Source organism: Neopelma chrysocephalum, unplaced genomic scaffold (genome assembly GCF_003984885.1).
Source record: "Neopelma chrysocephalum unplaced genomic scaffold, ASM398488v2 Primary Assembly neopelma1_157, whole genome shotgun sequence".
Taxonomy (NCBI): Eukaryota; Metazoa; Chordata; class Aves; order Passeriformes; family Pipridae; genus Neopelma; species Neopelma chrysocephalum.
The window spans coordinates 23,163-88,605 of NW_020897819.1; the positions used below are offsets into that span (position 1 = coordinate 23,163).

General features: G+C 62.2%; 6 protein-coding genes across 11 annotated transcripts; 2 read left to right on the forward strand and 4 right to left on the reverse strand.

Moving 5' to 3' along the window:
- Nucleotides 1-2,987: 2,987 nt before the first annotated feature.
- LOC113976344 (keratin, type I cytoskeletal 14-like) lies at nucleotides 2,988-7,783 on the reverse strand. The gene is made up of 8 exons (XM_027701451.1): nucleotides 7,201-7,783; nucleotides 5,869-5,951; nucleotides 5,330-5,486; nucleotides 4,668-4,829; nucleotides 4,456-4,581; nucleotides 4,131-4,351; nucleotides 3,617-3,648; nucleotides 2,988-3,287 (listed from the first exon to the last, which is right to left on the reverse strand). The coding sequence occupies exons 1-8, from the start codon at nucleotides 7,708-7,710 to the stop codon at nucleotides 3,190-3,192; spliced, it is 1,389 nt and encodes a 462-aa protein (XP_027557252.1). The 5' UTR covers nucleotides 7,711-7,783; the 3' UTR covers nucleotides 2,988-3,189.
- An 11,849-nt stretch (nucleotides 7,784-19,632) lies between these two features.
- Nucleotides 19,633-37,285, reverse strand: HAP1 (huntingtin associated protein 1). 2 transcript variants are annotated; one of them, XM_027701442.1, is made up of 16 exons: nucleotides 37,137-37,285; nucleotides 35,159-35,235; nucleotides 34,923-35,039; nucleotides 34,719-34,819; nucleotides 34,400-34,508; nucleotides 34,187-34,265; nucleotides 33,954-34,084; nucleotides 33,763-33,837; nucleotides 33,538-33,675; nucleotides 33,380-33,447; nucleotides 33,126-33,293; nucleotides 32,619-32,932; nucleotides 32,312-32,530; nucleotides 31,752-31,854; nucleotides 30,193-30,950; nucleotides 19,633-19,643 (listed from the first exon to the last, which is right to left on the reverse strand). In XM_027701442.1, the coding sequence occupies exons 1-15, from the start codon at nucleotides 37,231-37,233 to the stop codon at nucleotides 30,554-30,556; spliced, it is 2,193 nt and encodes a 730-aa protein (XP_027557243.1). In that variant the 5' UTR covers nucleotides 37,234-37,285; the 3' UTR covers nucleotides 19,633-19,643; nucleotides 30,193-30,553. The 2 variants fall into 2 exon arrangements, with proteins under 2 accessions (XP_027557243.1, XP_027557244.1); XM_027701443.1 differs by lacking the exons at nucleotides 19,633-19,643; nucleotides 31,752-31,854 and having other exon boundaries at nucleotides 30,788-30,950.
- EIF1 (eukaryotic translation initiation factor 1) lies at nucleotides 24,827-26,225 on the forward strand. Its single transcript, XM_027701444.1, has 4 exons — nucleotides 24,827-24,983; nucleotides 25,330-25,493; nucleotides 25,581-25,682; nucleotides 26,005-26,225. The coding sequence occupies exons 1-4, from the start codon at nucleotides 24,953-24,955 to the stop codon at nucleotides 26,047-26,049; spliced, it is 342 nt and encodes a 113-aa protein (XP_027557245.1). The 5' UTR covers nucleotides 24,827-24,952; the 3' UTR covers nucleotides 26,050-26,225.
- On the forward strand, nucleotides 29,344-29,741 carry LOC113976340 (gastrin/cholecystokinin-like peptide). The gene is made up of 2 exons (XM_027701445.1): nucleotides 29,344-29,536; nucleotides 29,617-29,741. Exons 1-2 carry the CDS (start codon nucleotides 29,344-29,346, stop codon nucleotides 29,739-29,741), a joined length of 318 nt encoding a protein of 105 aa, XP_027557246.1.
- A 6,060-nt stretch (nucleotides 37,286-43,345) lies between the features above and the next one.
- On the reverse strand, nucleotides 43,346-60,520 carry JUP (junction plakoglobin). Of its 5 annotated transcripts, none has more exons than XM_027701438.1 (15): nucleotides 60,449-60,520; nucleotides 50,892-51,124; nucleotides 49,683-49,936; nucleotides 49,188-49,426; nucleotides 48,561-48,762; nucleotides 47,999-48,143; nucleotides 47,527-47,630; nucleotides 46,228-46,566; nucleotides 45,987-46,142; nucleotides 45,755-45,874; nucleotides 45,465-45,615; nucleotides 45,218-45,339; nucleotides 44,945-44,984; nucleotides 44,430-44,595; nucleotides 43,346-44,212 (listed from the first exon to the last, which is right to left on the reverse strand). In XM_027701438.1, the coding sequence occupies exons 2-14, from the start codon at nucleotides 51,115-51,117 to the stop codon at nucleotides 44,450-44,452; spliced, it is 2,244 nt and encodes a 747-aa protein (XP_027557239.1). In that variant the 5' UTR covers nucleotides 51,118-51,124; nucleotides 60,449-60,520; the 3' UTR covers nucleotides 43,346-44,212; nucleotides 44,430-44,449. The 5 variants fall into 5 exon arrangements, with proteins under 5 accessions (XP_027557239.1, XP_027557242.1, XP_027557238.1 ...); XM_027701441.1 differs by having other exon boundaries at nucleotides 43,346-44,195; nucleotides 60,409-60,496; XM_027701437.1 differs by having other exon boundaries at nucleotides 60,409-60,496.
- A 1,876-nt stretch (nucleotides 60,521-62,396) lies between these two features.
- On the reverse strand, nucleotides 62,397-65,380 carry P3H4 (prolyl 3-hydroxylase family member 4 (non-enzymatic)). The gene is made up of 7 exons (XM_027701465.1): nucleotides 64,465-65,380; nucleotides 64,175-64,346; nucleotides 63,973-64,101; nucleotides 63,736-63,881; nucleotides 63,570-63,653; nucleotides 63,245-63,383; nucleotides 62,397-63,156 (listed from the first exon to the last, which is right to left on the reverse strand). The coding sequence occupies exons 1-7, from the start codon at nucleotides 64,546-64,548 to the stop codon at nucleotides 63,146-63,148; spliced, it is 765 nt and encodes a 254-aa protein (XP_027557266.1). The 5' UTR covers nucleotides 64,549-65,380; the 3' UTR covers nucleotides 62,397-63,145.
- Between the last annotated feature and the right edge of the window lie 63 nt (nucleotides 65,381-65,443).

Sequence of the window (65,443 nt, forward strand, 5' to 3'; positions counted from 1 at the left end):
GCTCAAAGGGCACGACTCCCTCCCCTCCCTCTCCAGAAAGCTGGAGAGGGTGCAGGAGTGGGATGTGTCCTTGGAATATCGGGAGTTGGCTGCTGTGGAGAGGTGGTTGCCCATCTTCAGTAGGACTCGAAGCTCCGCAGGATCGGAGCCTCGGCCGTGTTGGCTCTGGCTGTTCCACCCCTCGCGTGAGCGCGGGCGCGGGGCCAGCGCCGCCCACTCCCCCCGTCCTGCCCAGGTGTGTGCAGAGAAGGTGCAGCAGCGTGGGGGCGGCCGGGACGTGTCACTCCAAGGAATGTGCTTCCTCCTCATCTTTATTTCCTCATCTTCGCCCGGGCAATGCTGTGGTTTGTCCTCCCCGATTGCAGTGGTGACAAGGGGAAAGGGGAACGTCACAGACAAAACCAGCGCAGAGCCCCCTGTGAGTCCAAACCCTCAGCCTGGCCCTGAGCAAAGCCCCTCGGGGCAGTGGGGGTGTCACAAGGTCACTGTCACACTGCCACACTGTCACTCTGTGTGTCACACGTGTGACACGTGGCTCTGTCTGTGCTTGAAATTGCCTTTTCTTTCATCTTCTCTTTGCCATTGAACTGCTGTGTCATAAAAATATACACATTGCCCAAAATATCTGTGATACTTTGATAATGCCACAGGGCAGCAATTAAAATCATGAAGTGTTAATTAAGGTGGAAAACAACATTAACCACTCGAGGACATTATTTCCATGACCTCCCATTGAACACAACCACAAGGACTGCATGTTGTTTGTATCACACTCTTTGAAGTAAAAGGCTGGGTATTCAAACAGATCCTGCCTCTGTTCATGAGCACGTGCATGCTGTGAGCCCACCTTTAATACACTTCAAAATCAGAATTCCAGTTCTGTGGCATAACAGCTTTGTGGTTGCACATTGATGTTTAAATACACAATTCCGTAGGAGGAAAATCAAGGTGAAGTTCTGGCTCAAAACTCATATATCAGCAGACCCAGATGCTACCTGGATAAAACCACTTCTCTCTTTAAATGTGTTTATAAAGTTTGTCCTGGAATCACATTATCATAGGAAAGTTCCTTCAAATGAGCTGAAAACCCACATATCAATGTCTCTTTCTAAAGTGGTCTTTTCTGTCAGAGTAACTCTGTGTAGCCTGAGAAGTCAAACTGTCTTTGTGGACTAAATTCCCAGTTTTTGAAACATGCCTTAAACTGCCGCTGCCTGTCAGCATGAGCCTGCAGATCCCTCCTTGATGGGTTTCCTGAGGTCAGGGCTAATTAATAGTGCTCAAGGCAGGAGAGAATCGACTTCTGTTTTTCACACCTCCCTCACACTGTGCAGTAGTAGTAATTAAACCAGGGGATTTCGTTAGAAAAGTGTTATTTGTTGTTTCTATAGGAACAGGGGTGTGCCCAGACTTTTACAGGAGAAAAATATGAAGCAAGGGTGAATTCCAGCGAGGCACCTCAGCATCCCCTCGCTCTGTGTCGCAAGGGTGGCAGCCGGAGGGTTGACTGCAGGCTGTGTCTGCCCTGACCCTTCTCAGGCAGCTGAGCTTGGATGGCTCAGCCTTGCTTTTATCCAGCCCAGGGCTTGGATCCCCCCAGGGAGAGGCCCCAGGCTATGGATCTCCCTGGGGAGAGACCCGAGGCTGCCCAGGGCTGCTCCTTCAAGGCTGTGGGAGCAGAGGGAGTGCAGTCTGCAGGACTGTGGAGGTGCTGGGGCTGGAAGTGCCTCCAGCTGGGAATTGTGCCGCTGTTGATGCGTGGATCATCCACGATGATGCACCACAAGGGTGTTCTCCTGACCCCAGCACTGCCTCACTGGGTTGTTTCCATGTCCTTGGGTGGAATCTGAGTGGAAATGAGCTCGCTGATTGATAGAATTCAGCTTCAAACCAAATCGTGTCTCCACTGCTTGGTGGATGCTGGGGGTGCTCAGGGCAGCTGACCACCCACAGGGATCACAGGGGTCTGCTCCAAGGGGACAGGGGGGACACAGCCCTTGGTGCTGGGCAGAGCTGCAGGGCAGGACTGTGGGGATCCCTTCCAACCCAGCTGATGCACTGCAGGCATCATTCCAATGTCTGGGGGGAAAAAAAAGAGTTCTGTCTTATCTCCCCCTAAATTCCAGGCAGACTTTCTGGAGATGGGTCATAAAGCTGTGTGGCCAGCTCTGCTCTCACTCACAATCAGTAGCATTGCTCTGATTCATCTCATTGATTTAGAAGTTGGATTTATGGAGTAATAAATGTGACAGAATCCAGCCAAGAATGTGTCTGAACTGGCTTTCCAGGAACGCTGGGCCAGCTGACAGCAGCAGAAATTGCTGTGTCAGGAGCAGCCACCGGCACCCCGGGGAGTGCCAGAAGAACTCCCAGAAGAATTTTAATCTTTTTACTTGCACAGACCATACCCCACTGCTTCCCATCACTGTTTTCCTCACCCTTCAGCGGCACCTTTGGAAGCAGGAATCAAACTGAGCTGAGTTTGCCTGTCTGGAGGGGCAGCAGCCAGCAGATCCCTGCCCCACCTGCAGCTTCCCAAAGCTCAGGATCCAGACTGGGGGGCAGCTGCTGGGGCAGAGCTGGGGGGGTGTTTGCAGGGTCCTGGCTGCATCACCTGAGCTTTGTTCACATTCTTGCTTGGCCTCTCTGGGTTAAAGCTTCGGCTCTGCTGTCCCTTGGTGTCACAGAGGGGGAGCAGCACTTTGCCCAACCTGAACCTCTCAGTGCCCAGCCCGAGGTGAAACGCAGACACCCTGACAGGTTTCACCTCCCATCACCTGTGGGATCAGTTCCTGTCTAGACCTCCTCCACACCAGCATCCATCCCCTCTTCCCTGGAGCCGCCAGGTCTCAGGTGTTCAGAGGTCTGGGTGTGCTGGGCCCACCATCAGGGTACCAAGGATGGGGAATGTTGGTCCTTCCAGGGAGGAGCTTTGTCCCACGGCTGCAGGAGCAGGACAGCCCGAGAACAACGGGACCAGAGCCTGGTTTGCAGGAGTGTGAGGAGAAGCTTTATTTGATTTCTGCGTGTGGCACAGCGCCGAGAGAAGGGTGAGGGAGGGGAAGGAGGGGGGTGAGAGAGGGAGAAGGTGCTTTTCATGGCACACAGGGCCAGAGCGTGTCAGCTCAGATCTGCTTTGCTGTGCCAGGCGAGGTTTGCAGCAAACCAGGCTCAGTGGGCTCTGAGGGCTCAGTGGGCAGCCTGGGTGATCTGCTCCCGGGAGGAGATCACCTTCCCATCCTGCACCTCCTCGAAGATTGTGCGGATCTGGCGGGTGGTTACAGGCCCTGCAATGGGGAGGGAAGGAACCATTATTTCCAAGGAGAAAGTGTCTTAAAGAGCTTCATCCTAAAGATTTGTTATTAGAACCAGTGCCTCAGAAACCCAACGTAATGCCCCATTCCCATCCCTGAAAGCTTCACTGTACAGTTTCAGTCTGCTCAGATAATTTCTCAGACAGGTTTTGGTATATCATAAGAGTGGTTTGTGTCAATTCACATTTTGGAAATATAATGAAATAGTAACTTTAAGTAGATTAGTAGAAGAATTCTGTGCTAAGAAGGTGGATGTGATAGAGCTGTATGTGATCAGAGCTTCAGCCAAGACCTGTTCTTACCTTCTTTTGGTGCGATGTAGTGGGAGGACATGCTACAGGAGGAGAACAGGGAAAGGGTGGTTAGAAACAGGAAAAAAGTGGGTGATCGCTAAGACAAAATCATTATTTAAACCCTGCCTTTATTTCTTGTGATAATCACCAGTAAGTGATTAAAATTCCAGTGCTTCTGGAAACTGCCTGGTGTCACAATTAAGGGAAGAAACCGGTAAGGATGCATGTGTGCCACGGGGATTTGGATACCAAGGCAGCACCTATCCCAGCTACAAGGAGCAGCAGCAGCATCTGCTCCCTCCCCAGGGTCACACGGACACAGGAGGGATGGGAGGTGGATCCCAGGGATGCTGCAGCACCATTATAACCACGGGGCTGTTCTGGACTTGGAGACCCTGTTGCATGCGGTGGGTCGGGGAATGGGCTGACAGGACCCTGCAGGGAGTGCAGGTGGTTCCTTTTCTGTTTCCTTTGCTACCCCCCGTGTCCCCCCGCCGCCCTCCCCGCGCAGCCCCTCACGCACTGGGCGTCCTCTCCCTCCAGGAGCCGGCGGTACGTGGCGATCTCCTGCTCCAGGCGGCACTTGACGTCCAGCAGGACCCTGTACTCGTGGTTCTGGCGCTCCATGTCGCAGCGCAGCTCGGCCAGCTGCTCCTCCACGCTGGTGATCAGCGCCTGCAGCTGGGCCAGCTGGGTGCCGTAGCGCGCTTCCGTGTCGGCCAGGGTGCCCTCCAGCGCCGCTTTCTGCGGGACGGACATGAGGGTGGCTCAGGGGCGTGGGGGCGGCCGGGGGGGCACAGCCCTGAGGCCCCGGGCCCGTGTTCCTGGGTGCCCCCTCCCCCCCGTACCGTGCTGAGCTGGGACTGCAGGTCGATCTCCAGGCTCTGGATCGTGCGCCGCAGCTCCGTGATCTCCGTCTTGCCGCTCTGCAGCTGCTCCGTGTTGATGGCCACCTCCCGGTTCAGCTCTTCCGTCTGCAAGGAGGCCCAGCCGTGCCCTCAGAGCCCCGGTGGTGGGCACAGCCCCGGCCCCGTGCCCGCTGCTCCCCACAACCCCTCACCTTGCTGAAGAACCACTGCTCGGCGTCCCTGCGGTTCTTCTCCGCCAGGCTCTCGTACTGCTCCCGCATCTCCGCCAGGATCTTGGTCAGGTCGATTCCAGGGGCAGCGTCCATCTCCACGCTGATCTCCCCACCCACCTGCCCACGCAGGGCACTCATTTCCTGGCACAGAAAGAGAAAAGCATCTTCATGCAATCCAAGAACCAGCATATAAAATGTTCTTGAGACAGAGTTCTTAAGGAAAGGGAGCATTTGGGGGCAGATCAACAGGGAGCAAATTGGGGTCTTTGCCCCATGACCACAAAGAAAATAGTTAAAATTCTTAAGAAATCCCTGTGGGAGTTAATTCATCAGAAAATAAAACAGAGACTGTAGCTGGTTCATTTCTCAAGGAACAGACCTTCCCTGCCCGAAGCTGCGAGGGATGTTAATAAAGTTCTAACAGCTACATTGGTTATTACTGACATGCCAAGTGGTGAGTGGGTGTTACCCAGGCTCCGGGGAGGATGTGGAGGATGTGCTGCTGTCCAAGGTGCAGCCCCTCTGCTGCCTCACCAGCACTTCTCACCTCCTGCCCAGCACTTAGTGTAGCCTTAAAGGCTGGACCAGAGATCAAATTTCTGGGCCAGGGTGGCCTTTTTTGAGCCTGGCTCTGTGCTCACCTCCTCGTGGTTCTTCTTCAGATAAGCCAGTTCCTCCTTCAGGTTCTCAATCTGCATCTCCAGGTCGGCTCTGGACAGGGTCAGCTCGTCCAGGACGCGGCGCAGCCCGTTGATATCGGCCTCCACGCTCAGGCGCAGGGCCTGCTCCGACTCAAACCTGGGGGCACAGCAACAGTCAGCAAAGCTGGACAAATGTGGGGGAAACCAGTAAAACAGTGTCCACCTGAGTCCATCACATCACCCTGCTCCTGATCCCACCAGGCCTTTGTGCTGGCCCTGGGCTCTGTGCAGCTGCAGACACGCATTAAGTGCACAGGGAGGCACAGGGCAAGGTCTCTGCACAGGGTGAACAAGGAATGGGAATAACACAGTGGTTGTGGATGGAAGCAACACAGTCCCTGAGTGCCTCCAAGACAGATAACCATCTGCTTTGGAAATTACACCCTCATTTTGAAGGCTTTGTTTTCACACTGGATGGGATTTTCTCCTCATTGCATCAAACTTCCCTTTGCTCCGTTTTTCCAGGAAATGTGGCTTACTTGGTCCTGAAGTCGTCGGCCGTCAGCCTGGCGTTGTCAATCTGCAGCAGGAGGTTGGCATTGTCGACTGTGGCCACCAGCACCTGGTGGGTGGAGGATAAAAAAAAGGAGTGTCAGGAACTCCTCCTGACAGATCAAGGGAAACAGCACAGTGGGAATGCTGGGACAGGAGCAGTTTTGGGGACATTTTGGATTTCTTTAGCAGAAGTGTGTGTGGAATCAGGACAAGGGAGATGCAGCTGCGACTGTGGGAAGGGGCTGCTTAGTCTGTGACTTCCCTTTCCAAAAGTCCATCAGTAAGTGTTCCAAAAGGCAAAGTGAGGCCATGAAAGGTGTGTGAAATCTGATGGTGGTTTTTGTTCCCCTCCTTCAGGGCAGGTGCTGATTATAGAAAGGTCAAGGAGGAATCACGTGCTCCCCACCTGCAGCACCATGGCAGGACAGAGAGACCAGCAGGGTGTCTGCACTTGGCACACCTTGTTCTGGGGTGGATTTAATTTGTTGGCAGCAGAAATGGAGCAAAAGGCAGGGAGCAGGTGCCTACAGCTTCTGATTTTCATATTACCAAAGCAGGAGCAAATAATCCCTCCTGGGAGGAGATTCAAGTCAGAGTTTGGGAGAATTGTGTTAAGGAGAGGGGAGAAAAATGGATTCCCTGCATCCTTTGCCAGCACTCCCACAGCTCCAGCTGCACATGGCTTCCTGCGTGTTTGCTGGGGGCAATTTGTGCATGGGAAGTAACAGAGAACAAAAGGAATTGGAGCATTTCCTCCAAAACGGGGTGCTGGGACTCAAATCAGATGGAGAAGAATCCCCCAAGGTGCCTGGGCTGGGGGCTTTGCACCAAGCCCAGCCCTGGGGCAGTGACTGCCAAAAGGAGGCGAAGAACTCGTTATTGGTCAGATCCATCTTTTTATCATCTAAATCTCCTTAATAGGAGGAGCTGAAACAAGTTTGCAAATTCTTTGCTTGAATGTTTCCAAACATGACATCAGGTCTCACAGTTTGCCCACAGTTACAACTTTCCCTGAGCATTCGTTTAAAACTCCCAAGAACACACGTGATCAGTGCAGACTTGTCTGTGTTCTTCATTTTTGTGTTACGTCTTGTTACATCCGTTTCTGCCAGTGAAAGCTGCCACTTGTCCCACCCAGGAGGATGCAACCAAAAGATGACATTGAAACACCCCTGATTTCCAACCTGGCGCTCCCCATATGCCACTGGGACACTTTTTACGACATAATTAGTGCTGACTAGTTACAGAAGTAACAGTCAGTGTTTCTGCTTCCTCTCTGACACACGATGTCCCAGTGTGTTAATCCCCAGTCCTACCTTGTTCCTGAGCTCCTCGATGGTCCTGTAGTAGGGGGTGTAGTCCCGGTCGGGACCAGGGGCCTGCTTCTTGTACCACTCCCTGATCTTGACCTCCAGGTCGGTGTTGGCCTCCTCCAGGGCTCGCACCTTGTCCAGGTAGGCGGCCAGGCGGTCGTTGAGGTTCTGCATCGTCTCCTTCTCCCCCGCCGGCAGGATGCCATCGCCGCCTCCAAAGCCCCCTCCAAAGCCGGCCCCAAAGCCGGCCCCAAAGCCGGCCCCATAGCTGCCCCCAAAGCCCCCACCGAGGGCCCCTCCTACGCTGCTGCAGTAGCTGCCCCCAAAGCCACTTCCGAGCCCCGAGACGACGCGGGAAGAGACGGAGTAGCTGCCAGAGCCCCCGTGCACGCTGGGGGCCCTGTAGCCTCCCCCCCCGACACGCACAGAGGAAAGCCTGCTGGAGCCTTCCCCCAGGCTCCCAAATCCCTTGAGGGAGGTGGAGGAGGAGTATTGCCGGACAGTGGTGCTCATGGTGGAGGCTGGAGGTGGAGAGAGAGGCAGTTCTGCAGCTCAGCAGTGAGTGCTCCTTCCCCTGCCTCGGGGCCCTTTATAGCCCGGCCAGGAGGCGTTGCCGGCGCTTTTCGTCACCCCCAACAGCCTGAGCCAAATTCCAGAATCATCATTTTCCTCTCCCTGATTTCACATCTTTTGTCACATCCCACCAGCAGCACCACGGCACACACGGGATCTTCTCCTTCCGCTTTCATTCCCAGCACCTGGCGTGGTCCAGGCTCCTGCTCATGGCTACGTTTTAGCGTTCCCAGCCCAGCTCCACCCGCTGCTCCCTCATGAAGTAACACAAGTGAATCCTCTGTGATCCGCCAAGTCGCCCGCAAGTGGCTGATATCATTGCAAAAATCTACAAATCTGTTTATTTGCTTTTTTAAAGAGTCTAAAGCCAAGGAAAGCTGCTGACTTAAGAGCTCTGCACATCCATAATCTGTGTATGGGCCAACCCAGAGCCAGGCGGAAACTTTCCCGTCAGGACCTCTATCCCAGGACAAGCACAGACCTGGAGGGATTTGTGTACTGATATGGGATTTGGCAGAAATCTTGTAGCTCAAAAGAGAAGGAACTCCAGCAATTTCTGCTTTTGTACCAGTCTGGGCTGAATCTCCTGACAGAGACTGGAAAGTCCCTACAGCAATGGAATTTCAGTCAGCTTAAAGGGCAGATGTCTGATGTTTCCCTGTGGTACCTGCTTTGCTCCATCACCTGTCCCAATTCCACAGAAGCAGCCTGTGGCTTCCAAAAAAATGTGTAGAAGCTAAAAAATCCTGTGCCACAATTTCCTCTCTCTCCTGGCTGAGGCAGGTTTTAATGCCTAAATATTCTGAATCAGAGGAGTGGGACTGAAACTGCATCAGACACCCACAGCCAGGGCACTTTACCTGCAATTTCTGATGGGAAGAGTAGGATCAGTCCTTATCAATGGGAAGAGCGTGATCGATCCTTATCAGTGGGAAGAGCAGCATAAATCCTTATCAGTGGGAAGAGTACGATCAGTCCTTATCAGTGCTTGTGCCATAGGTTTTTTCCTATGGATTTGCAGCTGAGGTCAGTAACAGTAACAGCCAACAGTAACTCAGCAGGAGCAGCATCACCTGTGCCAAAAGTGCTGAGGGGCAAAAGCCCCCACGCCCAGCACTGGGGTGAGGACCCTGCAACCCCCGAGGGCAGAGGGAGCGACAGCGGTGACCCGCCGGCCACCCCTGCCCCGGGCTACTGAGGGACTGGGCAGAGCCATTACAGTCATGCAGCTGGACAGGTATCGGCCTGAAAAAAGCAGCAAAGAAGCAGGAAATTCGACCCTGCACTGTTTTATTCTTTGTTGAGAATAAAACCCTTCGCTGATGTGACGCCAGCTCTCGCCGCGCGCAGTGGAAAATCGCACACCCAGCCCGGCCCGCCTGGCTCCACTGTGGCATTCTCAATAAGAGAAGTTATTTTTGCTTTTAGCAGAGGTGCCTGTGAGGTAGTGAGGGAGTTATAGGGATTAGGAACCCTTTTGTGTTTTCCCTCCTGTTGTGATCTCCTTCCTTCCCGGGCCCCTCCGGCTGTTTTCACATTAATGCACTTAACTGATTTTGGAGGTGCTCAGATGTTCCCAGGGCCTCACCCTCGGTAATTCATGGTGCCTCCTTTCTTTCATCTGTTCCCTGAAGGACACAATAACAACAAGGCTTTATCTGCCTCCTGTTAGATCCCAGGACTTCACAGCAGTCACACTCCCTTCAGCAGCTCCAGGAGCGTGGGGTGATTTTCTGGGCGGCCACCGAGGAAGCAACTTAACCAGAGAGAGGGACTCTGGATCCTCTCAGTCGAGGGCTCTGCTCTTTGGGCAGCACTGCCTCACACCCATGGGCTTCAGATTTGGATTTCTGACTCCCCAGGCTGCCAAATCTGATGATTTGGGGTGCACACATGCCCTGTCCCTCAGGGAGCTGGGGAAGGAGGGGACCTGGGCCCAACCCACCACTGGCAAAGGCAGAGCGAGCAGAGGACAGTCCTCAGCTTCCAGCACCATCCTGGGGCAGCCTGGCAGGGCAAAGATCCGGTGTTCCTGGCCTGCTTCCCTCCACAGTGGGGGGTACAGGATTGCCCAACAGCCATCGTGTGGGAGCTGTGCTCCACAGCCACCCCGGCCACCCCTGCTCGGAGCAGATGTGCTCGCTTTGCTCATGTTTGCTCCAGCAAACACCTTCCTGCTCCAGGCAATTCCCATGTTGGCCCTGAGCCTTCCATGTGGGCCAAAAACCTGTGCTGTGAGGTCTGAACCCCCTCAGGTCACCCTCACATTTTAGGCCAAGTTACGAGTCAGCCTGAGGGTGACAACTGCCCTAATATGAGGTAAAGCCCTACCACAGCCCCACAGGTAGAAAACACCTGGATTTAGGGCTCTTCCTTCTGTGTTATCACAACCTCAACCCATGTTTCAGCTATTTTACCACATGTGGCAGAGGAGTCAAAGAGGAAATGTGGAGCTTGTCCTGCAATGTCAGCTTTTTCTGGACTTTTCTGATCAAAGTTGTTGCTGGTCAGCTGCCGCCAAGGCCCCTGACTGAGCTCCTGAACGACAATCCCAAACCAGCCCCACTGGCATCAGGAACCCTCAGCGCAGAGCTCCCCTGAGCCGGCTGTGACGGGGCATCAGGATACGGAGGAGCAGCCACTGCTTCGGCTATTTCATGTTAGCAGAAGAATTCAATCTCCCAGGCTCTCCCGAAACACTCACCCACAACAAATTCCCTTGAGATAAAAGAAAAAGGGAACGTCGTAATGCTCGGGAGATGGTATCTGAGTCTGCTCCTGCAAGAAGCACGCCGGAGATGCTATCTCTGCCTGTGTGCTGCAGGGGGGAGGGAAGAGCTGCGCTCCTCGCATAGGAGGAGAGGTGATGTTACCTGCTGGGGTGCCCAGAGTGGTGCGAAACAGCAGCGGTCAGTGTGTTTCATTTGCCTCAAACAATAGCACTTAATTGCGCTTTTAGTGTCATGAATAAGAGCTCATCATCATCATGGCTAGGCTTCGCGAACGAAGATTTGGGAAGGGCTCTACCCATTTTTCATGCAAGCGCGTTGGTGGCTAAAAAGGCCAATACGAGAAAGGCAAGTCCGGTTGCAAAAGACACAGCAGAAAGACTCCTTAGATGGTATATTCTGCAAGGTTCGATTCTTTCTGCGTTGTCTTTTCTCCTCAAGAGTGATCCTGCGTGCTTTCTCAAAAGCATCAGCAGCGTTATAAATGGTCTGTCTCCAGGCCTCCCGATTAGAGGCCAGAGTGGACCAGTTATGGTGATCAATATGCCCGAGGCTGAGTTGTTGCTTCAGGGAGTCCTTGTATCTTTTCTTTGGAGCTCCTCTCTTGCGGCAGCCAGTGGCAAGTTCACCATAGAGCAGGATCTTAGGGAGGCGGTGGTCCTTCATCCTAGAGATGTGCCCTGCCCAACGCAGTTGCGTTCTCAGGAGCATGGCCTCAATACTTGTGATTGCTGCCTGTTCGAGAACAGATGTATTGGTCACATAGTCTGACCAATGGATGTTAAGGATTGTACGGAGGCAGCGTTGATGGAAGCGTTCTAGGAGACGCAGGTGGTGGCGGTAGATGACCCATGATTCGGAACCATATAGAAGAGTAGACAGCACTATGGCTCTGTAAACACTGATCTTGGTGCTTTTCTTCAAGTGTTTATTACGCCAAACTCGTTTATGGAGTTTTCCAAAAGCACTGTATGCCTTCGCTAACCTATTGTCTATCTCCCCATCAATCTTACCATCATGAATAAGAGCTAATTAGGAGTCATTAGGTTTCCCCTGTGGACCAGCTTCTCCCCAGTGCCTTCCACAGCAATTCCCAGCTCAGTGGGAACCCGCTGAATGATGCAGCCCTGGGAAAGGTGTCTCCTGTGTTTGAGGGATGCCGGGCCCAGGCTGACGGGTTTGCTCTGTTAGTCTGCACAACACAGAAGGGGTAACAAATATATCAAGGTGTGGAGTGACATACGATGTCTTCGTTTCTGTCTCAATTTTCTATCATCTGCCAGGACATGTCCCGACGGCCTCCCCCATATTATCTGGAAAAAGCAATCCCAGATCTGTTACCAAGAAAGGAGACGGTGGTGTGTGTTTGCAATGGAAACTCCCTCTGGGCAGGCACGGGGCTCGTCGCCATCAGCCACGGAGCCGAGGCTCGGCTGCCCGAGCTGTGGGGTGGGGGTGATGCTCACCCTGTTCGATCCCCTCCTGCCCACGCTGAGACAGGGGCAGCACGGCCCGGCCACTGCGGAGGGGAGGAGGCAGCGATGGGGGCAGCGGTGCACAGGGGAGGACAAAGGGGAGTGATTCGTGTGGTCTTTCTCTAGGGTCCAGACTGGACCAGTGAAGCCAGACCCGGGGCCAGGCAGGCTCCCAGCCCTGTGTCATCGATACTTCATGAACTGTCACCACCGGTGAGGGCTGTGCTGGAGCACAGACCTGCTCCCCAGCAGAGACCCGCTCTGCCCGTTTTTGTGCCGAGGAGATCCCCTCGTGGGATTGATTCCCAGGGAATCAGCACTGCTGACACAGCCAGTCCGCAGCTCCTGCCCATCCGAAGGGCCAGGCAGAGTAGGGCAGGGAGGTTCTCTCTGCTGCACTTCAGGGATCACGGACCTGTCTGGCACTAGATGGTCTTTGCACGATGATTGAAGCTCTTCCCCCCAGTCCCACTGAAGTTGTTCATCCTCGAGGCCACCCAGGCACTATGACAGCCCCATGTGCTGCCAGCACCCCCCAGCTGGCTGAGCGTGGCCTTTCTGCTCTGAAGGTATTGAACAGCTTGTGATCACACCAGTCCTGTCTCCAAGGGCTGGCTCAGCCCTCCTGCCCCTGCCTGGGGATGAGAGACCCATTCCAGCAAGCTCAGCACTGAGCAGCTCAGCTCCCTGGGACCCTGAAAGGGCTCTCCCGTGACATCCAGCTTGTACACCCCAGCCCAGGCTGAGGCCGGTGACAATACTGCAGATCCATGGACCAGAGCTGGGCATTCCCTGGTCCAGAGCCAAGGGACCAGGTGCTCTGACACTGCGTGTGAGCAAGGCTCTCTCTGTGAATCCCCCTGAGCTGCAGTCAGAGGTGTGACCAGAGTCGCTCTGGCTGATGGAGGGAGGACAGACGGACACAGCTCAGGGCCTGTTTTACTCTAGACAGAAGAATGTTTTTGTGTCTGAGCGGAGCCAAAGTCCCAAAGCCACCAGGAGCTGCTTGAGCTGTATCTCCACAGTAAACTTTGGAGTTTCCCACGTTATTTTTTCAGCGTCTGTCTTCCAGGTAGCAGCAGCTGTTGCATTTTCTCATGTCTCATTGTTCGGTGTGGCAACACGATCACACCCTGTCTGCTCATTCCTCTCCCCTCGCTGAGCACGGCACAGCCGGCAGGGACTCACAGGTACTTTCTGCTGACTCTGGGCAACAAAAAGCGGCTCCCACATTCATCCTGCACCCACACCCGCTGCACCCCCAGGCCAGGTCTCCAGCCGGATGGGAATCCCAGCGTGGGGACACCCATGACGTCAGTGGTGGGGTGAGGCAGGTACCGGCACTGACTCGTGCTCACAGAAGGGAATCACGATTTGGTCCCTGCTCTGGGGTACGGCCACTCACTCCAAAGGACCCCAGGGGGTGTGGCAAACCTGCTGGTGGTGATGGGGACTCCACCAGCCCCGTGATTGCTCCATGACAGCCTCTGCCAGCATTTAGTGCCCTCCTGTATCCAGGCCTTGTCCTGGCCCCTGCTCACAGCCCCGATGAGCAGGAGGATGGGCAGGAGCACGGAAACAGCCCCCACGGTTGTGGCCCAGCTCCTCAGGTAGGACATGCCACGTGTTCTGGTTCCCACCCACCCTCCTTTTCTGCTGCTCCTTGAGGGCTGATGGTCATGGCAGGTGTTGCCTGTGAGGCTCTGCCATGGCCTGGCAGCAGCAGGGCCTGCTCCCCTTGTGCACTTGGGGGACGATGGGGCCGTATCCCAGGAGGCCACTGCAGCTGCTGGGAGGGGAAGGGGCTGCCCAGCCTTGTGCTGGGGAGATGTACCCCAGAGCAGTCCCTGTAACCAGGCTGCACTGTCGCTTCCCACAGGAGGGTAAGGACTTGGCTGCTCATTAATCTGTACTTGGCAGGGAGTTTTATGAAGTCATTAACAAGACTGAAACAGTCAGTGCCTACAAGAAGCCCCCAGCAATAAACCTGCCCAGCCCTCCCCAGCTCCCCCGAGGACCTGAGCCTCCACCCATGGCCCCACTGCAGCCCCCACCAGACCCCACTCCCGCTCCTGCTCCCTCGCAGTGCCCGCAGTGCTCCTGGCCCGGGGCCATGGCTCCACCCGGGAGCTCTAATGACACTAATGATTTTCTGAACACGAGTTGGGAGTAATGCAGAGCCAAGGCCCGTCAGCCGTGTCTGCTGGGACGTGAAGGCCTGCCCGGGCCTGGCACACGCTGGTCCCGCTCTCGCCCGGAGCGCGGCGGATCCTGCGATACGTAAACTGCAATTACGGGCCGGGATCAGCTTCGCCTCTGTTATTATTGTATTAATCCGAACCGCTGGCTCAGCCTGGCACTGCGGGACCAGTGGATGCTCGGGATAAACTCCATACCCAGCTCAACGCACGGATGTGGGTCTGCACCACCGGGGCTGGGCTGAGACCCTCGGGCAGCGCCAAACGTCAGGAGCCCTGGTGGTGCCGATGGTCCTGGTGGTCCCTGTGCCATGGAGGTCCCAGTGGTGCTGGTGGTCCCGGTGCCCCCCTGGTGCCGCTGTCCTGGTGCCCTGGTGGTCCCAGTGGTCCCTGTGCTCCGGTGGTCTTGTTGTCCTGATGGTACTGATGTCCCTGCAGTGCTGGTGCCCCCCCACCCCGTGGGGATGCCAAGGGCGATGCGGACTCACGGGGGCAGCTGGGCTGGGACCTGCCCCGGGGGCCGGTGCTGAGGCTCTGCACTGGGCTGTGGACTGGTGCAGGGGGACTTGGGTGGACCCGGTGGGACCCAGTGAGATCCGGGGGTACCCAGTGGGACCAGGGGTACCCGGTGGGAATCAGTGAGATCCGGGGGTATACGGTGGGACCTGGTGAGATCCGGGGGAACGCGGTGGGACCCAGTGAGATCCGGGGGTATCCGGGGGTACCCGGTGGGACCAGGGGTACCCGGTGGGACCCAGTGAGATCCGGGGGTACCCGGTGGGACCCGGTGGGACCCGGTGGGACCCGGTGAGATCCGGGGGTACCCGGTGGGACCCGGTGGGACCCGGTGGGACCGCGCGGGACGCGCCGGGCGGTGCCGCGGGGCGCGATCGCTGCGCACGGGCGCGCCCTGGTGGCAGCGGGAGGCGCTGCGGGACGGGGCGGGGTGCGGGGTGCGGGGGGTGCGGGGGTGAAGCGAGGTGTGCTGGGCAGTCCTGGGGTGTGAAGAGGGTGCTGGGGCGTGCAGGGCTGCGCTGGGATGCGCAGAGGGGGCACAGGGGCGTACTGGGGTGTGCAAAGGGTGCAGAGACGTGCACAGGGTGCAGGAGGCTTCTGGGGCGCGCTGGAGTGTTCAGGGGTGCTGGGATGCGCTGGGAGGCACTGCGGTGTGTGGGAGTGTGCAGGGGGTGCTGGGGTGTGCAGGGAGGGTGCAGGGTACTGGGGTGCACAGGTGCTGCCTGCGAGCAGCCGATCCCTGCCTGCATCCTGCCCGCGCTGCTTCCCGCGCCCCAGCCGGGCGGGCAGCCCCCGGTGCCGGTGCCGCAGAGTCGGGCCCGCGGTCGGAGCCGCCCCATCGCCGGGGCGGGCGCTGAGCCGGCAGCTGAGGGGAGGAGAAGAGCGTGAGCCGGTGTGAAAGGTGTGCGCACCCGTGTGCTCGCCTCTCCTGCGCGGTTCTGGCGGACTGCGGGGAGGGTCCTGCTGGCACCCGGCGGCGAGCGCAGCCCCGGCACTGCCGGGGGGACACGGCCTCGGTGGGGCACTCCCTGCTCTGCCGCAGCCCCGTGCCTGACCCCGAGGCGCACAGCACGAGGGTGAAAGCCCCGGCCGTGGCGTGTGGGAGCCGTGCAGGACTCCTACCCGAGTGTTTCCCCCTCGGGATGCCCCCAGCGGGCCCACCCCGAGCCTCTGGCCCCGAGATCCTTCTGTACACAGGCTCCCCTGAGATGGGTCGGACATTGCCAGTCCTGTGCAGTGGCCCTCAGTTTTGATAGCCCCCACAAGCCAAGGCCCTTTGGAATCTGCTGGCTCACAGCTGCCAGGAATATGTCCCCTGGCCCAGTGGCAACATCCTGGGCACAGTGTCTGTGGAGCTGGTCAGGGTGAGGAATGCCAGGGGCATGGCCAGCCCAGCTGTGTCCTTCATGTCCAGACCCACCACAGAGCCAGGGAGGCACATTTCTCCTGGGTCTGCTGAGTCCCTGGGGCCGGGACGCTGCCCAGGCCGGTGCAAACAGGGCTCTGTCCCCTGACAGAGGGCAGGGGGGCAGCATCTGGGTGTTTGGTCACCCCATGAGGCGTCCAGGTTGGAGGACACAGGACCCCACACCTGCACGAGCCCACTGGGGTGCACCCACCCAGCCTCCCGACTGCGGGTGCTCCCCTCCGTGCCGCCCACCTCTCCGCCCCCACGGTCCCCATGAGTCATGGGACGCGTTCCTGGGGCAGGAGGGGACATGTGTGCTGCAGGGACGGGCCGGCTGCGTCACCCCCGTGCTCCCACGCCTGGGGCTGGGGCGGCCCAGCTCCAAGCTGAAACTTGTCTGACAGTAATTACAGGAGAGATCAGGACTTCAGAGGATTTACATTCCTCTTGTGCCACACCTGGGAAAGAACTTTCACCATCAGCCAGTTTCTGAGAAATAACTTTCCATCTGCGTGGCCCAGCCACAGCCCTGCCCGGGGAGCCCAGTGGGCTTGGGAGACTGGGGGGCTCCTGTCAGCCCCATTTTGGCTTTGTCCTGAATGCTGCAGAGAGCCCTGACCCCTCTCCTGCTGTTCTGGGAGCTCCCACAGTCTCTGGGGCACTGGTGCCTTCGTTCCATGTGTGGGGTCTGTGCAGCTCAGTACCCGACACGGCTGGGGTCTGACTGCTCTTCCCTGGGGGTCAGAGTGGGTGGTTGTGGTGACTGGAAACTGGGGGGGTTTGCACCGGTATCCCCAAGAGATTGGAGCTTCATGGGCAGCCAGTCAGGCCCTTCAACTGGAGCCTTGTCAGGCCCTTTACTTTGCTTCAGCTGGGGACGGCTCCCCGGTGACTGGGGGGACACATGGGACTCACTGGGTGAGGGGCTGTGTCTGCCCAGGGCATTCCTGTCACCCACAGCCAGCTGGCAGCTTTCCCAAACTACAGACAGGGCCAGACCTGCTGAGCCCCTCGGACACATCCCATCCCTCCCGGCCGCTGAACCAGCGGGGAAGGACCCGAGTCCCTCCTGCTCCTGCACCTTTCCCCGTGTCTCATGAACACGGAGACATGCAGGCAGCTGGTTCCTGATCCAGCTTTGCCGAGCCCATCTGCCTGCCAGCTGCTGCCATGTTTCCCACCCTGTGCCGGTGACCCGGCGCGGAGCCCACCGTGGGATCACCGGGAGGCCGGGACTGCCCTGGCCGGAACTGTGGCAGAAGCTGTGGCAGGGATGAGGGCGGGTCTGTGCCCGGCACCGCTCCGCGGGTCATCGGCAGCACCAGGGACACGGGTCACCCCAGCCGGGCCAGCGCGGCACACGGCACAGCGCCGGCACTGCCAGCCGGGGAGCAGCTCCTTCATGTCCCAGGCCTGGGAGTCGTGCTCCACACACAGGGTGCCAGTTCCATGGCTGGGGGCTGCCCCACTGTGGGTGCCCTCCCCACGTCCCTTGTGCTGCCAACAGGGTGCTGGGACCCCAGGGACCAACCCCACGGGGTTTGGACCATCAGCTTTGCGGGGTCCTGGGGCTCTCCGCTGCAGCCCAGCGGGGGGACCAGGGGCCATCTTGGCCTCCAGCACCTCCCAGGAGCTGGTGGGAACAAGCGGCGTCAGCACAGCACCAAGGCCAAGGTGTTTTGCAAGCAGAAGGGAGCGGGCGGTTTCCTTATTCGGCAGTGCGGCGGCGGGGCGGCACACCTGGCTGCGGCACACCTGGCTGGGCACACCTGGCTGGGCACGCCCGGCTGGCAGCGCCCGCGAGGGCGGCGGCGCTGACGCGGAGATGGGAACGCGGGCAGGACCCGCCTCGCTAATCACAGCCCGGCGCTGGGCGTGGGGACAAGCCGGGGCAGGGACGCAGACCCGTCAGCCAAAACAACGCCGGTGACACACCTGCAGCTCAGCCCCGGGGGTCTCCTGCCCCGGGGGCCGCTGGGCAGCCCCTGTCCCCTGTGGCGTTTCCTCCCAGCAAGACTGACAGGCTCAGAAAAAGCCCCCTGGCAGGAAAGGCTGTGGTGGGAGGTTTATTCCTGCTCCTTTTCAGGAGCAAAGGAAAAAAGAGAAATTCAGCTGGAGCCTGCCCTGGAGCAGGGGGGGCGACTGGGGACCCTGGAGCCAGGCAGTGTCTCCACCTCCAAGCTCAGCCCCATGGGGTTTCAACCAAACCCAGTCCCAGCATGGTGATTATTTGCTGTGGGGCTGGGGGACTGCGGCCTCGGGGCCTGGCACCCCAACCCTGATCTTCCCTGGTGCCCCCAATCCCACTGAATCCACCAGCCCTTCCTGCCTCGAGCTGGACCAGCTGCCGTGGCTCTGCCTCTGGCAAGTGCAGGGCTGAGCCTGTGGTATGAGCACAGAACCTGCAGTGGAGCCGCATTCTGAAAGGCAACGGCTCCATCTTGACCTGGTTTTCCCAGGAAGCCCCATGCCAGGGAGTGAGCGCCGTGGCTGCCGGGAAGGCCAAGCGCACGGTGGCTGAGCAGGGTGGTTACGGTAACGCCTGTGCTCGGGGGTCCCTGACAGCTCATAACCAAAAGAAGGGGCTGTAGCTGAGCTGTTTTTTCTGGGCTGGACCCCCCAAGGCAGCGCCTGCTGAGGTTTCCCTGCCCCCCTGCCAGGCCAGCACACACTGGATAGGGTGAATGAGGGTAAGGGGTCCAGGCAGCTCCAGGATAAGCTGAACACACTGCTCCTGCACCCTTGAGATGCCAGGGGAGTCCTGGGAGCGAGAGCAGGCACAGAGGGGCTGGGCAGCTGCACAACATGGCACCAAACGTGAGCTGTGGCTGCGAAGGACCTCGGGCACTCCACGGGCTGCTGTCCCTGCAAGTGTCCCTCTGTCCCTCCAACCTGTGCCTTTCCCTGGGCCAGCCTGTCTCCATGCCTCTCTGGGAACGGGGGCACTGGGACCCCAGAGCGTGGCCATCCCAGCTCCCGGATCCCTGCTCCAGCTCCCAGCCTGGCAGGGCGGGTGCCACGGCCAAGTGTTTTGTAAGAGGCAAATCCCTGCAGCGCCAGCGTCGTGCCGGGACGGGCGGCGGGGCTTGGCACTGCCAGCGTGCGGGAAGGAGCGCTGGCCCACGGCCAGTGTTTGGCCCTCGGGGAGTTGGCGTGGGCAGCGATGAGTGTGCCCGGCTGCGGGGCAGGGGAGGGGCCGGGCTGCGGCTGGAGCTGCGTGGGGACGGGCTCGCACCCCGCGCGGCTTTTGCCTCGTCAGTGAAATACGAACCGGAGCGAGGCAGGTGCTGACCGAGGTGTTCGGCCTCACCTGCCCCTTCCCTGTGCTTGAGTCAGCAGAGCGGGCACAGCTCTGCCCCGTGCTCGCCGTTTCTGCTGCTGTTACCCCAGAAATCTCCTGTCCTTTACCCCTGGCTCAGCGAGAGGTGGATTCAGCCCAGCGTCCGCTCCCTGTCACACCGGGGCAGGGTCGGATGCCTGAGCTGTTTGGCAGCTGGGCTGGAACCTCCCCTGGCAGGAGGGAGCAGTGGGGTAAGCCCAGCCTGGGCTGAGGGGCACGTGGCAGTGCAAAGTGGGCACTGATGCTCCAGGGAGGGCAGGGGCTGCTCCTCTCATGGGCCTTGGAGACCCCAGACACAGAGAGCTGCTCAGCAAGGCTTATCCCCCCTCTGCCCCTGCTGTGCCACAACTCTGCCGAGATCTCAGTGGTGCCAGTGGCAGCACAGGGCGGGTGTGAGGCACCTGGGAGGAGGGTCTCACTGCACTTCCCAGTGCATTCAGGTGCACGGCTGGAAAGGGCCCAGATGGGCTTGTCCTGTGTCCACAGACATCACCAGTGCTGGTGCTGGTTGTGAGCTGGCACGTGCCAGGAGCCCAACTTGGCAAGATTCCAGCAAAGGCTCATCCCGGGGTCTCTCCCTGGCCCAAGTTCTCTCCCTGGTGTGGAGCAGGGAGCTCCCTCCAGAATGGGGTGGCGCTGCCTGGCTCAGGTAGAGTGGAAGGGTAAGATGAAAGCAGGGGACTTCAGGTCAGGACCATGGAATCATGGAATCCCAGAAGGGTTTAGGTTGGAAGGCACCTTAAAGATCAGCCATTTCCAACCCCCTGCCATGGACAGGGACACCTTCCACTAGACCAGATTGCTCCAAGCCCCGTCCAACCTGGCTTTGGACACTTTCAGGGATGGGACATTGAGAATGGCCGGAGCAGGGCCGGAGCCGTGCAGGGCAGCAGTGGGGGATGAGTTACATCCCCAGCTGGATCCCGTGTCCCTGGTTGCTCCTGAGGGAGCCCAGCCGTGCCGCAGTGAGAGAGCCAGTGGGAGCTGAGCCTGGCACCTTTGCCCCTTCCCATGGCACTGGAGCAGCTCTGTGTCCCATGGCCCAGGTCTGACAGCAGAGCAGGACGTGTCTGGCAGGAGCAGGTTCACTGGCGTGTGTGAACGATCCGTCCTCCTGCCTGATGCCGAGGCTCTGAGTCAGCCCCGCGCTGGCTGCGCCTGGTGCCGACAGCTCCTGCCTCCTCAGGAGAGACAGAATGAAAATCCTGCCACGGCTGTGCCTGTCCCAGCTGCTCGAGTGTTCCTCAATGCCTGGGCTGCCTCCACTGCAGGAAACCCTCCAGCCCTGCTCCCCATCACTAGGCAGGGCCCAGCGCTTCCCGGGCTCCCAGCAGCTCTGTGGGTGTCTGATGGAGAGCAGAGCTGCTGCCCCGAGCTGCTCCCACCCTTCCCAGTGCCCGTGATCCCTGTTCTCATGTCAGGTTTGCTCCAGGCTGATGCCGAGTCCCCAGCCAAGGGACAACCCCGACGAGGTGGACAATTATTTGATGTATTCCCTGCGATGTGAGTGTGGAGTGACATCTACACAGGGCATCGATCTCTGCCGGGGGAATCCCTGTGGGTGCAGGACAGAGCTCATGGGAATCACATGGGAACTGGCCGGGGCTGCAGTGGGGGGCAGAGCACCTCTCCTCTGCAGGAGAGCCATGGGATCCCCAGGATCCTGGAAACCCTCCCTGGGAGAACCCCCAGCACCTCTGTCCCCAGGCCGGGAGGGACAGAGCTGCCTTGTTCCATCGCTTGCGCACAGGTACCGGCAGAGGGGCCGAGCCGGGGCCGTGCCCGCTCACCTGCCCCGGCAGCACGGCCGGGCTCAGCCCGTGCTTGGAGCTCTCCTGGCACCTCGCGGAGAGCAGCGGAGTCACAGCAGTGCAGGGAGAGAGGGAGGGAGGGGGCCCCGCCGGGGGAAGCGAGAGCTGAGCAGTGCGAGGGAGGGTGAATAAACACCCTTAAACGAGTGATGGTGACACACCCGGAGCCACAGCGGTGCCCCGGGGGTCACTGGGTGGACAGGAATCGGGATGTGCCGGCCCTTGGTGCGCACACAGGGCAGAGGGACTGTGAGAGGGAGGCATGTGGGACCCTTTGAATGTCTGTCACACCCTGTCCGGTGCCTCCATCCCAGAGCATCCGACAGCTGGGACCACAGCGAGCATCCCACGGGCCCCAACCGCGGGTGGGCAGCAGCCAGTTCACACAACAGCCCAGGGTCTGCAGGCTTTGGGATGTGAATGCCAGGAATAGCTGTGCAAGGAAGGGAATGTGGGACTCGAGCAGGGATTCCCTGAGCTGCCGCTGGCCCCGTGACAGCCGGGCTCACCCGGCCATGCCACAGCTCTTTCCAGGAGCAGGTTAATCACCAGGCTGACGCCTGTCAGTGCTGCCTGTGCTGATTAATGGGATCAAATACTGTACATCAGACATCCAGCTCATCCCGAATCCCGTCTGAGCAGTCGCACAGAGGCTGCAGGAAGGATGTTGGAGGAGAAAAGCTGGTTTCTAGGAATGTCCCAGCCCGGAGGGCATTGCTGAGCTGCGGGAGAAGTAGCAAAGCCAAATGCCGGGGTGATTCCTTCCTTTCTGCTGCACTTCCCGGGTGTCCTGGGGGGCACCAAGACCCCCCCACCTTAGAGCATAGGGTGAAATGGCCTTGTAGGATGCAACAGGGAGAGACCTGCAGTAACCCTGGGCTGGTCGCCCATCAGGAGCCCCTGGAAGCCTCCGGAGCCGCTGCTGCAGGACTCCCACATGCAGGATGGAGCTGCATCACCCCGGGCTCCCCAGGCTGCACACACACAGGGGCACACGGGAGCTTTCCCTCACGATCCCGGCACTGGCAGGGGCACCGGTGCTGGGCAGGCCCTGCCCTCACCACCAGCACGTTTCCTTATCTCAGGGCCGCCTGTGCCACTCGCTGCCAAGGGACACGAGGGTGCCCAGGAGCCACCCCGGCCCCCCACACCACTGCGGTGCCTTCGAGTGAGCAGTGACAGTGTCACAGGACTCGGGTGGTTCTGGGCCCCCCTGCTCCTCCTGCTGCCCCTGAGCCGACCCTGGCAGGTCACCTGGCACTGCCACGGCCCCCGCACGGGGTTTGCGGTGCAGGAGCCCCCGCACAGCGCGGGGGGACGGGGGCCGATTGTCTGCCGGGCGCCGGGCACAAGGACACGGCAGCAGCTCGGTGCTGCCTCCGGAGATGCTCCTGCAGGAGACCGGCATTGCCACCTCGTGGGGAGCCGGGAGCGGCACCTCGTCGGGCAGGATAGGGCAGGACCAGCACCCAGAGGTGAGGACGGTGCAGGGGGCTCGGCCCCGGAGCCCAGGCAATGCCACTCGTGACTGCAGGTGCCAGCTCTGAATCCCGCTCTGAAGGACAAAATCTGATGCAACACTTCCCTGACAGTGCTCAGCCCTGGTGTCCAAACACACTCCCCTCTTTTGGTCTTGGTCCAAAGGCTCTGGGGGCCCAGCCAGGACACAACAGGGATGTGCCACATGGACTCTGTGGACCTGAAGTGATGCTGATCAATCGACTCTCTGGGGTATCCTGGCCATCCTGGCCGGTGTGCCCAGAGCTGACACCAGACTGGAGGTACCAATGGCTCTGCCAGTGTTTGGTGTGGAATATGAAAAGCAGCCCTTTGGCTGCAGTGAGGATTTGGAAATGCCTCTAGCAGAAAGATGCAGTGCAAATCTCTAATTGCCTTCCCTGTCTGGCTACTCCACTGTGTGCCTGTGAGAGATGGCTCCTCTGGGAGAAAGGAGAACCTGATCAGAAACAGAGGAGAGAGGAGAGCCATCTGCTTGTTCAAGGTGGTCGTGGAGCAAATTCACATTTTCATGACATTTTCAGTCAGCTCTGCAGCTGATCTGTCACATACAGAAGTGACAAATGATCCAGAGACACCAGAGAGACCCTGGAACGTGGCAACGCAAACGGTTCCCTCTGCCTGGTGCAAGAGACACCATTTGCCTTTATCTTAAATAAAACCCCCAAGAATGATGCAACGCCCGAGCGAGCGAGGGCTGCCAGAGCCGCAGATGGCAGCACACCCAGCTGCCAGTAACCCGCCGAGCCCACGTCGTGCTCCAGAGATGGATCCGAGGGGAGCAGGGACACCTACACAGCCGGGATCCAAACGGAGCCGAGGAGCTCCAGACAAACGGTCCCCAGCCCCGCAGTCCCCAGGGATGACATTCCCACTCCATGTGCAGCTCTAACCCGCTCCCAGAGGAGAGTTCCCACTGTCTGGATCTGGATGGCTTTTGATCCCAGTAACTGTGAAGGGGATTTACTGTCCTTCGTATCTGGAGTCTCGAGGTATTTTTAGCACCTGTTCCGAGCAGGATGTGGTGTCCCTGTGCCAGCAGCCCCCGCGCTGGGCTGAGCCGTTGGGGACACACCCGCCAGGCTGGGGGTTTGTCTACGGAATGTCTGTGTTCGGCAGCTCAATCCCAACACCGAGAGCCAGGCTCTGGGCCCCCAAATTAGGACTCAAGTGCCAGGGGGACCAGTGTCACACGTTTAAACATAAACCACTTCCTCTCCTGGCAGATTCCAGGGACACCTTCAGCGTCTGCGAGCCCCAGTCCTGCTCCAGGACCGCGTGTCCTCGGAGCATCTCCCTGCCAGCGGCCTGGGAGCAGCATCCTGGGCTGCCTGCACGTGGGACACAGCCGGTGACAAACCCCAAACTGGGTGTCACACCGGGCACCGGGCATGGCAGAGCGCTGTCACCCCAGGCTGGGGGTCACACCACGCACCCAGGGCCGCGAGGGCGGCCGAGCAAACACCCGGAGCGGCCGCAGGAGCCCCAAGGCCGGTGCAGGACCCGCAGGAAGCAGGTCCGGGCTGGGGGGGAACCCAAGGAGATTTTGGGGGGGTTCGAGGGTCCCAAGGTGATTTGGGAGGCGCGAAGGGGGTTTGGAGAGGTTTTTACGTTCCTAGGGGGCTTTTGGGGAGTCCTGAGAGGGTCTTGGTGGGGCTAACATGGGGATTTGGAGGGATTTTGGGGGTCCTGGGAGGGATTTTGTGGTTCATGGGGGGGGTTGGGGATCCCGGATGGGGAGTTGGGTGCCCCAGGGGTATTCTGGGGGTTCCCAAGGGGGTCTGGGGTGCGGAGGGGGGGTCCTGGTGTTGGCCCGGGGGGTTGGGGGGGTCCCGAGGGGCCCGGTCGGGGCCCGGTCCTCGCACTGCGCACGCGCCGCTCAGCGCGCCGCCAGCCCCCCTCCCGCGCATGCGCCTGGCCCTCCCCGCGCCGGCCGGGGCGCGGCGTCGTGCGCCCCGTGCGTGCTGACGCCCCCGCGCGCCGGCCAATCGCCGCCCTCGCCCGCCGTGCGCGCTGGCGTCACGCAGCGGCCGTATATAAGCGGGAGACGGCGGTCCCGCCCCCCTGACAGCGCCTCGAGCCGCCGCCGCGAGAGCATCCTCCGCCCAGAGCCGCTCCCGCCGCCACAGCCGCCCCCCAGCCGCCGCCGCCGCCGCCGCCTCCGCCGAGGGAAGGGAAGCGTATCGTATGTCCGCTATCCAGAACCTCCAGCCCTTCGGTGAGGCCCCTTTGTGCGGCGGGGCCGGGGGAGCGCGCGGGCCCCGCCCCGGCCCCGCCCCGTGGCGCAGTTGCTATTCCGGGCCCGGTTGCGTCAGCCGCGGGGGAAGGAGGGAGGGGGCGGGGCCCCAGCGTGACGGGCAGGCGCGGCGGCCAATGGGGTGGGGGCAGGGGCTGGGGCCATTCGTGATTGACAGGCGCTGTGGGGCGGGGCAGGGGCGGCCCCAGCGCGTGAGGGACGGGTGGGGCCGCCAATGGGGTGCGCTCCTCCTGTGACGGACGGGCGCGGCGGCCAATGGGGCGCGGCGGGGCGGAGCCTGACGGCGCGTTGGGGTCTTGCCCCGCAGACCCCTTTGCGGATGCAAGTAAGGGTGATGACCTGCTCCCGGCCGGCACTGAGGACTACATCCATATAAGGATCCAGCAGCGCAACGGCAGGAAGACCCTCACCACAGTCCAGGGCATCGCGGATGACTACGATAAAAAGAAACTGGTGAAGGCCTTCAAGAAGGTGGGCATGGAGGGGCTGGGGGTCGGTCAGGCGCGGCGGGAGGAGGTTTATGAGGTGCTGAGGAGGTTTCTTGTCTCCTCGCTGCAGAAATTTGCCTGCAATGGAACTGTAATTGAGCACCCCGAGTATGGAGAAGTGATTCAGTTGCAGGGTGACCAGCGCAAGAACATCTGCCAGTTCCTCGTGGAGGTAGGACAGCCCTGGGCTGCTGCTCGTGAAATTAAACACGAGATTAAATAATAAACACACAGCAGGGCGGGAGGGGGAGAGAGCTCTGTCTCTGCCCCGGGTGGGGGGTTGGAACCTCACAGTCTCTTCCAGCCTAGCCCTCTTTGTGATGATTCTTTCTCTTCTGCTTTAATCCTTGATCAAGGCAAATTCCCCCCCCCCAGCAGGGTTTGCAGAGGAGTCTCACCTTCCCTCCCTGTGGATGGGGCAGTTCTGGGCAGGGATGGTGTGGGGGAGCACAGAAGCCTTGCTCTGGGCTGTAAATGGGTTTTCTGTCTTGCAGATTGGACTGGCTAAAGACGACCAGCTGAAAGTCCACGGGTTTTAAGTGCCTGTGGGCCTCTGGAGCTTTATGCAAGAAGATTTCCTTACCATGAAATTCCCACCTGTCCCTTGTCATAAGTTTAAAAGCAGCCGGTTTGTGTAATGTAACGATCTTGGGTCCACTGTTGAGTCTGGACTGGTGTAACTGGTGATGTAATAAACTGACACGAGCCCATGCTATCCTGTCTGCCTGTCCCTCATTTCCCAGAGCTCCAGCCTGGAGCCAAAGGTACCCAGCTGTTCCCAGCTCAGCCCAGGGACTTGGCCTGCCCGGATGGCTCCTCAGTCCAGCTGCGCTTCCAGCCCGGACGATGGGAATCGTGTCCTGCCCAGCCCGGGCCCCGAGCTCAGCTGGGGCACGGGGACATGGCACTGTCCCTCGGGGCAGTGCTGGCTCCCGCTGGCACAGGGATCTGGGGAAGCTTGGCTTGGAACAAGAGTGGCAGAAGAGTGAGGTGGAGGCTGGATGGCTGCAGCTCGGGTTCCCGTGAGCCCCGAGGGGGGTTAAACTTGTGACAAGGGATCGGTTCTGGACTAACATGAGGAGCAGCCTTGTGTCTGGAGCTGCAGAGCTTTGTGTCCATAGAGCTGCTGCCTCAGGCCCTGTGCAGTAACAACAGCTTTGGTTTCATTTATAATGTTTTATGTAATGTATTTAAAGTCTTATTTAAATAAAACTGGTTTTCAAAAGCCCGTGCGTGGTGGGTTCCGTCGATCCCTGGAGCCAAGGCACCTTCCCCTCTCCCAGCAGGGGCACGGGCTCAGGGGCCTGGTTGGTGTAATTGGGAGGGTTTGGGGGTGTCCCCCCACTCTGACCCACTGCAGGAAGGGGAACTTGAGCTCCATTGGTGCTGTCCCTGCTGCTCCTGCCCGAGGGGAGGGAAAAGCCCAGGAGTGGGTGGGTGCTGAGTCATTCCCTGCCCGGGCACAGCAACCCTGGAACCAGCTCTTGGGCTGCTTGTGTTCCCATAAGTCCTGTGGGCAGGATCAGCACTTGCGCTTCCCAAAAAATGCTGTGGGGAGGAGGGGGAGGCTCTGCTGCCCTGGGCACCTGCTTCTGGCAGCTCCCACAGCAGGTCACGGCTGTTCACCCACTGCCACAATGACCCCATGTCCCACGGGAGCGCTGGGTTCGTTCACTGCCACTTCTGCGGGAGACTTTGCTCCTGGAAACCAAATTGCTGCAACTGTGCAACACACTGAGTGCACCGAGGAGGGAGGTGACCTCGAGGCCTGCCTGTACCTTGGGGTGACCTCGAAGCCTGCCTGTACCTTGGGGTGACCTCCAGCCCTGCCTGTACCTTGGGGTGACCTTTACCCCTGCACAGTGAGAGCAGTTGCCGGCAGGTGCTCTCTCTGGGGGTGTGTTCCTGCTCACAGCCTGCACTCTGATGCTGCTCCAAAAATTCCCGAGCCCCTGCCTGTGCAGGGGCTGTCGGAGTACGTCCAGCCTGGATTCTTCCCTGCTGGCTCTGCCCTTGGACGCAGGAGGGAGGCACCGCCTCAGCCGCTGCCAGGACAGCCAGACCCAGCTGGGCAGGGGTGAGGGGGGCTGACGTCTGATGTCTGCCTAGAGAAGGGCCCAGCCGAGTGCCCGCGGGTTTGGCCACAAACCTACGTCAAGGTGCTGCCAAGCCCGTGATCCCAAAGGGAGCAGCCGCTGTTCCCGTCACCCTGACGGCTCATTTGGTCCAGATTGAGCCATTAAAAGCCACAAATTGGAAAACAATTTGTTTGTTCCTTGTGAGAGGTGCTCGGTGGAGCGAGCGATCGATGGCCACGAGGGCGGCGGGTGCCGCTGCCTCCCTGCCATCCAAAGGCCATTTGTTTTGGGGTGTTTGAGGAGCTCCGACACGGATCGTTGGGAACACGGCGAGCGGGGGCACACAGGACAGGGACACGGCCCAGCCCAGGATGTCACTCAGGGGTTTATTGAAGGAGGGAGACAAATGATCTCTAAAATACACTGGGAGGAGGGTCAATACGGGCAGGAGGGACTGTCAATATCGAACAAGGAACAGACAGGGAATTTTGGGGGCCTCTGGCAGCAAGCGGTGCCCACCCCTCCTGTGACACCCCAGAGCTTTTTGGGGTACAGGGAGAGACCGAGGGCTGCAGAATGGGGCCTGTGTGAAGGGCCTCATGCACACACACACACACACACACACACACCCTCCACCCCTTGGCTGTGTGCAGCCCCATCTGGGACCCCAGACATGCCACACACGTGTACAAACATACACAGACACAGGTATGGAGTGTGTGTGTTTGTACAGACACACAGCTATATGTGGACATGTAAGTATATATGTTTGTATACACACACATACATGTATGCATATGTGTACATACACATATATGTATATGTACCTTTGTGTATACATAATACACACATATACATACATGTATGTACTCATATATGCACACATGTGTCTGTGTATATATATATATATACACACACATATACATATACATGTATATACATATATATAAAATCCCAGAATCATTTAGATTGGAAAAGAACATCAAAATCATCAAGTCCCAGATATAAGTGTGTGTGCATATATATATATATATATGCACACACATACATATATATATATGTATATACTTGTATCTGTCTACATACTAATATATCTTTTTATATATATATAAAAATATGTATGTATATATATATATGTGTGTGTGTCTGTGAGCTCTCCTCTCAGTGTGTGTCTGTCTGTGTGTCTGTGTGTGTGAGCACTCTGTGTGTGTGTGTTTGTCTGTCCGTGTGTCTGTGTGTGCGAGCACTCCGTGTGTGTGTGTTTGTCTGTCCGTGTGTCTGTGTGTGTGTCTGTGTGTCTGTGAGCACACACAGGAGCCTGTGGGGCCCCCTCGTGGGGGGGGGGTGGGTGTGGAGCCGCCCCGGGGTGGGGCAGCCGTGTCAGTGCCTTTAAAAGCAGGACTGAGCACCAGAGACCCTGGAGAGAGGCACCCACTGAGACACCCACCCAGACACCCCGCCAGGACACCCTGCCAGGACACCCAGCGAGCCCCAGAGCCTGCAGGTGAGTCCCACAGGGCTCTGCCGCTGTCCGGAGGCATCGTGGGGACCAGCTGGGAGTCAGGGATGGAGAAGACTTGAGGAGCAGATGGGAGGGATGGAGGGGCTGGGAACCCACAGGCAGGGACAGAGGGGACTGTGAACTGGCCAGACCCCAGGAGGAGCGCCCAGGTCACCCCTCCCTGCAGGCTGAGCAGGTCTGGCTGGGGGGCTGCAGCCCCTCCACTCCCCTCCCCGCTCAGTCTCTCCACAGCCATGAAGGTGACGCTGAGCTTCGGCCTCATCCTCACCATCGCCGTGACCTCCTGCCTGTGCTGGCCCGCGGCACCGGGCGCTGTGGGGGACCCCCACCAGCACCCCCCCAGCCTGGTGCGGCGCGACTGGCCCGAGTACCTGTCCCAGGAGCAGCAGCACCTCCTGTCCCGGTTCCTGCCCCACGCCCTCACAGGTACCAGGAGCTCGGGGTGGGCAGCCCTCGGGGGGGGCACAGCCCTGTGCCAGCTCTAACTGCCGCCCTTGCCCTGGCAGAGCTGAACAACCACAAGGGCTTCGTGCACGAGGACGAGGGGATGGAGGCCCTGCACGAGCACTACTACCCCGACTGGATGGACTTCGGCCGCCGCAGCGCCGAGGATGCGGCCGATACCGCGTAGCCACGGGGCTGAGCTGACCATGCACGGCACCCACGCACTCGGTGTGTGTCCCTTCCTGCAATAAAACTCTGGCACTACGGCTGCTGCACCCAGGGCTGTGCTGGGGAGAGCTTGGGAGGGTGGGCAGGGGGCATCACCCCCAGCCCCGCAGGGAAGCACAGGGCAGAGGACACAGCACACACAAACTGCTCTGTGACTTCACATTTATTTGCCAGGGGACAGGGCACAGCCCGGGGTGAGGGACGTGGCCGGTGGGAGCAACAGCGGCACCCCAAGAAACACCCCGAGCTACAGGTGCTGCTACTATTGCTACTCAGTGAGTGGGAAAGAGTTTAAACCATTTTTAAACCATTCCTTTTAAAAGCCAGTCCAGGTGCTGGCCAGGGACCCAGCCTGGGTGTGTGGGGGGGGAAGTCTCCCCCTGGCACAAGCAGGTTCCCCCAGGACCCACCTGAGCATCGCCCTTTGCTGCAGCATCTGGAGATCCCCGAAGGGCCGAGCTGCCCCTCGCTCCTTGAACAGGCTCAGCAGAAGCAGGAACAGTTCTTATTGCCAGAAACTGGCTCCTGTGAAGGGTCCATTACCCCCAGCAGGGACAGGGTCAGTCGGCCCCCCTGCACCCCCCACACACAGGGAGCAGCACCGGGTTCTGTCCTTGCAGCCAGGGCAAAGCCCTCCTCAAGTGCTGGGAGTGCTGCCGGTCCTGGGCAGCACCTGGAGAGGAGGCTGAAGCTTGTCCTGTCTCCATTTCCCCGTGGATGGGCAAGGAAGAGGATGTGTCTCACCGTGAGCCTGGGGGCTCTGCAGCAGTGTCACGTCAGGGTGCCCCGGGCCCCCCTGTGCCCTCCCTGGGCACGGGACATCTCCCCTCTGGCCACCACCTTGTCCAGCCCCAGGCGCTGCAGCTTCTCCACCAGGTTCCAGCTGAAGATGCTGCTCCTGGGTGAGGGTCCATCCTGCCCCCGGGGCACAGGGGAGGGCTGGGGCTCAGCGTGCTGGGAGTCCTGGGAGCAGAGTGAGGGGGCCCGCCACAATCCAGCCCCTGGTGCCGAGTGGGAATCTCGCCCCAGCAAGAGCCTGAAGAGTCCCACAGGGGTGCTCGGGGGTCCAGGGCCAAGCACCAGCGTGGGGGGAGACTGTTCTGGCGAGGGGCTGCTGAGGCTCAGCCCCTCAAAGGGCCCACAAGAAGGCACAACGGCATGATACAGACTGGAGGGAAAGAGAGAGCAGAAAGGAGGCATCAGTGGGGGACCCTGGCCCAGGGGATGCTGCTGCAGGGGCCGGGAGGGGCCTCGGGCAGAGCAGGACCCCTTTTCCTCCTTCACCTAATGAGCCTTGGGCTATGGGACACCCGTGCTGCAAAGTGCTCAGTACCCCAAAGCTCAGGGCCAGGTGCTGGGGGGCTGTGGCCATGCCCCCCCAGCTCAGCAGTCAGGAAGGATTGGAACACAGTCCCTGCTCCACAAGCAATTTCCAGACGTGCAGGGTTGTGTCTAACAGTGAACTCCAGCTCACACCAAACCCCAAGGAGCCTGTGGGGGCTCATTAGGGCTAATCACCGGTGCTCATTAATGAAGGGTCAGCCCAGAAACTCAGCTGGGGAAATGTCCTGGCTGCTGCCCAGCCGTGTCCTTTCCCCGGAGTGCCGGGAGCACACGCTGCTCTGTGCCCAGGGTGAGCCCCCCCCAGGAAGGCTCTCCATCCCCTCAGGATGCTGCAGCGCAGGAGGGGGTCGGGGGGAGAAAGGCTGGTCCCAGCCCCCCACGGGCACACAGACAGCCCAGCAGCCAGATTTGGGGATGCTTCAAGTGCCGGCATCTCTCAGAGCATCAGGGGCTGCAGGTGGTCCCCGGCCTGCGGCTTCCTCGAGCTGCAGGGAGCCAGGCAAGGGGTGAGGCAGCGAGAGCCGGGGGGCACGGCCAGAGCCGGGGGGGGCACGGCCAGAGCCGGGGGGGGCACGGCGGGGCGGGTGCAGGCAGCGCAGGCGGTGGGAGGGGCCACGCGCCTTACCTGGGTGTCACCGTGGTGATCGCAGTGGTGGGGTGGAGGATGTGGCAGGTGGTGATGGTGAAGGTAGACGGGGTCTGGGGGAGGTTGTTAACAGAGAGGAACACTGGAAGGGACAGGAGACAAGGGGTCAACGGGGAGGGGGGGGGGCAGGACACAGGCGGAGAGCGGGGCTGGGGGCGGGCGGGAGAGCCGAAGCCGGGCCGGGAGCTCCGTGCGCGGGGCAAAGTTCCAGCAGCCCTGGCGTCCGGTGCCTGCTCAGAGGGGGCTGTGAGCACAGGTGGGACCAGGAGATGCCGTCTGTCCCAGACCTGCCCCCTCCACACGGTCGGGGGCCAGCAGGGGCACACCGGGGTGCCAGAGAGGGCTCACCCCGCCGGGGCGGCTGCCGGAGAAGGGCCCTCGCGCAGCTGCAGACGGAGGGTCCCCGCGGGGACAGGGGGGTGGCAGGGATAGGCTGCTGCAAGACGGGAGAGTGCAGGGGAGAGCGACGGGAAGCCTGGGCAGGAGGGCAGGGGCGTCCCGGGGGCCACGTCCCCTCCGTCCCCTCGCCCCGCGCTCACCCCTGGGGCGCTCCTTGGCTTTGGCGGGTGTTGAGGTAGGGAGCAGCTGGAAGGAGCCGGTGTCCACGTCATCCTCCTCCAGGTCATTGAGGCTGTACACCTCCTCCAGGTCGATGTCCAGCTGCCTGAAGTCTTTGGTGAGCACCCCGGGACGGGGCACCAGGATCCCGCCCAGGTTGGGTTGTGCCAGCTGCTGCCAGTGGTGGAGGGTCACAGAGCCTGGGGACAGAACACAGCCGGGGGGGCTCAGCTGGTGTCGTTGGACTCTCATGGCACCTCCAGCTCTGCACCCCCCTCTGCCCCTCACCTTCCAGTGGTTTCACGATCTGCAGCTTGTCGGGCAGGTATGTGAGGGAGCCGAGGGAAAAGGTGGAGCCGGCGGTGAGCTCCGAGCCCCCCGAGTAGCTGGTCCCCGTGGAGACGATGCTCTCGTTGGGGGTGAGGAAGCCGCTGGAATTCGCCCCGTCCCTCAGGCGCCAGAGCTTGCGCTCCCGCTCGGCCTCGAAGAAGGAGCGCTCCTCGGAGGAGTGGCTCTGCTGCCGCGCCGACAGCCGCTGCACCGCCGCCTCCAGGTCCTGCCGGCCCGGGGCTGCCCAGGGGGCCCCGCCGGACCCCTCGGATCTGCTGGCAGGCACAGTGTTGGGGTGCCCAGGGCCGTGGTCCCGCACCGCACCCCGGGCTGTGCTGGATCCTGCCCTCCCTGCCCCAGGCTGATTCCTGCTCCGGTGTGACCAGCAGGTCACCAGCACCTCGGCTCCAGCGCAGGGGCAGCCGCTGTCCCACCTGGCCCCAGTTAACCCCCCCCAGCACTCACCGGGCACCCTCCGAGCCGGAGCAGCTGATGTGGGGGGTGCTGGTCCCCCCAGAGTGGGCGGCTGACAACTGCTTGGAGCCTGGCATGTGGCGGGGAGACTCGGAGCAAGACTTGGCTTTGGCTGCCTGGTTCACTGCCTTCACCGTCTCGAAGACGCGCAGGTAACTCCTGCAGGAAGCGGGTGGGGGTGAGCCAGGCACCCCCCGAGACCCCCGTCCCACGGCACAGCACGAGCCACCGATGCCAGCGCTCACTTGTAGTCCGAGGAGGAGCTGTCAGTCCTCTTCCTCATCATGCCCTTGATCTCAGCGGCCAGCGAGTCCTGGAGACAGGGGGGGATGCAGTGTCAGTAGAGGGGAGAGCAGCAACACCCACCTCCGCCATCCCCCACCCCGCGCCCCCCGGCGCTCACCACGGGCAGCAGACTGGCCGCGCTGTAGCGGCTCACGGTGCTGTTGGGCAGGCTGCGGCTCCGCAGGCTCTTCACCTCCTCCTGCGCTTCCTGCAGCATCCCGCCGCACTCCGCGTACTTCTCCTGCAGGTCCCGCAGCTGCGGGGACACGGGCACAGCTCGGGCACGGCCCCGGGGGCAGCTGGCAGGACCCCCCCCACCGGCCGGGACGCCCACGGCCCTCACCTCCATCCGGAGCTGCTGCTGCACCTCCTTGGCCGCAGTCAGGTGCTGCTGGAGCTCCTCCACCTCGGAGCCGTACTGCGGGCAGGAGCGGGCACGTCAGGGCGCTGTGCCCGCGCCACCCCCCCACCCCCGGCACGGGCAGGGACCCTCGGAACGGGCAGGGATCCTCGGCACGGGCAGGGACCCCTCACCGTGCGGCACTTCTGCTGCAGGTCCGCGACCTGCGCCAGGAGCTGGGTGATCTCCTCCTGCTGCCGCGCCGCGTCCTCCGCCCGGTGCGCCAGCTCCTCCGACAGGTGAACGACCTGCTGGCTCGCTTCGGCTGCGGGAGGGCCGGGCTCCGTCACCGCCGGGGCACGGCCCCCCAGCCCCAGCCCACGCAGCGATGCTGGGCGCTGCCTGCAGACCCCCCAGCCCCACATACAGAACTGCTCCACGCAGTCGATCATCAGCTGCTGCTCCTGGTCCTCGTACTGACAGGTCTCGGTGGCGATGCTGGTGGCCTGGAGGAGATGGTTGGAGGGGCTGAGTGTGATGGGCAGGACCTTCCACCTCCCTGGGAGGCAGCTCGGGTCCCCCTGCAGTGAGCGGGGCAGAGGTGGGCACCACAGGGCATCCACCAGCTGGCTCTGCTCACCTCCATGCGAAGCTTCTGGTTCTCCTCCTCCAGGCACTTCAGCTTCTGCTGCAAGGTGTCGTACTGGAAGTACTGCTGCAGGGACAGCGAGGACTCGTGCCGGCGCAGCCTGGGGACAGCAGGGATGGCACTGAGCACCTGCAGTGCGGGCAGGATGGGGCTGCCCACCCAGGCAGGAAACTGCAACAACTCAGCCCTGTGCTGCTGGAGCCACAGCCACCGAGGGAGGGGAGGGAAGGGAGCACATCCAGTGCTACCCTGGTGGTGGTGGCAGTTCCTGCCCAACCCGCAGGAGCAGCAGCGAGGGACTCCCACTCACGGTGTGGAGGTGGTGGTGGTGGGCTCGCTCTCCTCTGTCGTGGTGGTGTAGAAGTGGAGAAGGTCATCCCGCATGGAGACCTCATGGCGCAGCTGCGCAATCTGGAGAGACAAAGGGCTTCAGGACATGGCTAAGGGAACCACAGCCACCCCCAGGGGGGCACACAGGAGCCCAAGGCTTGGTCCTGTGCCCAGGAGCTGTTACCTCCTCCTTGGCCAACTCCAGCTGCTCCTCCAGCAGCTCATTGCGCTCAGTCAGGCTCCGGTTCTGCTTCAGCAGGGACTGCCCGATGCGTGCTGCCAGCTCCAGGTCCCGCTCCTTCTGCAAGGAGCAGGTCTGCCTCAGCCAGGACTCATCTCTTCCCCAGTCCTCACCCACCCCTGTGTCCCCAGGATCCCAACAGCCCCCAGCCTTCACACAGGTGGGGGGGCCCAACATACCTCATCCAGCAGGTTGGTGACGGCGTCGATGTCGTGGTAGGTCTTGGTGATCCTGACCACCCGCTCAGCACACAGGACTGGGGGAGAGGTCAAAAGGTGAACCCCCACACTGAGGCCTCAGGGGCTCAGCACTGTCACCCCACTGCCCCCCAGTCCATGTCACTGCTCTCTCTGGATCTGCACAATGAAGGGGACGGGAGGGAGGCAGCACAAGGCTTCTCCAGGCTGGTCACCAAAAAGGACCTTTTATCTGCTGGGCAGCACCCGATGTGGTGCCAGGCAGAGGTGGGCAGGGATCCCCACAGCCGTGCCCCCATCATGGGAAATGGGGGGCTCACACCTCACCCCTAACCCTGCCTGCACCTCGGGGTGGCAAGGAAAGTGCCAAGCCCCCAGCACGGGCACAGTGCCAGCTCCACTGCTGGATGCATGGATGGGAAGGAGGAACGGGGAAAGGCCAGCAGTGGAGATGGGATTGGAGGTGACATTTCCAGCAGAAAGCAGGCTGGAGCTCCAGTGTAAATAGCTGTGGGTGGCACCACGCCGAGCCGGGCTCACAGGCAGCGTCCCCTCCAATCTGTCCCCAGCCCCCTCCCCCAATCCCCCCCGCCCCAAGAAGCCAGCCCTGCCCTAGTTTCTCTCAGGGGGAGGGAATGCTGCACCCCGCACCCACCCGATGCCCCTCCAGCTGCACAACACAACGATCCACTCAGCAACAGGGGCAGAGGCAGCTGTGGGCAGCACGCTGTGGGAACGGGCAGCTGCCCCCAACGCCACCACCACCACAATGGAACGGGCCCCAGCTATGGCCCTGCCTCCCCTGGCCACTGTCTGGCTCTCTGGATGGGAGAGGAGGCACAAGGATGGAGATGTCTGTCTGGCTCCCCAGAACCGATCCTGCCAACTGTGCCCGCAGGCGCTGCCAGACAGTGCCGGGCACACGCCCAGATGGCAGCACTGGAGCTGTGTGGTGAGAGGGAGCCGGGAGCCTGTGCCCCAGACCCTGCTTATACACCCCGAGACCTGCCTGTACCCCGCACCCTCCCCACACCACACAGCACTCCTGATGTTCTTTCTGATGCTCTGCTGCCCCAAAGGTCCGTGCCTCAGTTTCCCCTGGCCAAGCAGCGCTGGCTGCACTCAGGGCCTCCACCCACATCCCCCGCCACAGCCACTCCCCAGTCCGGCAGACGAAGTGGGTTAAATGGGGAGGCTCAGCCACACAAATCCCATTAGGCCGCCCCAGCTGGGGTTGTGTAATGCTGACTGTGTTGTCATGGCAATGCCCCCACTCGCCACCCCGGTCCCGTCCAGTCCCCGCTGCCCTGGGTGCTGCCCCACGCCCCAGTGGGCACGTACCCCAAACGCATCCACGGGAAGAGGAGCCAACCCCAGCTCCAGCCTCAACCCCCTCTACACACCCCAACAGGGCCCGCTCCCGGCGGGGGTCCCCAACTGCACCTCGTCAGGCCCCTGAGCCATTAATTGGAAATAATTAGAGCATGAGCATCGTTACGGTTGGAGCGAGCGGCTGGCCCTGGGAGACGGGGGCTGCAGCGCTGGCAAACATGTAAACACCCATCTGCAGGCCCGATGCGGGAGGAGGGAGGGACCCCCATCCCCACGGGCACACGCAGACCTGGCGGGGGCTTTCACCCTGTCCCTCCACCCGCTCCCCGCCTCCCTCGGCGAGGGGACAGGTCTCCTTAGGATCGGGGTGAGCCTGGGGGTCCCCAAGGGACTGGGTGGCGGCTGCCCAGGAACGCGGCGAGTGGGACCGGGCTGCGGGAACACACGGGCGGGGAGGGGATGGCACCGCCCGGGGGGAGATCCCAGCCGAGATCACCGCTCCGGACCTGCCCCGGTCCCGGCAGAGACCCCGGCCCCGCCGCTCCGGACCAGCCCCGGGGAGCCCGGCCCCGCTGCAGCCGTATCCCCATCCCCATCGCCGGGGCGGGACCGCCCGGGCCGCCCTCACCTTCCTCCAGCTCCCGGGCGATGGGGTCGGCGCCGCCGCCGCGCTCCGCGTTCCCGTTTAACTCGTCGTAGGCGGCGGGGCTGCTCCAGATCTCCATCGCGCCGAGCCCACCCAGCCGTGCCCAGCCGCGCCGAGCGGAGCCGCTGCAGCCTCTCCCTCCCCTATTTATAGGGTCGCTCCGTCCGCCCGCACCTGCCCGGCGCGTCCCCCGGCGGCGGGGCCGGGGCTGGGGCCGGGACCGGGGAGGCGGGGCCGGGTGGGAGCGGGGCGGGGGCGACAGGGGGGTGTCAGAGGCTGCTCGGGAGTGCCCATTCTCCCCACACCCACGAGCCACCTCGGGCACACCGTCTCTCTCGGACATCCCAGGACTGGGCTCCCCGTTGGGGCACCCACTGCGACAACCCTGCTCAGCCCCGGGGGGCTGCTGCAGTTGGGCTCTTGTGTCCCGCCTCTGGTCCCAGCTCATGGACATGGGGGGTCTGGACACATGGGTCCCCAAGGGCGATGATGAATGCGGAGGGGACATTGGGGGTCCCCAAGCAGCAGCTCCACAGGGCTGACCCCAAGGGTTGTGCACAGACAGCGGCTTCTGCCCCTTGGGAGGGACAGGGAATGGTTTTGGGCCTTGTGAGGATCAGGGTCTGCTTTTTCCAGCCAGCCCTGCTCTGCCACCCCAGGCCTGGTCCCCCCATCATCACCCACACAGCCACCACACACCCTGCACACGCAGTGCCCAGTGCTGGGACCCGCCCGGTCCGTGAGCTGGGAAAGGGCTTTTTCATCCCGCTCAGCACCCCTTGGCTCTGAGCATGGGCTGGCACGAGCCTGGCCCCCTCTATGCCCCATCGAGGCTCCCTGTGCTCCCTGGCTGGCACCCTCAGCTCCCCACAACCACTCTGGTGCAGAGGCAGCACGGAAGCGGGAAAGCTGAATAAATCATGGTGTGCTGAATTATGGAGGAGCTGGCTGGCACGTAGCACAAGCCGCGTGGGCGTGATGCTGGTAATGCCAACGCATGCTCTGCCTGTCCCCATCACCTGCCCCAACGCCCTTCCTCGTTAGCACCCAAATAATGGATGAATGGACACGGCTGGAGTTGCCCCTCATGTGATGCCCTCCTTCGCCTGCTGGACTCCCACCCGCTGGAATCCTGACACCGACCATGTCCTGCCGTAACCACTGGACCCCTCCCAGAGGAGGGGCCGGAGCAGGTGCCCTCAGTCCCAGCCTCTCCCTCCTCCTGGTACTGGTGTTTCCCTCGGTGAGGTGAGGGACACAGCCAGCACTGGGCACCCACCCCCCAGGGACCCCAAGGACTTGAGCACACGTCTCCGCGTGGACAGGCAAGAGCTGCTTCTTCCTAATCCCCTGCCCCAGGATTTGCTCCTCCGGGCAGGTTCCCCGTGTCTGCTCAAGCAGATTACAGGGGGCTATTTCTGACGGCAGCTTAAAGGTTTGGGTAAAGGGATGACGCCATGGGCCCCCTCCACACCCACACATGCCATCGGCACTGGGGGAACTGTGACCTGCAGGGGTCCAGCACTGAGAACAGCAGGCCCCATGGATGGGGGTGCCAGGGTCCTGCAGAGCCGGGTGCTCCCTGCCCCGTGGCACAGGGACAGGGCTTGGGGCTCAATCCTTTGTACTGTCACTGTAGGCTCAGGGGTGCTGATGGCTGTGGGGCTGCACTCCACTGCCTGCTGAACAGAGAGGGGAGCAGCCAGATGGGAAGGCTGCAAACACAGGCAGGGCATGGAGAGGGCTTGCCCCCACCCCAGCCTGGCGTGGGCAGGGGGTTGGGAGCCTCAGCCCCATCTGTCTCCTGCCGCCCCACATCCATCCGCCCCAGCCCCTCGCTCTAATCCTGTCCTCGCCACACACAGGCCAGAGGCAGAAACAAAGCAGAGATAATCCGTCCGTGCTGAACCCCTGCTGAACCCCGACCCCACGCCAGGAACGGGCCCCATCACAGCACCGTGGGCATCGCCCCTGCCTAGCCATGGGGGCTGTGGGATCTCCTCCCAGGCATCCACACCCCACGGCTCTGGGGACTTTGCACCAGCACCCCCACAATGCCTGTCAGGCTGTCATGTTTGGGGAGACAGCAGCACTGGGATTCACGGGCACACCCTCTGCCAACCCCACCAGTGTGCCACCCCTGCAAGCCACGGCACAGTGCAGGGGAGCAGGGACGTGCAGGGGGTGCCTGGAGAAGACAGAGGCTCTCTCCCAGCATCCGGCTCGGCTCAGCAGAAGCTGCTCTCAGAATTAGCCGGGGATGTTCTGAGTGAGGAAATCCAGCCCGTCAATCCCGTTAGCAGTGATTAGCTCTGGGGCTGCCCTCCCCGTCCCGACCCTGAGCAGCTGCTGCAGCCTGTGCCCCGCTGCCCTTGCCAGCCCCGCCGCCCTCACCAGCCCACGGGCACTCACGGAAATACTGCAGGGTCTCCTCGATCTGCTGGGGGGTGAGGGGGGCCGCTGGCTGTGGGGGGCCGAGGGGGGCTCGCAGCCAGTCGCCGTGGTCGTAGCCAAAGACGGTGTCAGCCCGCAGCGTGTAGCGGGGCAGCTGCTCACCCAGCAGGCTGATGATCTCCACCTCGGGGATGTCCCCACAGCACAGCTCTGGGGACAGAGGGGCACGGTGTCAGCCCAGGGTTGGGGGCACATGAGGGGAATGGGGTGCATGGGGGCCTTGGCAGGGGAGCACTTCCTGCACCCCTCAGCCCCCTCTGTCCCCTCGGGGTTTGGGGCTGGTGCCACCAGACGGGGCTGCCCTCAAATCCACTCTTGTGGGGACTGGGGGATCCCCCGCAGCGTGGCACACAGGGACACCCCCCCCAGCTCTGCCCTGCTCCCCCCTCACCCCCCTGCTGTCTTCGGGCAGGGTCCTACTGCCATCTCCTGGCCACGCTCTGCCCGGCCGAGTGGTGCTGGGGACGGGCACAGTGTGGGGTGAAGGATGCCAGGACAGTGGGTCAGCCCCAGCCACAGGATGGGGGCAGGATGCAGGACCAGCCCAGAGTTGCCCCAGCTCTTCCCCCCCCTTTTCCCAGTTCCCCTGGGCCACCCACTGGCACTGCCCATCCCTACCCACCGGTGATGGTTGCGGCATCGCGGTGCGTGCCCGTGTCTGACCCATGAGATGCTGGGTCACTGTGGGGACAGGCAGTGACAGACGAGTCCGGGCTGGGCCAGAGGTGGCAGGCGGGTGGGCTCTGGCCGGGGGGATTCTCTCGTGGGACCACGGTGTCCAGTTTGGCTGGTGTTACATAGGGGCCCGGCCGCCATGGGGAGGGGCACCTTCCACCCTGCCTCCCTGGAGCGGCACTGCTGGGCAGCAGATTCCCTTCTCCGGGCCCTGCCTGGGGAGAAGGAGCTGTTCAGGTGATGCTCTAGGGATCAGGGACATACCCTGCACCTCCATATCCCCCAGCATCCTGCCATGGGACAAACACCCTCCCAGGGGCAACACCTGCCAGGCTGGGGGCTGGTGAGGACCTGGATGGCATAGCCAGGGCTCAGGTGTCCCTCCTCCCTGCCATTGGGACAGGGGGGCAGTGGGAACAGACCCCAGCTCAGCAGCCACCCCAAACGTGGGGCAGGTTTTGGGGTGGTGAGGGGTCAGTGTACCTGCTATGTGGCGGCTGCTGTGACGGGGGGGGGCTCAGCACCAAAGCAGAGACTTGGTGATTTCTGGATCAGCGCCAGGGCCAGACGGGGCAGAGGATGCTCTGAAGGGACGGGGCAGGACCCTGCTCCCCTCGAGGTCCCTGCTGGGTCCCTGCCTATGGAGTGAGCAAGGAAGGAGCTGTCGAGCTTCCTGGCAGTGAGCAAACAGCTGCAGTGCCAGTAAGAGCCCTTGGGAGCTCCACCTTAGAGAGCAAAGTCCGTCTGTGATCCTCTGTCCGTGCCAGGATGCAGAGCAGGGACGTGCCGTGCCACCCAGGGCAGGGCAGGGCTGGGCAGCATCTGTGGCTGCCCCATCCCAACCATAAACCATAAACACATCATGAGACAGGCCATAAAAACAGCATATTCCTGCTAACTCCAGTAGTCCTGATTCGGGCTGCGCTGGCACTGCCGCCCCTGAGCCCTGGGGGGGCAGGAGCCCCTTGTGCAAGCCCCCTGCCCCATCTCCACCCCTGTTCCCACCTCCACCACGGTGAGGGCTGTGGCATCAGCAGCCCCTCATCCTCATCTACAGGCTCATGCCAGGGCATCGCTGCCCTCCCTCCCGGGGCATGATCAGGGTCGCTGCCACATCCACAGCACCCAGGCCAGGCCACCCTGCACCCCCCTGGCACACAGGACGGGCGAGAGGCAACATGCACACTCCGAAGCACACCCACAGCCCCCACAGCCCTCTGCCCCATGGCACTGGGACCAGCAGACCTCGGGGCCCCATGCTGCACCGTGCTGCCCAGAAAACAGCTCCCAGCCCCCCAGACCCTCCTCTCCCCGGGGAAGGACAAGGACCCACCGTGCCGAGGTGCCGCGCTGCGCTGGCTCCGGGGAGGGAGCCCGGCCGGTGAGTCAGCTCAGCCGGGATTGCCAGAGCCCTGCGTCTGATTTTGGCCCAGCTCCTGCACGTACATTCACTCTCCCCAGGGGAACCTTGTTCAGGCACGTGCGAGCAGCTCCCATCGACCCCCGTTCCCATCGCCCCCGGACCCCACTGTCCCCCCGCCACCAGCGTTCGGGTGCCGCTGACCTGGGGACCTGCCCCACGGGAGCTGGGCGAGAGCAGGACGGTGGTCCCGGTGTCCCGGTGGGACACGGGCTAGGCGGGGCGAGGTCCCGGCTCAGCCCGGCCCGGGTGCCTGTGCAGACCCGCGCCCGCTGCGCCCTGCCCTGCCCTGCCCTGCCCTGCCGCTCCCGCCCGGGCACCTCCCGAGGGGAAGCCGAGCGCCAGGAAGGGGACGAGACGAGGCAAATTCTCCAGGGCCTCAGCCTGGGGTTCGCCCACGGGGGCCGCCCAGGGTCCTGGGGTGCCCAAGGGCAGCCTGGGGGAACGCGGGACACCGGGAGAGCCGCGGGCTCGGTGCACCGGGGGATGCGGGTCCGGGTGCAGCGGTGGTGCCGGGGCGGGAGGTGCGGGTACCCCGAGGGGTCTCGGGGCGCACTCACCCCTGGGCGCTGCTCCCGGTGTGGCGGCGGCTGCGGGGCCCTCGGACATCGCTACCGGGCCCCGCCGGTAACGAAGCCGCTCCCCGGCAGGTGTGGAGCGAGGCCGGGCATGCTGGGACCTGTAGTCCGTCCCGCGGCTCCAGGAGCCTCCCCAGGGATGCCGCTCCCTGGGAACCCCGCAAACAGCTCCGGCTGCTCTGGTCCAGCTGTCCTCTGGCTCTGCTTTCCCCCAAAATCCCGGACATGCCCCCTGGCAGCTCTGCCACAGTGGGACTGAGGGTCTCAGAACGTGCAGTCCTGCCCCAGTGAGGGCACCCCAGGGTGTGCGGGGGGCACACCCCAGCCCACGGCCCCGGGATGGTCGCAGGACCCAGTCCCTCCTAGGGCACAAGCTCTGGGGCATCTCCAGGCCCGCTGGCACCTGGGGGACAGCCAGATCTGACACCAGGAACATTCCTACGACCTGCAGCGGGGCTGGCTGGGAGCCACAAGAGCGGCTCCAGGCTCGGCACAGCCAAACCCCCATCCCAGGCACACGGGGCTGGAGCCATGGCCTGTCACTGACCGTGTCCTGCTCCAGCAGTGCACGCAGCAGGCTGAGGGCTGCCTGGCCCCCCAGCCTCATCCCACGAGTCGTCCCGGCCCCGCTGCCCTTGGGAAGTGCACTGGGCTCTGTGGGGGCTGCCCGGAAAGCAGCTGTTGTTTTGCTCCTCGCTGGTCCTGGCACGGGCCGTGGCAGGAAGCAGATCCATATCCCTGAGCAGCGGGGTTGGCTGCAGTCACAGCGCTGAGCTCAGGCAGGATGTTTCCCGCTTCCCATACTGGCTCCTGCTGCCTCGTCCCCAGCTCTCTCCTGTGCTGAGCACGGCACGTGAGGCTCCGTGTCCTGCCGAGCTCTGCGGCAGCCGGGCCCTGGGCCAGGCAAAGCGGGTGCTGAGCGTGGGAACGAGCTCACCAAGGTCACCCTGCCCCACGGAGGGACCCCCCGCAGGCCCATGGAGGGCAATGGCCGCCTTCCCCCCGCTGCCCCGAGGGTCGCACCGACCGTCCCCAGCCAACAGAAGAACAGGCTCAGGGCAGCACAGGGCTGCAGGGGTTATTTTATTCTTTGCTTTGGTCTATACAAAAACAACTTACAGAAATAATAAAACTTTCCATTCCTGACCCACACTCCAGTAACTGTCCATCCCTTTCCAGCCGGAGTGTTAAACCACCATCAGATCTAGAGCCTCTTTAAAAAATGCGTTAGATAAGGGAGGAGGGGACGGAAACACACCACTCACCAAAGAGAAGGGAAATGGGTTAAAATGTGCAACAGAGATCGGTACAAGGACACGGTTCCTAATGCTGGAGTCACTCCTCTATGGGGACTGGCAGGACAGGCAGGGACACAAAGTCAGCTCCCAACGGCTGATGGGAAAGAATTAAACCTCAGACACCCCGACGGCCAAACCGAAGGTACTGGGACACGGACCCTTTGCTTTCGGCAAACTCTGGATTGGCCTCATTCAGCTGGAGTTCACAGGAAGCAAAGGGTTTTCCCGTGTTAGATTCCTCTCCTAGAACACTAACACGCAGAACAAATCGGGGGGAAGTTAGAAAGCACAAACTTAAAGACGGCAAAAGCCGTTGGCACCATATTAAAAATAAAAAAGAAATATATATTCATAGAAAAGACTATTTTGCCAATGAAAGGTCGCTAACGGTGCAGGGTTTGTGTTTTAAAGCTTCAGAAACAGTATCTTGGATGCTGGATGCGGCAGTAGGTGCTCGAAGCAGTCCCAGGAGGAAGGACCTTCTCCACAGACCCACAGCGAAGAAAACAAATCGAAAAACAAAACCTCTTTGTGGGAATGGAAAAGTTTTGTCTTCTCAGGCACTTCTGTCTCCCAAGTCCTTCTCGCGAATGCTCAGCTCTGGGGCCACCCTCTTCTGCATGGAGAGAACACCTGCGGCGGCAGGGAGCTCCCGTCACCCACCGGGGAGGGGGGATTTGGGATGAGACCAGAGCTCCCGAGCCCACGGGTGATGGGGACATCGACCCACAGCAGCAACAGGGACCCTGTGGTGGTACCAGGGACCTCGGGCACGCCAGGTGCCACCAGCCAGCCCTGCCTCCCCCAGCCACCCACGCTGCCCCAGGGCTGAGCCCCACCCCGTGGGTACCTGGTGCGGGGCTGGGTGGGTTAGGCGAGCATGTGGTCAGCGAAGGGCGCCCGGACGCCGTCGCTGTAGGCGTCCATGGGGTAGTCCCCGTCCATGTCCATGTGCATGTCGATGGGGTCCAGGGGGATGTCACCCGAGTACATGGGGCGGTAGCCAGGGTCCAGCTCTGCAGGGAAGGGACGTGGCAACCTCAGCTCCCGCCAGCCAGAGACATCTCCAGACCTCAGCCACCCTCACCCGGGGCAGCGTGTGGCACATGGTGCTGCAAAGGACATGACGGCCACCCGCCAGCCCAGCCCCCAGCCTGGGGGGCAGCCCAGGCACCCAGGGCAGCAGCTGTTTGTGTTCCCCAGGAGCTGAGCATCCCACCGAGCTTCCCCAGCAGGCTGCGCTGGCACTTGACTGGCACCCACCAGAGAAAGGTTTTAAAACCAGCCTGGTTTGATGAGATGAGACAACTGCCCACCCAGAGCACGGCCCATGGAGACCCCAGGGAGAGCTGGCACTGTACTCACCATCTGAGTAGGGCTCGTTGATGGGGATCATGCTCTGAGCCTGCAGAAGAAGGTGGCACAATTGAAGGGATTTGTGCTCAGGGGTCACATGGTGCCCAGACCTGTCCCAGGCTGTGACCCAGGAGCTGAGGCCACAGCCCGTCCACCCCCTGCCTCCCCACATTTGCCCATCGCTCCCGTCCGAGCTCTGGTCAGAGGTGCTGGAAGGAGCTTTTGGAAGCAGGACAGGACCATTCCCAGAGGCTCTTTTTCCCAGGGAAAAGGGATGCTCACCGCCTCCCAGGCTGCCGGGTCGTGCTTGAAGAGGGAGTTGGTGAGCTCCACGGAGACGCGCTTCCTGTAGTCGGGGTTCTTGTCCTCCGAGATGCGGAAGAGCACAGCGGCTGCGTAGGTGGCTGCAGGGACGGGCAGCAGCCTCAGCTCCTGGTGCCACATAGCACTGGAGCTCCAAGGGCCCCAGCTGGGACAGTGCCAGGAGGCAAAGAGCCCCACACACAGCCCCCGGCACGGTGGCACTCACCCGTCCCCTCATTCCGGGAGTGCAGCAGCTCCATCAGGGGAGCCGAGGCCCCCTCGGCATCGATGGCATCCGCCGCCTCCTTGTCCTGGGCCAGCTCACACAGCACGCCCGCTGCCACGCGCTGGATGTTCTCCACGGGCGAGTACAGGAGCTGTGGGGAGAGATCAGCACCACGTGAAGCAGCTGGTGAGGAGCCTGACGCACAGAGCCACTGGCCCAGGGCTGCGGCTCCCTGTGCCCGCCGGGAGGGGGGTGGCCCAGCACAGCCCCCATGTGCCCCCAGCCCTGACCTGCACGAAGAGAGGGATGGTGTTGAGGCGGAAGATCTCCATGCGGTTCATGGGGTCCCGGGCCAGGATGTGCAGGGCCCCTGTGCACCCCTCCACGATCTCTTCCATCTTCACTCCGTCCTGTCGGGGGACAAGCGCTCAGCCAGGGCCCCCCACGCCGGGGCATGTACCCCCAGGGACAGGCTGGGTTTTGGGGTGCCAGGCTGTGCAGGGCAGCGGGGTGGGCACTCACTGTGTAGGGCTGCTGTGTGCCGGCGGCTACGTGTCGCTGGGCGTCCTGGTGAGCCTTGACCAGCAGCTGGACCAGGCGGGGGATGACGGCGGCCTCCTGCAGCGGGGCGTGGTTGGCCGGGCACAGGGCCAGGTTGCGGATCAGGCCTATGGTAGCCTGGAAGAGAGGAGGGGGAAGGAGAGATTCGTCTTGACTGTGGAACTGGCTTCCGCCAGCCCTCAACACCCCTCTGGCCCCTTACCTTGACCAGTGGCCACTGGTTGGGCTGGTTGAGGAGCTTGACGATGGCGGGGATGCCGTAGTTGAGCCGCACAGAGTTCTGTGCCATCTCGGCCTCGGGGTGCCGGCTGGTGAGGTGCCGCAGGGCGCAGACGGCCGGCTCGGTGATGTCCTCCTTGTCGCCCGCCCGCAGGATGGTGTGGATCAGGGCCTCCACCCCGTTCGACTGCGTCACCAGCGTCTTGTTCTTGCTGTTGTTGCAGGTCAGGTTGGAGAGGGTGCCAGTGGCACAGGTCAGCACGTTCACGTCGTCGGAGCTCAGCTGGTTCACCAGGATCTTGAGGACGCCGTCCAGGCCCTCCTGCGGGAGTGGGAATGGGAGGTGAGAGCAGCACCCACAGCCAGATCTGGGGTCAGCCAGCAGCGGGGCTGCAGCCCCACATCCGGCCCCGCGTGCCCCCAGCAGGCAGCAATGGAGGGGCTGCAGCGTTCCTGACTCCCACACAGCTCCTTTCCTGTTCCCCCACAGCTGGAGCTGCTCCTCTGCAGTGCTGGCACAGCATGAGCCACAGCCGCTCCGACATGTGCGGCTTCGCTCAGAGTTTAATGTCTCCAGCAGTTTCCCTGAGCTGGGATCGCGCTTCCGATGCCTTTGTCAGTGCTCCCTGAGCGGTACCGGAGCGACCCCAGTCCCGGCTGTGCTGGCCCACAGCCAGTGGCAGGGCAGGAAGGAGTTAAAAGCGCCACGACCACATTCCCCCCTCAATCAGCAGAGCCAGGGATGTTCCATGACAGCCAAAATAGTTTCCAGGCTGCATCAGACTCTAATCCGCGTGAAGTGGCCCCAGCAGATGGGGAAACGCATCAGGAGGCAGCAAAGGGCTGGGAGAGCAGTCCCAGAGCAGGGCTGGGGTCACCCCTGAACCAGCTGCGGGGCACAACCACCTCGGCAGCGGCTCCACTGGCAGCTCCCGCGGGAGCCGGGCAGGCGGCCAGCCCAGGGCAGGCTGCCAGGGCTGCAGGGCCAGAGCAAACCCCAGCAACACCCACCGAGTGACCGCGGTGGCCTCGGCCCCACGCCGGGGACTCACAGGAGCGCGGGCAGCCGGCTGGCACGGGCAGGGCCATGGGCAGTGATCAGCCCCTGTGACGCTGCAGGGCAACTTGGGCTCAGCAGGGCATCCCCTCACCCTGCCAGGCACAGACACTGCTGCAGCTCATGTGGCTTTGGATCCAGCCTGGCATGAGCAGCCCGGCACCCAGCACGGACACGCCTCCAAAACGCTGCCCCAAAACACCACCCGGGGTCCCGCAGACTCACCTGCTTGGTTGCCACGTCAGAGAGGTTCCGCAGGGTCCAGAGGCAGTTCTGGACCAGCCTGGGGCTGGAGCTGGTCAGGTGCTTGCCCAATGCCTGCATGCCACCTGCAGGGAAGGGGACAGCCCACCTGTGAGTACCCTCAGCTGTCCCAACGAGGAGGGGGAGTGAGAGGCAGCAGATCTGCATGGGCTGGATGCCACCAGCCAATGCTCCCACACAGAGGGCAGCCTCACGGCTCAGCAAAGGCCAAATAGGGTGTGGAAAGAGCTCCTGGACAGCTGGAATGGATTCTGCCCACACACAGTGCCAGGAACACACCTCAGCAGCCCTCAGAGCAGGAATCCAGGCCAGCACAGGTGGCTTCACCTGGCTGTGCCAAACACTGCCCATCCCACACACCCACAGCAGCATCACCCTGACACCACCATCCTCCTCCTCTGGTAGCTCTGCCACAGCCCCCAGCCCCTCTTACCAGCCTCGACAATGGCAGGTTTGTTGCTGGGACACACCGACAGCACCTTGAGCACCCGGCTTGTGGTCCAGAGCAGCTTCTCGTAGTTGTAGCTGCGCATGATCTGCACCAGGGCCTGGGGTCCTCCATTGGCCAAAATAATCAGCTGCAAGACAGAATCACAGCGTGGTTTGGGTTGGAAGGGACATTAAAGACCATCCAGTTCCAGCCTCTGCCATGGGCAGGGACACCTTTCACTAAACAAAGTTGTTCCAAGCCTTGTCCAACCTGGCCTTGAACACTTCCAGGGATGAGGCATCAAGAATGGAGGCTTGGGGCATGCCGCAGCTTTGGGCTCCTGGGACTCCCCCTCAGGATTCCCCAGCTTGTGCCAGGACACAAACCAGGCACCCCTTGGCATGCAGGAGTGCTCTGGTCACCTCGCCAGGGGCACACCACATGGTGGGGTCTCCACCACTCCCTCCCAGGCTTCCATCTCCAAGGTGCAAGGTTGGGCAACAGCCCCCCCCACCCTCCCTCCGGCAGGACCCCACACCACAGGCAGGCTGGGTCCCCGTCCCACCTTGCTCTCCTGGTTTCCGTAGGCCAGAAGCTGGAGGCAGTCGGTGGTGATGGCCAGGAACTTGGGGTTGTTCTTGTTCAGCAGGGGAACCATCTTCTGCAGCCCATCGGCCAAGCGCACGGCCATCTTGGCCCCCTCCTGGTACAGCAGCAGGTTGTGCAGGGTGGTGATGGCGTAGAAAAGGACCGACTCCACAGGTGAGCTGTGGGCAGGTGGCAGGACCACGTCAGTGCGGGAGCTCCACTGGGCTCACTGGGATGAAGGGGAGCCCACAGGGCTGCCCCAAGCCCAGCTCCCACCAGCACCCTTCAGCAGGACCCAGTGAAAGCCCACCATGCTGCGTGGTCCCAGGGAAGGGACACCTCCTCCTCAGGGCAGAGCAGAGCCTGAGCCCCATCTCCATGGCCAGGGCAGTGTAGGGGACCACTCCCCTCCTCCTGCCCCCCTGCAGGCTCCAAATGAGGCAAAGCCCAGGGACTTTCACAGGCTCCCATTCTCCCACTCCCTTGTTTAGGTGAGCAGGAAGATCCACACTGAGGGGCAGCATGAGCCCTCCCCTGCCCCCAGCCCGGGAGGGACCACCCGGCTCTGCCATCCCCCCCCGGAGCCCCCGCCCTCACCACGTACCTCAGCATCCTGACGAGGGCTGGGATGCCACCAGACTTGAAGATGGAGAGCAGGCCCTCACGGTGGTGCGAGAGGTTGTGCAGGATGCTGGTGGTGCAGCGGGCCGTGTCCAGGTCGCTGGTGCTCTGCATGGTTCGCACCACGGCCGCCACGATCTGCGGCGACTGCATCAGCGCGCGGCGAGACGCCTCCTTCTTGGACAGCTGGTTCACAATCATGGCTGCCTTGCTGACAACCACCTGGGGCGAGAGGAGTCGGCCGTGAGATGGGAGGTCCCACAGCAAGGCCAGGCTGTGAGGGGATAGGGGTGAGCAAAGGTGGGCTCAGTCCTGGTACAGGACGGAGGCAACCAGAGTTCTGCCAAGAGGAAGGAGCCAGACACGGCCTCGGAGCCCCGGGGGGATGAGAGCCCAGCTGTGTCAGGGAAGTGCAACCTGCCAGCGCAGCAGTTGAACGCACAGAGACAGACACATGCAGCAAACCCCAGTTCCTTACCGGGTCCTCGTCGTTGAGCAGCTTGGTGAGCTCTGGGATGGCGCGTGTGGCCAGCTCGGCATCGTCCTGGTAGTTGATGAGGTGCACGATGGCCGACTTCAGCATCTGGGAGGGCTCTGCCAGGCGCTGCACGTTGGTCTGCTGCCCCTCCAGCTGGGTGGTGATGAGGAGCGAGCGGTCCTCCACCGTCTCGGGGTACATGGCAGCCCGGACACGCTGGGCACGGGTCATGGCCAGCTGAGCCTCCATGTCCGCTGCAGGGGTGGACAGGGAGGCAGCATAAGACTCAGTCTCTCTCCAAGGAGCACTCCTAGCCCTGCTTCCCAATCCCAACTAGATGAGCAAGAGCTTAGTGCAGCGACACGGGCCACGTCAGCAGTCCCGGCACGCTCTGCATGGAGCCGGAGCTTCAAAGCATACACAGATACAGCAGCACAGAGATAAGACAACACTCAATTAGGCAGCATGATGAAGCAGTTGTCACACAAGGCCCATTAATTAAAAAATTAAGGATATTTGCAACTTGGGACCAGCTGGCACTGGGAAAAAGGACACCGAGGCCTTCCCTGTCAAGGATGCTGAGATAAGCGAGATGCTGCAGCACCACCCGCGGTCCCCACCTCTATGGCACATGGACTGCGTGGGGCTCAGGGGGGCTCTGACTCCTTGGGGAGCTGGAAAATAAACCTTTCAGGGCCTAATGCTGACAGGAAACCACAGAGGTGAGCGGAGCAAACCATCCCACTTTGAGGGGATAAAGCTGGGGGAAGCATCTCCTTCACTGTGGGGCTGCAGCTCCGGGTCGCTCTCGCCTCAGTGGGGGAAGCCGGGCCAGTGCCGTGGTGTTACGGCACATGCTGGCAGCTCTGGCAGCCACGCTGGGACAGGTTTCCCAGCAGGCAGACAGGCAGCAGAGCAAGTGGCAGATCCGTGGGCTGGGATCAGCTGTTCCCATCTCAAGCCAACCTGCCGGCGCTCTCGGATGTGTGTGTGCAGCTCAGCACCAGTGCGGGCCGGCCGCGCCGCCCCCACATGAGAGCCTCTTGGCGCTGGGGAGGAGGATGGGAGGGAGCATATTTTAGGCAGCAACAACTCCTGGGGTGTGGAAGGCGGCATGGAGGAGTGCCCAGAAGCAGCACGGCTACGGGGGAGGAAAGCAGGAGCTGAGCAGCTGAGCCCGCAGATGTGCTTGGCCCCCCAGCCCCTTACCTTGCGCTTGGCTCTGGCCCTGGCTCCCTCCCTGGCAGTAACTTGTGGTGGTTGTCTTCTTGATGGTGTACTGCTTCCCATACACCTCGTCATCGTCCCCCAGGCACTTGCTGCTGACGGAGGGCACCTGGGTGTTGATGCCGGAGTGGATTCCGGAGTCGTAGGTGTAGGTCTGTTGCCACTCCGTCACCTTGATTGGCTGCTCCATCATGTTCATCACCTCCATGGCTGCTCTGCAGGGCAGGAAGGGGAGAAGTTACACCTCTGGGAGAGCCCAGGTCACCACAGCACCCTCCTGCCCCTCTCCTGCCCCGAACAACGCAGCAGCTGGCCCCTGCACAGCCCACGAGGAGATGGAGCCGATCCCTATCTGCCCTCCTCCCCCATGGGAGATGAAAGGCGGCACTGGGATGACGAACCCACAGCTCAGCACTTTGCTGCTCGTGTTCAGACATGAACCACGGCTGCGTCTCACAAGGCCGTGTCTCACCACCACCACAGCCAAGGTTTGGGCAGGCTCTGCCTGGCGCAGGGGGGCCCCTCAGTCAGATCCCCCACTCCAGGGTCCCCCAGCTGCCCATGAGCTTTTTAAAGACCCTTTCCAGAGACAGGACCTGCAAAGAGCTGGGGACATGCCAGGAGCTCCAAGCTCCACATGGCTAGAGCTCCAAGAATAAAATGAACCTTTTTAGAAGCTCTCTGGGATGTTCCCAAAGCACCTAAAAATAAGCAGGCAAAGCCACCAGCTCGGCTCTCCTGTGGGCGCCCACGGCATGGTCCGGGGCTGGGCACTCCCCACGCGGTGCCGGGACAGGGCAACCCGGCACATCCCAACACTCAGGACAAACCAGCCAAGGTTGCTGGGAGCAGGGCTGGGCTTTCCTTGCCTTTAATTTGGGGACGCAGGGGGAGGGAGGATGGCTCAGGGATTAATGCCTGAGCTCAGCAGGGTGCAGGCGGAGGCTGCAAGGGCTGTGAGTCACCAGCCCCGCATCCAGGCCCCCGGCACGGCCAGGAGGGATGGAGGCAGGCAAGGACGGAGGGATGGAAGCAGGCAGGGAGGGAGGGATGGAGACAGCGCCCGCCCAGCCCTGCCGCCCGCTGACCCATCACCCAGGCATCCGCCGGGATTCCTGCCCCTTCCCGGCCACGCAGGAGTGGGATGAGTCAGAGTTTCAGAGGCGATAAGCGGCGGAGGGAGCAGCTGCCGCCCGGCATACCTGGGCGCAGCAGCACCCACTTCCAAACAACCTAATTACCACCTGCACCGGCCCCGATTCCTGCGCCGGGCTGGACCGGGGCAGCCGCGCGGCCCTGGCTCCGCTCCAGCCGCCGGCACAGCGCGAGGGTCGCAGCGATCAGCCGGGCTGGGGCGGCAGCCTCGGGCCCCAGCACCCTCCTGGGGAGCGAGGGGACGGGGCCGAGCCCCCCGCCGCGCCGGCGGCTGACTCAGGGCGTCGGGTGGTGGCCGAGGACGCGGCTCCGTGGGGCGTCCCGGCGGGGCCCGGCGCGCACGGGCTTGGCGCGGCTCGTCCCAGCGCTGCCGGCTGTTCCCAAGGAGCGGCCGAGCCCTCGCCAGCCGCACGGGCCGGCGCTCGCAGGGAGAAACCCCCAGCCCTCATTCCCGGGAGCAGCGGACAGATGGGAAACAGAAGCCCCGCCACGCTTGTCCCCCCGGCCGGGAGCATCCCGCATCCCCCCGCGTCCATCCCCAGCCCCAGCCGCCTTCCCGGAGCCGCGGCAGGGCGCTGCTCCTCCTGCCAATCCAATGTTTTTTGTGCTGTCGAGCAGCACTGGCAGGCTCGGAGCGGCTGTAATGGGCCGTGCATCGTGCACGGTGGTCAGGCAGCGGAGGGACCCGCTAATGGAGGGCGGCGGGGGCAGAGCCTTCCCACGGCGGGTGGGAGCTGGGCGGTCCGATCAGTGGGGCAGGACGGTGTGTGACACACGGCGCCAGGGGCAAGGGGAGAGCCAGCTCCGCTCCCCACCCTGCGCCGGAGCAGGGATCGGCTGGGAGAACTCCAGCGCCGCGCTGGGAGTGCCGCGGTGCCCCACACCCGCACTTGTGAGCTGCTGCACAGGTATTTGGAAGGGCAAGTCCTCCAGCTGGGTCATCCCGGCCACGGTGGCAGATCCTCCACATTGTGTCAGGGAGCCCGAGAGAAGCAATAATCACATCTGAGGAACTGTGGTGGGCAGGAGAGCGTTCTGTGGCACCCGCAGGGCACAACCCCATGGTGCAGGAGCTGGGTGAGCCATCACCCATCCCAGCTGGCATGCAGGGCCCCAGAACCCCCAGGATGACACTGGAAAGCTGCCCTGTACAAGAGGGGCACAGGGAGAGCAAGGCTGAGGGAGAAAAATCTCCCTCCACCAAATGGGGTGTAGGGACCCCAAACACCCACTGCAGCCAGGGCAGGGACCCTGGGCAGCAGTGAGCCAGAGCAGGCAGGGGCTGGTGCTGCTTCACCATCGTTGAGGGGTAACATCTGCTCTACAATTTATAGGCACCTGACAGGTACTTAATTTTCTAAACCTCCAGGAGCTGGGCTCAGACACCGTGCAGAGCCCTGCATTATGCATGAGCCACCCCCTCCGTCTGCACCGAGGCACCCAGGGACATCAAAAGCCAGCACAGCTTCTCAAACCCAGACACAAGCTCAGGCAACAGGCCCCAGACAAGCTCCAAGCAGGAGACTGGGTCCAGGAGCCACCCAGAAGGGACCACAGGCACCCTGCTAAACACAGCATCTGTCCTTCCCCTGAGCATCCCCCCAGCAGGGTTTGCTCATCACCACAGGGGCCAGCGAGGCCAGTGGCACCCGAGGTGACAGGGCCAGTGGAGCAAATGCCAGACGCTCCTGCAGCGAGCAGTGACATTTTCTGAACCCTGTGTCAAGCGTCTCCTGCTCATCGCTCAGTGAGGGGCAGACGCTGACACGAGCTTCTCCCTGTCCTCCAGCTCTGTCCTCAGGTGTCCTCCCTCCTCCTTGGTGGGATGAGAGAGGGGTGCTGGGATGCTGGTTACACCGGGTTCACCTTCAGCAGGAGCCATTCCCTGGCGATGCTTTCAGGGCAGGGCTGCAGGGGGGCAGGAACTCCATCAGCACTGAAAGGGAGGGCAGCAGCTCATGCAGGAGGGAGAATTTGGGGAACATGTGAAAATACCCACCCTGGAAGGGTCAGCCATGAGTAAGGGGATAGTCTGGGTGGCCTTCAGCCCCCTACATCAGGCCTGTGGGCAGGACAATTGCTGCTGAGCCCAGTCCTTATATCCCCCTACCAGGCTGGCATTACCCAGAGCGGGAAGGGTAGAAGAGCGAGGGTAGAGCGGTGCCAACAAGCCCCACCTGAGCCCTTCCCTGCACAAAGCCAGGACCCCAGGGAAACAGGACTTGCTCCTAGGAACAGTGAGAAATCCCCTGGTAAACAGTGAGGCAGGTGGGGAGGAGCCCTCAGAGGGGACAGAATGCTTGGGGAGAACTTCCAGCCTGCCCCCAGCACCACGATGGGGAAGGGGCTGAGACACAGGGGGGGCTTCAGCCATGGGATGTGGGGCAGTCAGAGGCTTCAGTCACCCACACAAGTCACAGCCAGGAGAAGGTTAATCCCCCTCCCACCACTTCCTGCAGCCAGGAACTCTGGGGAAGGCAGAGGAAGCTCCCGCAGCTCTCAGGCACTGGCCAGTGGCTCATCCGCCCCCGGAGCCATTTGATCAGCGTCCAGGCAGCACCGGCCCCCCGGGACACTGTCTGCAGAGGAAGTCTCTGGCAAACATGCAGCCCCAGGCCTGATCAACCCTTCCCTCCGGCTGCTAGAGAAGCCTTCGGCCTCGCAAGGCAGGACACAGCCAGCAGACGTAGAGCTGAGCTGCCCAGAACAGCAGCAGGGAAGCCTTGAGTGGTGCTTCACGCAAAAATATCTACACCCCAGGGGCTTCTTGGGGAGTGGAGGTTCCTGGGGAGAGCAGCTGTGACCCCCAGTGTGGAGTCACCCCAGAGTGAGAAGCTGGGGGCCACAGAGCACCCCCACAGCCCAAGCCCCAGACAGGGGCTGCGCAGGAGCAGGCACCAGGTCCTGGGGTCAGTGGCTGTGAGGGGCAGCCCAAGCTCATCATGTGCAGCTCCAGCAGCTCCTGGCACAGAGCAGTGTGGGTGCCATAGGGGCTACCAGAGCCCCTCCCAGAGCCCTGTCCTTGCACACACCCCCCAGAAGCCAAGGGCAGCAGCACTGGGGGCCCCGTCTCACAGCCGCAGCATGTGAGGGGCTGAGCTCCATGGTGGGAACGTGCAAGCAGCTGCAATTACAGTCGCTGAGGCTTTTAAGGAAGGGGAAGAGGCAGTTAAAGCAATTCAATAAATGCAGCACAAGAAAAGACTCTATTTTAGAAGCACTTACGCTACACACAAGCGATCTCCGGTCCCCCCCTTCCTGGAGCAGCCGGGGATTAGTGGCCGCCCGCTCAGACAGCCCCGGCCTCAGCAGCCACAGCACAGAGTCTTCCCACAGACAAGGGCACCCAGGGCCCAGTGCACCCAGAGAACTGTACCCCGAGGTCCCCCACCACACGCACCCCCTGCCCAGAGCTGCCCAGCAGTGACACCAAGGGCTGATGAAGCCGGGGCAGCCACTAACGAAGCCCCCGCAGACACTGTACAAAAGCTTCAGCAGTTTTGAAGAGGATCCTCAGGAACACGCAGCAGGAGCAGGCAGAGAAAGGGGCTTGTCAAGACCTCACCAGCATCAATGGGAAGCGTTCGAGTCAGATCCCGGCACCAGGAGCCCTTTCAATGGGGCTTTATAGGGAAGATGAGTGGAAGAATTCAAAGGGGAAGGAGAGCAGCTTGAAGTTTAATGAGGAGGAGATGGCAGCGGGGGATCGGCCTCTCGTTAGAGCAGGCGAAACAGCACTGGCCTGGCCCTGCACACAAAGGAGCCCATGGCCTTTGTTCACAGATGCTCCCAGGTCTGGAGCGGCTCCTGGCTGCCCCACCAGCTCCAACAACTTCAGGGCACTCAGGAAGGGCAGCAGGCTGCAGGAGCTTCAAACCTGAGCTCCCTCACTGGAGGGGGTTCTAAACCCTTTTTTGTTTTTCAGCTGCTCCTGATGAGGTTAAGTTTGAGCTGCCAAATACCCCACGCAAAGCCCCCTCTCCTGTTACGGGAGTGCTGCATCCCCCCTGAGCACAAGGCCAGGCTCTGAGGCTCTGGCAGCAGAGCAGCCCCAGCACATGGCAGCTCCACCACGACCCGCTGCGCTCAGCTGATGCTCTCCATCAACCCAGAGCACGTCCTGAAATGCCTCGCCTGCACCTGAATTAACAGCTCCTGACAGCTCCAGCACACGCCAGGCCCAGGCTGTGATGTTTTGGCACTTCACATCACAAAACGACACGGTATTATCCGTCAAGTGCTCTCCCGCTGTGAGCACACGCACAGCGCCAGGCACGATGCTCCTGTGCACGGGGCAAGGCCCACGGCAGGAAGGTTTTTCCAGGGATCAAAGACCCGCGGCAGGGTCTCTGGCAGTGCATCTCCTCTCTCACATCCCTATTTGCTGGCACAGACACCACCATCCGCAGAGGCACCGCAGAGGATTAGAAGGACCCACACGGGCACATCCCCTCCTCAGATAAAGTTTGCTGATCTCACTAGAATCACGGCTGGAAAAGATGGGAATTTGCCACTTGCCCATGGAAAGGAGAACTGGCATGGCGCAATTAATCACAATAACTCCATCTGGATAAAAAAAATCATTTTTTTGTTTCGAGGAGCACAAAGAACTAGTTGTTCTTTAAGAACACAATAATTGCAGGCTCTGGGGCTCGGAGGCTGTTCCCAGCTCCAGCCAGTGTCCAGAACGTGGGATTTGCCACCTGGCCCTGCCGGAGGAGCCACTGCAGCGGGGAGGGAGGTGGAGGTGCTGAGCCCCGGCTTAATTTCTCCATCCAGTTGCATTACAGCTGCAAAGTTCAGACGCTTCACATGAAATTATCACCAACAGCCGTCAGCACCCGGCCTGTCGGAGCAAGTTAATGATTTGTCACCAGGGCTCTGCCCGCGCGTCACCGCGATTACGGCAGGTTCCTGCCAGCAGCCCAGGGTCTCTCCCCCTCTGCAGACACACGCACCTCATCCAGCCACCCACCCCCAAATCCATGCGGGACCCCAGCGCATCCACCCCACGGGGTCCGTGACCCCGCCAGCACCGGGCAGCCCCCCCGGGAGGGCACTGCCGCCGTCACCCCCTCCCAGGTCTGATCAGCCAGGCGTGGGATATTGGGAAAACACCGAGCATTCCGCCTCCACCCCGCTGCCAGCTCCGGGTCTGGGAAGGAGCCCGAGGACTCGCTGGGATCAGACGGCGCAGATGTCGCGGGCTGCCCGACGAGCCCCGGCAGCCGCGGCACGAGGCTCCTGCCCTGTTTCCAAAGCGATTCCGCAGCCGAGCGGCCGAGGCGTGTCAAGATGCCTCCGGGCCTGTCAGCAGCCGCAGCAGAACTCATCGGGGCTGCCGTATTTAGAAGGGTATTTGAAACCTCTGCCTAAATAGAAACATCTTCACCTCCCCCTACAGCCATCAACGAGCCGGGCGGCATTCCCACGCCAGAGGTGGGGAGGGGGTGAGGAGCTCTGCACATGGAGGGACCTGTCAGCCCTATTTAAGCACAGACGCGGTGTTTAGGCCTTTTTTAAAGAGGGAGCACCTGTACCTTCCCACCTCCACTGTTCTCCACTACTTCACCAAAGAGTGTCCATGGGGAAAGGGTGGGTAAAACCATCCCTCCCAAAACAGAGAGCATGATTCAAGGGACCAATCCAGCCCTGGTGTCCTCCTGAGCTGCTTTCATTTGCACAGACCCACCCTGGACACACCACGGTACTGAGAGCCACCACCCACACCCAGCTCTGGGTGCTGCTGGTGCCCACACACCCTGTCTAGGTGGGGAAACACCGGCTGAAGTCCAAGGTAGGCTTGTACTTCTTTAATAGACATTACATTTCTTTGCAACTTCTTCTAATTAGAAGCCAGTCTAATTTAAACCTTCAAGACCAGCACAAGCCTCGGTACAGATGCTGCAATTAAAGTTCTACAAGTTCTCTGTGCAGAGGCTCCGCTCCCCCAGCCTGCGGAGCGGGGCCAAGGGCAGCTCTGCTCCCAGGCTCTGCCATCTGCGAGCGGCAGCGCGCCCGGCAGAAGCGCCGTCTTAAATCCCGGAGATCTGGAAGTGCGATAAAAAGCCAAATCCCATCAAGCGCTCCCACACCAAACCACAGCCTTGAAGGGAAACCGTCCTCCCAGGAACAGGCTGAGCTGAAGGAGCTGTGCAGCTGCACCGCAGTGCCTGCCCGGCTGCGAGGGCTGAGTAAGGGCTTCAGGTGGGGGAAACAAAGGGGAGAGTTAATGGGATTAGGGTAGCGCCGAATGGTACACTGAAATACGGCACCGGGACCAGAGGGGACACTCCCCAAGGTCCCCGGCTGCAGCCCGGCCATGAGCCGCCCGCGCTGCCGCGGAGGTCGGGGCTCCGGGCACGGTGCACAAACCACTCGCACACCCAGCCCCAGGAGACCCCCCTCAGCAGCCCGGCTCGCCCCGCCGGGGATGAACGCGCTTCCTGGAGCCGGCAAGGACACGGCACATCGCCCAGACAATAGACTGTAACGCCATTGTCTGAGGGAGGGCCCCGCCACACCTTCCCCCAGCGCCCTGAGCACTGGGGACCCACGTCTGCCCCAGCGCCCGCACAGCGGCCAGGCCTGGGAGGGAGAACAACCCTCAGCCACGGGCACCAGTCCCCATCCTGATGGCCAACTTGTTTAAGCCAAATTAGCAGCAAAATGGGTTTTTCATGACACTTCAGGGAAATCCTCCAAAGCAATGAGCAACCACAAGCTTCAGATGCACAAAGACGGTTCCACTGGGTGCCCTGCACCCTTCCAAGCAGCTCCGACACCAACAAGGACACAGAAAGGGACCTTGAAACCTTCCCAGCCCCGGTTCCAGCTGGGCCGGACACTCCGAGAGTGGGGCCTGGAGTAGCCCCCGCGGGCACCGCACCTGCCCTGGATGAGGCTGAGTAAGAGCCCGGAGCAAACGCTCCCGGCACCGCTCCAGCCCTCGGCACCGCTCCAGCCCCGTCCCCGCGGCAGCTGGCGGGAGTCGCTGCGCCCCCGGCTCCCCGCCAGCCGACGGCAGACGGACACCAGGCCCGCGGGCGTCGGGGCTGGCACCAGCGCCAAAACCAGCACGACGTGGGCTGGAGCAGGAGGTGCAGCAACTGCGGGAGCCAGACCCAGCTGGGTCCCGGGGCGCCCCCAACCCCCACCACCCTTCCGGTAGGAAGAATGGGACAGGGAGCATCACGCCACACACGGGGGTCAACTCAGGCACCCCAACAGTGCAGAGGACCTGCAGCCTGGCCAGAGCGGGTGCAGGCTGATGCCTTCATACCCCCTGCGGGCACGACGAATCCCCCGGGCCCGTCCCCGACAGCCGCCGTGCCCTCGGTGAGCGCTCACGCTCCTCTCTCCGCGTTGTTCGTATGACAGCCCACGTTTGCCTTCTCCGGGCAACTCCCAGCAACATTTCAGCATTATCCTTTCATCTGTGCTGTAAACCTGATTAATTAAGCTAATCACTCAGCTAACGCAATTAGAGTGCTCCCTCCTCTCCAAACATCAGACAGACAGCCAAGTTTCGCTCCCCCCATGTTTCCCGGTGCGGATATCCGCTGTCAGGGGCTCAGCTGGGACCCTCCCGCCGCGTTGTGCCCAGCACTCCTCACCCGCGGGGGACCGCCTGGGTGATGCCAGGTCACCCGGATCCCCCTCAGCCCCGCAACCCCACGTACCCGGTCGTGGGCAAGGGGCAGCCCCGGCCCCGCGGGTGGGCACGGCGGTGTCGAGGGGCTCCGATGCGGCCTCGAGAGCAACATGCGGTGTCCCCAGGTGTGAGCCGGGGCACGGAGCAGCCCAGTTTGCGTAAGAGCCCCGTAAGAGCATCGTGCCAGGGCCTCGCCCGCCCAGCGGCGGCTCCGGGCGGGGCCGGGGATGGGCCCGGAGCAGCCGGCTCGCACCGGGGCGCGGGGCCGCGACTTCCAAACAGGCTCCCGCAGCGCCGGGAAGGGGCCGGGGCGGCGCAGCCGCCCGCGGGAGGAGCCCCGGGGACCCGCCCGCCCTACCCTGCGCGGGACCGGACGCGATCACGGGCAGGACACGGGGAGCCCTGCCCCGGCTGGCGGCGGCGGGGACGAGTCGGGGCGCCCGGTGCTGTCCGGTCCTGGCCCCGCTCACCGGAGCGCTCCCTGCCCGGTCCCGCCGGCCGATCGCCGCTCACTGTCGTTCCTCGCCCAGTGCCCCGGTGCCGCTCACCGTCCCTCTCCCACGCCCGGCGACTCCAGTACCCGCCCGGTACCCCCGTGCCCGGTATCCCCGCTCACCGTGGTTCACCCCCGTGCCCGGTGTTCCCGTCTGTCTTCTCCCCCTCCCCGTTCCCGCTGTCCCGGTCTCTCACCGTCTCTCCCCTCCCCGTTCCCGGTGTTCCCGTCTCTCACCGTCTCTCCCCGCTCCTGCCCGAACAAAAGGCGAGCAGCGCCCCGCGCGCGGCCCCGCCCCGCCGCAGGCCCCGCCCCCGCCCCGCCGCGTCGCCATTGGCTGCCTGGCACGCCCGTCAAGCCTCCGGCGCGCCGGGCCCCGCCCCCGCCGGACGTGTTTATGCGCTGTCCATTGGCGGGGGCGCGGCCGCCCCGCCCCTCGCCCGCAGGTGATTGGGCAGCGGGGCGGGGTGGGCGGGGCGGCGGGGCGCGGCGGCGCGAGGGGAAGGGCGCGACCACGAGGGGACCACCTGGGTGACGTCAGTGGGCGGGGCCGGGCGGGGCCGGGGCGCACCTGGGCAGGGCCGGGGGGTTCGGGGACCCTCGGGACGGGCGGGACCCCCGGGCGGGGGCGCAGGGGCAGCGGGAAACGGCGCTCGGGAGGGGCTCGGGGCTGCCGGTGCTGCGTCACGCCGGGGCCGCCGGACCGGTCCAGCCGGGCGCTGCCGCCGCGGCCCGGGCGAAGCCGCCGTCACCCAGCGCCCGAGTCACCCCCGGGGCGCGTCCCGGCCCGCGGGGTGGGGGTGTCCTCAGGACCCCCAGGTGTGGGGAGCAGGAGGGCTCTGCCCCGGGTGAGGGTGAGGGGGCACATCCTGCACCCCCGCACGGCCCCTGCCACGTCTGGCTGCGGGCGCTGCCGGGCGGGGAATCTCCGCTCCGCAGGGAGGTGAGAGACAGCTTCCAACGCCACTGCAAGAAAGCGGGAATTCATCGCTGTGCGCTGATGGGGGAATCCAGGGCACGGCAGAGTCCTCCCGGCACAAGGAAAGGGGCACATGGCACAGCACGGCAGGGCACAGCGGGGCACAGCACAGCTGAGATGACAGCCAGAAATCTCATTTATGCTCCCCCTTGGTCAAGGTCAGAGGGCTCAGGGGAGTGCAGTGCTGCCCTCACCGTGTAACCCACCGTGTCCTGTGGCCTTGTCCCCTGCATCCTGCTGCATCCCACTTCTGTGTCCTTGCTCATGCCCCTGTATCCCATTTCTCCACCTCTGGCACTGTCCCACAGTGCAGCTCCTGCCCGGCATTCCCAGGAGCGCTGGTCCCACCTGGCACCTGCACATCCACTGGCTGCAGGTGGGAACAGGGAAGGGACCCCTGGAACCCCAGCTTGGGGCTGCAAGGGGCTTTGCCTGGTGCCAGTAGGTAAGTGGGATCAAGGAGCCGTGTTCTCCCACGTGTTCTCCCACGTGAGTTTGGGGCCGGCAAAGGGGACACAGTGCCCAGGTGCGCGTCAGAGCAGGGCGGAGGCCCCATGGGCCCGGTGCCACCCTTGCCCAGCTGTTGGGAAGATCCACAAGCCTTTTTGTCCCCTGGGCCGAGTGCTTCCCACTGATCCGGGCGCGGGTGCTGCCGGCCGCACCCGCCAGGCTGGCGCTCCCCTCCCGAGGTGGCTGTGACCCATGGGTGACAAACCCCAGTCCTCCCGAGGGACAGGACAGCCCTGCCAGGTGCAGGGGTGCTGCGGGTGCTCCCCCCAGCACTCGCTGCCTCCTCGAGCCCTACCTGTGGGTCTGGGGGCTCAGCCCTGTCCCCAGCCCAGTGCCCTGCAGAGCTGGGGAAGCCCTGGGAAATGGGGGCTCTGGGCAGGGCAGGGTGGGGTGCTGGCAGCCTCCTGCCACCACCTTCCTTCCATTCCCGTCCCTTCCCTCCCCCGGGGCCAACGCTGTGATTCAGCCTCTCGGTTTCAGTCCTCGCAGCCAATTTCCAAGTGCAGCGGGAACGCGGAGGGAGGAGCGAGCTCAGGGTGGGCACAGGTCTGTCAGCACCAACAGCAGCTCCCCATGGGCTCCCAAAACACCCTGATGCCGGCAGGAGGGAGGTCATTCCAACCTGCCACCCCCCACCTACATTGGGGCACACAGGCCTGTCCGTCCCCCTCCGGGAGCCTGTGGTGGAGGCACTTGTGGAAAGACTGGTACGGATTTTATTAAAAGTTCAGCACCAGTAAATATTTAAAAAAAGAGCAACTGTGCAAGTGGGGAAATATTAAATTAACAGAGCTTAAGGCTACAGAGGGCTGGTGTGGCAAAAATTCAAGGCACAGCAGGGCACGGGCACCACAGCCCCCATGGTGCCACAGGGACGTGCCACACCAGGAGCCCCCTGTAGCACCAGGCTGGGGTCCAAGGGGACCCGGGCTCAAGGGACTGGCAAATTGCCTGGGAGGCTGGAGGGACAGGAGCAGGAGCCCCAGAGAGGGGCAGGACTGGCTCCAGCAGCATCGTGCGTTGCTCCTGGAGCAAGGGGCAGCCCCCAAACCCCTCCAGACAACACAGGGGTCAAGGCCTATGCACCATCCACAGATCCAGGGAAGGAGCTGAGGGATACAGCAAATCCCCGTGCTGTGGGTCACTGCTGTTGGCCAGGGCTCCTGGGGACACTGGGGACAGGAGTGGCCTGAGGGGAGCTCGTGGGCAGGCAGGGAGGTTCAAGGGTGCTCCACCAACAGGAATTGGGCTGTGCCAGGGCAGCAGACATCCAGACAGCAAAGGCAGCCCTGCTGCAGGACCCTGGGCAGGATGAGCCCTCCTCCACAAGCCTGAGTGTCCATGCAGTGACTGACAGGAGCCTGAAGTCCAATGTCCCTGGGATGGCATCACAGAGCCACCACTGTCCAGCTCTGTCAGGGCCAGTCGCCCTTTCACCTGGCTCGTCACAGGACCTCTGCAAACAAGGAGGGTTCAGTGGCACTGGGACATGGGCAGCAGCCCCCCCACCCTCCAGCACAGCCCCCAGCCCTTGTGTCAGGAACCTTCGTCATTGTCCCCCTTGGTCTTGGGTTCCTGCCACCACTCTGCGAAGAAGCCCTCCTCGTAGTCTCCTTCACCCTCGAACTCGCTGTCAGAGGGCAGGTCCAGAGACTCCGGCCCCTCACCACCATCCACCTCCATCTGCAACGGGGGAGGGCGGGAGGAGGCAGAGGGGCTCGGTGGCCTCATCCGCAGCCTCTGCTCCGGGGCTGGTTTGGGGGGTCAGACACCCTGCCCGAAAAAGGGCCCTGCCCCGGGGTACCCACAGCACCCCCCACGCCACCCAGCACCCCCAAAAGCATCTGTCTGCACCCCACCATCGGGTACCTCATCATCGGCCTGCAGGAACTGCCGAGCGAATTCCAGCATCTTCTTCTGGGCGGCCGTCTGGTTGTGGTACCGCACGGCTTCCTGGGCACGGCAGGGGGAGAGGGGCTGCGTCAGCCCCCCCGCCTGCACAGAGCCACGGGACAGGGGGCTGGGGGGTCCTCACCGGCCGCGGCTCGAAGTCCTCCTCCCGCAGGCGCCAGCGCTCGCGGTGGAAGCGGTAGTAGACCAGGTTCTGCTGCATCACGGTGTCGCCCGGGTCGAAGAGCATGTAGCTGGAGACGCTGCGCACCGCGTCCTGCACGTCGTTCACTGCGGGTGACACGGGGGTGACACCCTGCCTGGGGCCTGCAGCACCCTGGGGGTGTCCCTGGGGCAGACCCTTGTTCCCGCAGGCACTCACATTTGTAGTAGGCAAACTGCAGGTAGTGGTACATGGTGGCCACAAACTTCTCCACGAAGTAGCCGCCCACGTTGGGGGTGAGCTCGGTCTCGCAGTCCACCTTGCACTGCAGCACGCTCACGAGGTGGTCTGGGGGGGAGATGTCAGGCGCTGCACCCCTGAGCACCCCCCCGGGGTCTGCCATCCCCCGGCGCCCCAGTACCTGCGATGGCAGGGTAGAAGTCCTTGAACTCCTGCAGCTCGTAGGCTCCCTCGCAGCCGGCCAGGCAGTCCTCGTACGCCTTGTAGTACTCAGCCAGCGCCTGCTCCATGTCGGCCGCGCTGCTCCGGAAATCCCCGTTGTTGTACAGCTTCACCGAGCGCACGAATATCGGCTGCCGGGGGCCAAGCGGGCACTGCTTAGCGAGGGAGAACCGCTTCCCTCTGGGTTTGGCAGGACCAGGCATGCACCGAGCCCTGGGGAGCCCCTCTCCCGCCCCATCCACTCCTCACCTCGTAGGGCTGAGCCTCCAGGTCAACCAGGTATTCATCCACATCCAGCATCGTCTTGTAGTAGTTCAGGTACCTCAAGGTCATCTCATGCTTGGGGTTCTTCTGCAGGAAGGTGTGGGCAGCAGACACCGCTTTCTCGATCTTATTTGACTAGGGAGGGAGGGAGAGCTGGTGCAGAGACCTGCTGCAGGGCAGCCGGGGCTGACCCTGCAGCCAAGGTGGGCTGAACACCCAGACAGGGTGCAGGGCACAGGGACGGTCCTTGCAGGGAACAGTCCCGCACCCATGGTGCCAGCCCCGAGCCCAGCAGTCCACTGGCAGTAACGACGGACAGACAGGATCTGGGAACATGGACATCACAGGTCACTCCAGCCACACCAACCTGTGGTGGGCACGGGGACAGCTCAGCCCCTCATGGGCCCCCACATCCAGCTGGGAGTGATCCACGTGGTGCAGGATGGATCCACGTGGTGTGGGTTTGATCCACACATCCGCTCTTCTCCGGCACTGCCACCAGCCCAGGCCGGCCCCTGCTGCTTTTTGGGCTCTCAGGTTGCAGCTTCAGGGGAGGAAGTTGACGGGGTGGGGGGGGAAGGGGGGAGAAGGTGGGTGAACAATCTGACCAAGAAGTGGGTTTGGGCCAGAGAAGCAAGAGGAAAAGGCATTAAAGATTGGGACAGGCTGTCCCTCAGCACTGCCAGGTGAGTATTAAAACAGCACCCGCAGGGGCAGGCGGCCAGGGATGGGACCCTGACCAGGGACTGCCCCCTGCCAGAGCCACTCTGGCCAGCACAGGGTCACCCTGGGGCGATTCCTTATGAAACCTCCCTCCTCAAAACCTCCCTCCACATAACCTCCCTCCACGTCTGCACTGTGGGGCCAAGCAAGTCCTTCTCCCTGAGGGAGCATCCAGACACGTGTCCCACCGCAATCACCGTGGCACTGGACCCCCAGCTTGGGCCCCTCGGCTGGGGCAGCC

Excerpts from the sequence above, each read along its gene's own strand:
- LOC113976344 (XM_027701451.1), bottom strand. The coding sequence starts at position 7,710 with ATGAGCACCACTGTCCGGCAATACTCCTCCTCCACCTCCCTCAAGGGA. Across the intron at positions 5,952-7,200 it reads TCGAGGAGCTCAGGAACAAG|GTGCTGGTGGCCACAGTCGA; the intron begins GTAGGACTGGGG and ends TCCACCCACCAG. Across the intron at positions 4,830-5,329 it reads TGAAGAAGAACCACGAGGAG|GAAATGAGTGCCCTGCGTGG; the intron begins GTGAGCACAGAG and ends TTTCTGTGCCAG.
- EIF1 (XM_027701444.1), top strand. The coding sequence starts at position 24,953 with ATGTCCGCTATCCAGAACCTCCAGCCCTTCG. Across the intron at positions 24,984-25,329 it reads CCAGAACCTCCAGCCCTTCG|ACCCCTTTGCGGATGCAAGT; the intron begins GTGAGGCCCCTT and ends CTTGCCCCGCAG. Across the intron at positions 25,683-26,004 it reads TCTGCCAGTTCCTCGTGGAG|ATTGGACTGGCTAAAGACGA; the intron begins GTAGGACAGCCC and ends TCTGTCTTGCAG.
- LOC113976340 (XM_027701445.1), top strand. The coding sequence starts at position 29,344 with ATGAAGGTGACGCTGAGCTTCGGCCTCATCCTCACCATCGCCGTGACC. Across the intron at positions 29,537-29,616 it reads CCTGCCCCACGCCCTCACAG|AGCTGAACAACCACAAGGGC; the intron begins GTACCAGGAGCT and ends TTGCCCTGGCAG.
- JUP (XM_027701438.1), bottom strand. The coding sequence starts at position 51,117 with ATGGAGGTGATGAACATGATGGAGCAGCCAATCAAGGTGACGGAGTGG. Across the intron at positions 48,763-49,187 it reads GCCCTCGTCAGGATGCTGAG|CTCACCTGTGGAGTCGGTCC; the intron begins GTACGTGGTGAG and ends ACCTGCCCACAG. Across the intron at positions 44,985-45,217 it reads ACCCGGCAGCCTGGGAGGCG|GCTCAGAGCATGATCCCCAT; the intron begins GTGAGCATCCCT and ends CTTCTTCTGCAG.
- P3H4 (XM_027701465.1), bottom strand. The coding sequence starts at position 64,548 with ATGACCTTGAGGTACCTGAACTACTACAAGACGATGCTGGATGTGGAT. Across the intron at positions 63,882-63,972 it reads GCAGTTTGCCTACTACAAAT|TGAACGACGTGCAGGACGCG; the intron begins GTGAGTGCCTGC and ends TGTCACCCGCAG. Across the intron at positions 63,654-63,735 it reads AGGACTTCGAGCCGCGGCCG|GAAGCCGTGCGGTACCACAA; the intron begins GTGAGGACCCCC and ends TGCCGTGCCCAG.
- HAP1 (XM_027701442.1), bottom strand. The coding sequence starts at position 37,233 with ATGGAGATCTGGAGCAGCCCCGCCGCCTACGACGAGTTAAACGGGAAC. Across the intron at positions 34,820-34,922 it reads TGGAGTTGGCCAAGGAGGAG|ATTGCGCAGCTGCGCCATGA; the intron begins GTAACAGCTCCT and ends TTGTCTCTCCAG. Across the intron at positions 33,448-33,537 it reads CGGCCAGTCTGCTGCCCGTG|GACTCGCTGGCCGCTGAGAT; the intron begins GTGAGCGCCGGG and ends CCCTGTCTCCAG.